The 71,832-nt window shown below is 48.6% G+C and overlaps 1 long non-coding RNA gene across 1 annotated transcript; it reads right to left on the bottom strand.

Annotated features, from left to right (window-relative positions):
* Nucleotides 1-32,125: 32,125 nt before the first annotated feature.
* Nucleotides 32,126-36,149, bottom strand: LOC125393145 (uncharacterized). The gene is made up of 4 exons (XR_007229712.2): nt 36,044-36,149; nt 35,658-35,762; nt 32,645-32,733; nt 32,126-32,407 (listed from the first exon to the last, which is right to left on the bottom strand). It is a non-coding gene; the product is annotated as an uncharacterized LOC125393145 (long non-coding RNA).
* Between the last annotated feature and the right edge of the window lie 35,683 nt (nt 36,150-71,832).

Raw genomic sequence — 71,832 nt, 5'->3', positions numbered from 1 at the left:
ATATGCATCAGTGTTTTGCCTACATGTAAGTCAGTGTGAGGGTGCCGGATCCCCTGGAATTGTAGTTACAGACAGTTGTGAGTTGTGGTGTGGAATTGAACTCGGGTCCTCCTGTATAGCAGCTAGTGCTCTTAACAACGGAGACAGCTCTCCAGTGCCACCAGCAGACGCTTTTAGAAGTGATCAGCTATAAGCATCCTTTGACTCTAGGTGAGACAAGCGAGCTCACAGATTTAGAAATCCTTCCAGGATGACGGACAGGGCAGAAGAGAGATTAAAGCAGGTGTCTCCCAGTGAATTCTCATATCTCCTCTCTGCTAGAGCAGTTATACCTGAAGTGATTCTCTTGGCAAGTCAGTATACTGGGGAGCACCGGGCACCATGGAGTCTTGGACTTGTAGTGCAGGCTCTGGGGTAAGTGGGTCAGGGCCAAAGGCAGGGTAGGGGTAGGGCAATATCACTTTAGGCTGAGGGCACCTTCTGATGCAAAGGGGGGGGGGGTACAGAGACCACAAGTTTTAAATCTCTGGCCAGTCAGGAAAGCCCCATCATTAGGGATAATATTATAATATTTGGCAGTAGTCAGTCAAGAAGCCAGACACTACACTTAGGTGATGACCAAAAAAAAAAAAAAAAAAAAAAAAAAAAAAAAAAAGAGGAAAAAAATTCTAGCTTGCTCTCAGGTTCTGTGAAAACCAGGTGTGATTAGGGCTGGAGGGCTGGGATAACAGACTCTGGAGGAGAGGCAGGGAGAGATGCAGGGGCCTTGTTGGTCTACTTCTCCCTGCTGGCAGGCTGGGTGAAATACATAGAGGACAGAGAAGTAGGAATCTGCTGCGGCCTGCACAGAAAGTAAAGGGAATACCTGTATGTGACCGCACCCCAAAGGAAATGCGCCACAGTTTCACTGTGGAGCCACATCCCATCCCACTGAGAGAAGTGGAGGCTGCTCCTTAGGGAATGCCGTGGGCTCAGAAGCAGTATGCACTGGAGCAGGCTCAGTCCCAGGTTCTCAGTCCCGGCTATTTACAAATTAGAGATTAGAGCAAACCCTGGGAGGGCTGGCGAGACAGCTCCATTGGTGAAGGGTTTCCCTTGGAAGCTTGAGGGCCTGAGTTTCATTCCCAGAATCCACATTTTTAAAAAAGCCAGGTGTGATGGTGTGTGTTAGTGATCCCAGTAGTGGGGAGGCAGAGACGCAAGGATCCCTGGGGCTGGCTGACCAGCCGGCTAGCCTACCTGGTAAATTCAGATCAGTGAGACCACCTGTCTCAAAGCAAAAACAAAGTGGACGGTGCTGGGGAGTGACAATCGAGTGTGGACTCCACGTTCAAGTACACACACACACACACACACACACACACACACACTCATGACCCCAGTGTGCTTCTGAGGGCAGCACCCCTCAGGCTGCCTCAAATAGTTAGCAAACCTCTGCCAGCTAGGAGACACCAGTCCCCGCCCACCTGGCCAGCCTGCCAGCCTCCCTCCCTCCCCTCCCCTCAACTCCTCATTCCAGCCAATTACTCCTAACGGAGCGATATGAAATGTAACTAACTTAGGGAAATATCTGAATACTTTAATTAAATCAGTTCGCAATTAGCCATCTGAGTAATGAAGCTAAGGTGTTTTATCTCCCTGTGAGCCGGGGCTGGTGGGGGACGACAGAGGGAAGTGTGTGAGAGGCATGGCCCTGGAGCCTGAGCCCCTCAGGGACATGGAGACAGGTACCCAGAGCCCCAGGAGAGAGCTTGGCCTGAATTTACTATGATTAAATAAATACAGCACCTTGGAGAGGAGTTACTAATTTGAAGGGCTAAATTTTTAATGGCTATAGCTTGTTCTCTTATTAAAAGAATCCTAGGGCCTTTAATCCAAGCACCTCACAGCCAAGGGCTAAAAATCACACATGTCCATTGTGCAGCCAGCCCCCAAGTGCTGAGCAGGTTGGCCTGTGTCCAGTAGAGGTCACTCCCAAGGGCTGAGAGTCCCCGAGCAAAGGACAGAGGCCAGTTATACTTCAATCCAAGTGTTTTCAAATTCCATGATTCAAATGAGAGAATGAGTGAGAAAATTTCAATAAAACTTTTTTTTTTCTATGTCTTGCGTGAGCTTTGTAGAAATTACCTTTATGCTGGTGTTGTGATACATACCGTTAGTCCAAGCACTCAGGAGACAGAGGCAGGTGGATCTCTGAGAATTTGAAGTCAGCCTGGGCGACACTATAGACCATGTCTTAAAAAACAAAACAAAACAAAAACACCACCAAGTTACATTTATTTATTTAGTGTGTGTGTACACTCTCAGGTGTGCACATAAATGCAGACGTGTGCCACAGTGCACATGTAAAGGTCAGAGGACAAGTTGAAGGAATTGGCTCTCTTTCCACAATGTGTGTATCAGGGATCAAACTCAGGTCGTCACATTTGACAGCAAGTGTCTTTGACATCTTGTTGGCAAAATGCATCTAAGGCAAGAAGGAAATTTGGCTTATACTTCTTTAAAAATATATTTTGGATATACTCAAAGGATGTTCAATTGTACCACAAGGACATGTGCTCAATTATGTTCATAGCAGCATTGTTTATCATAGCCAGAACCTTGAAACAATCTAAATGCCTCTCAACCGAAGAATGGATAAGGAAAATGTGGTACATTTACACAATGGAGTACTACACAGTGGAAAAAATATAATGACATCTTGAAATTTGCAGGCAAATGGATGAATCTAGAAAATGTCATATTGAGTGAGGTAACCCAGACCCAGGAAGACAAATATAATATGTACTCACTCATAAGTGGCTTTTAGACATAAAGCAAAGAAAAACCAGCCTACAGTTCACAATCCCAGAGAACCTAGACAACCAAGAGGATCCTAAGAGAGACATGCATGGATCTAATCTACATGGGAAGTAGAAAAAGACAAGATCTCCTGAGAAAATTGGAAGCATGGGGATCATGGGAGAGGGTAGAAGGGGAGGGGAGAGGAAAGGAAGGGAGCAGAGAAAAAATATATAGCTCAATAAAAACAATTAAAAATATGTTTTGGGTTAGTGAGATGGCTCAGCTGGTAAAGGCACTGCCCACAAGACTAACAACCAGAGTTTGATTCCTGGGACCCACATGGTGACTCTTAAAAGTGTCTGCTGATTTCCATACTTATGCTGTGACATGTATGTGTGCAAGCATGCACACACACACCATACACGCACTATATATATATATATATATAAATAAATGCAATAAAAAGGTTTTGTTTTATTAGCTCTTGGTCCGAGTTTTTGACACAGGGTCTCATGCAGTTTAGTCTGACCTTCAACTTACTGTAGCCAAGGATGACCTTGAACTCCTGATTCTACTGCCTTCATCTTCCAAGTTCTGGGGTCATAGGTATGCACCACAATATCTGGTTCCAAAAATTTGATATTTGTACTAGATTTTTTGGCACCAATTTTGATTTTTTAAAAATATTGCATTAGTGCCAGGTGGTGGTGACACACGTTTAATCCCAGCACTCAGGAAACAGAGGCAGGTAAATCTCTGTGAATCCGAGGCCAGCCTGGTCTACAGAATGAGTTCCAGGACAGCCAGGGCTGTTACATAGAGAAACCCTGTCTCAAAAAACAAACAAGAAAACCTGTGTTAGGGGTCTGGGAGACAGTGCAGTCAGAGAAGAGCTTCCTGCTTAGGCTGAAGTCCAGTGTTCAGATCCTCAGCATCTAGGTAAAAGGTCAGCATATGGTGTTTCTTACCTCAGTGCTGGGGAGATGAAGAAAGGAAGATGCCTGGGGCTCGTTGGCCAGCATGTCCAGGTTCGGCAAGAGGCCCATCCGAAAAACAAACAAACAAAGTAGAGGAGCTTGTAGTAGGAGACTGCTTGTTTGTTTCCCAGCTACCCAGACCTGAAATAATCACACAGAAACTATGTTAATTACAAAACTGTTTGGCCAATGGCTCAAACATATTTCTAGCTAGCTCTTATATCTTAAATGAATCCATTTCTATTAATCTGTGTATTGCTGCAAAGCTGTAACTTACTGGTTAAAGTTCTGGGCATCTTCCTTTGGCAGCTACATGGCATCTCCCTGACTCTGCCTACTCTTCCTCTATATCTCTGTTCAGATTTCCTGCCTGGCTTTATTCTGCTAAGTCATTGGCCAAAGCAGCTTCTTTATTAACCAGTGGTAATAAAACATATTCATAACATAGAGAGGGGAATCCCACATCAGGAGCTGTTGAGGAAGGAACTTGATATTGACTTCTGGTGTCTACACACAGACACACTGACATACATCTGCACATGCATGTACATACACATGAACACACACTTACATACATGTACACACACACAGATGAAGTACTGGGTTGAGACACCATCTTCTTGTGACTGAAGGTTTGACCTCCCCATAGGTGAGTCTCATTCTTCTTACCCTAACCCATAGACTGCCAGCTGGTCACTTCCCACAGTCCGTGTCTCCTCTGATAGGGGCTACCGCTTGGATGCCACTCTAGATATTTGTAGTGGGTGTTTGCTCACCCATGACATTGGGCTCTCTGGTCTGATAGAGGTGGAGCTTCTTGTTGTAATCCTTTAAAAGAAAGAAGGGGACAGACACTCGCTCTCTTGTGTAGTGGGCAGAGATCAGACTGCTGGTTCCTTCACCCCCAGGCAGAGTGGAAGACCTCAGTGACTCTCTCCCTTCTTGTATAAATCTTTGATCTCCTTTCATTCGGGCTCTCGTGGATTCACGTACTTCTGCCTACAGATATCTTCCTGGGACTATACGTGACCAATGTCATGTTGACTGATATGTAGGTAGAATATAGATTCTCAGACTCTCTAAGCAGAGAACACTTTATGATTGTTCCAGCACGGCCCAGTGACCAAAAGTGCACATCCTGAGGCTGCATAGAAAGATTAGGGCACTGCAGGGCTGTCTTTAATCAGAGAAGGGAAAGCCTTGCTGCTGACTCAGGATAAAAGCCATCACACAGCCCTGGTACAAAATGGTTTACTGTCCTTCACCGTGACAGACCCCCTTTTTCTTTCCAGGTAGCCAGGTGGCTCAGTTCTGATCATGAAAATGTGGACTAGAGAGATGGTTCAGTGAATAAGGTGCTTTTGGTGCAATCATGAGCCCCTGCGTTCAGATCCCCCAGATCCCTGTAAACCCGAGAGTGGTGGATGTGCCTGCATTCCTGGTGTCCCTGCAGTGAGATGGGAAGTGGAGATGTAGAGATCCTTGGGAGCTCGTGGGCCAGCTAGCCTTGTGCAGGTAGCTGTCAATAAGAGACTCTGCTTCAAAGAAGTTGGAAGGTAAGAATCAGTGTGTGAGGCTGTCCTTTGACCTACATACACACACACACACACACACACACGCGCGCGCACACACACACACACACACACACACGCATGCACGCACGCACGTACATGCACACACATACTCACACGCACACGCCCAGACATGGGTAGAAGGTGTTGGCATAGGCTAATGGGATGGACTGAAAAAATGATATCCTTTTGACCTTACCTGCCACTTTTTCTCACTTTTTATTTTATTTTATTTTATTTTATTTATTTTTTATTTTTTTGAGAAAGGATCTTGTGTACCTTAGGCTTTTCTTGTAGCTCAGGCTGGCCTCAAACTCACTATGTAGCTGACAATTATCCTGAACTTCCGATTCTCCTCCCTCTAACTTCCAAGTGTCACCTGGCCACCACGGCCAGTTTATTGAGCACTCTAACTTAAAGCTAGCTCCTGTCCCTCTCTATCCCTTCTATTTGCTTCACTCCTGTGGTCTTTGTCTGTCAGGACCTGAGGTCATCTTACTTAAGTAATTTGTCTTGATTTGCTCCTTCATTGCAAGCAATTCCACATGGGCTGGCTCTTGTATATCATTTTAGTCTATGCATCCCACATTGTGGCACACAGTAGGTACTCGATAAAGATTTATTTGACCTACTCTAAGGCACTGGGCCCATTCCTGCCTGTAACATCAGCTGGTTCTCTGTGGTGCAAGTGAACCTGTCCCTGGAGTTGGGATTCCTGGTTTCTCTGACTACTAATTGAATTTCCTGGCTGAGTCTTGGCTCCTCCACCCTCCACCCCCAAGGGCATGGTGCCTTGCCTGCAGTTCTGCTGTCGATCTGGTCTCACTGTATATCTCTCCCCAGCCACCGTCACTCAGTGATAGCTGGGCAACCTCATACCTGAGGACATTCTCTTTCTGTTAGTACTTTTGCATCGCTATAATGAAGTACCAGACCTACCCGACAGAGAGGATTGTTTCCGGGTTTCCTGTCCACCATGGTGAGGAAGGCATGGTGTGGTAGAATCTATTCACACCACAGCAGACAAGAAGCAGAGGGAGAGAGCACATGGGAAGGAGGGACAAGTTAGAGTCATGTGACCTTCTAATAGCTAGCCCCTACCACCTCAATGGTAAACCTCCCTACACAGTGCCACCTGCTGGAGACCAAGTTTTCAAAACATGAGCCTGTAGGGAACATTTCAGGTTCAAACCCAGACACTCCCAGTCCTGGGGGTTCTTGTCCTGGTGGGCCATTAGGTGATAATGAGACACTCTGAGAATATCTCCAATCCTGCGCTGACAGTGCTTTGAAAGCTGTCCTCTCCTGGTTGTGATTTCTAAAATGGGGCCTGTTTCTAAGAAAACAAAACAAGTAGGTTTGGCACGCCAAACTCCATTAACCAATAACAGAACTGATCAACAGCAGGAGTCCAGGGAAATTGCTGGAGCAAATTGAAAAGCTAAATTATTTGGGTTTCTTGATTGAGATTGGAAGAACAATTATTTGAGGGTTCCATTTCTTAAGCTTTGTTTACTAACCCCAGATTGTTTCCATGTCTCTGCCTCAATTATGGTTTTGTGTATGTGTGGTACATGTGTTCATGTGTGATTGTGGATGCGGAGGGTGCATGTACACATGAGTGTATACATGCATGTGGAGGCCTGAGGTCAGTGTCTTTTTCTATAGCTCTTCACATTGGTTTTTTTTTTTTTAGTAAATTTTATTAAATTATAAAAGTTTCCATTTCTGCCCCCCCTCCCAACACCCTCCCACTCCCCCCACTCCCCCACTCCTTCCCCTCCGTCCCCCAGGGCAGTCAGGGTTTCCTGCCCTGTGGGAAGCTGCAGCTCCCTCCCCCTCCCTCCAGGTCCAGGAAGGCGAGCGTCCAAACAGACTGGATCCCCAAAATCCAGCATATGCAGAGGAAACAGGTCCCAGTGTCATAGTCAATGGCATTTCAGAAAGACCCCAGGCCAGCCACAGTCAGAGAATCCGGCCAAATTCCGAGAATCTGGCTAGATCACGTCCTCGTTCAGTCCCAGTCCAACTGGCCCTGGTAAATTCTCATCAGATCCGTTCCCTTGTATCAGTGGGTGATAGCATCCCTCGCAGTACTGATTTCGTCTTTCATGTTCCTCCTCCTTCCGCTCCCCCTCCGGACCTCGGGGGGCTCAATCCGTTGCTCCAATGTGGGCCTCCGACTGCATAGCTGTCCTTCGCCAGACGAAGGATCACTCCGAAGGCCCTCTGGATCTTCACATTGGTTTTTGAGGCAGGGTCTCTCACTGAATCTGGAGCTGCCTGACTCACCTAGACTGTCTGACCCATGAGTCTCAGGAAGCTTCCTATTTCCTCCCGCCCAGCATTGGAATTACAGGTATGTACTTTGCTTGGCTTTTCATACATGCACCAATAAAACTCAGTTTTCCATGCTTGTGTGGCAAGGATTTTCTGAGCTATCTCTCCAGGTCCTAAAACCCATTTTTCCCATTATTGCTGAGAGGGACATCAGTGCCTATGTACCTCAGTCTTTCCATTGTGTAGAAGAGAAAGTGAGGTGCAAAGGAAGGAGTTGCTGAAGGACCTGAAGAATTTGATGTTGAGCCTGGCCGCTTTCGAGGAGCCGTAGAGTGGCTTCGGGGATGGGTCCTTGGTGCCCCTAAAGAGCTGATGTCTCAAGGCTTCTCGCCAGCCTAGGGACTGCTAAGGAATCTCAAAAGGAGGGGAAGTGTGCCATGACTTCCCAGTGCCCGACTCTTCCTTAGAAGGTGAAATGGCCACCACGCAGGTGCCTCCACCTGTTGGCAGTGGCCAACATATCAGTAGAGTTCGAATGAGGGAAAGGTAGGAGCTACAGAACTTTCTCAAAGCCCCACGAGGATTTCAGCAGATCAAATGGGTCCCTTGCTCAGCAAGTGTCTTACCAACTGAGATATCTCCCCAGCCCTTTGCTTTGTTTTCTATTTGGAAGTTAAAGGAAAAAAAGATCCAAAGAAATTTATTCAAAGTAACACAGGAAGTGGCAAGAAAGATTTCAAACCCAAGATTGAATGTTTCTTGTTGTGGCAGAGGTGCAGAATCCCCAAGAGGGATCCTTCCCAGAATAAAGGGGATTGAGACCCCACTACTGTTGGATCTTGACTCTCCTACACATGAAAATCATTCTGATATTGAAAGAGAACCCCATGAGCCTTCAAGTGATTCCTGCATTTATTTTTTTCCATTAGCAATCGCTGCCTCCATATCAGGTGCAATAGCAGATTCAGGCATATAGAAGCCTACCAGATGGATGCCATTCTCTCAGTTGGCAGGCTACTACCCCAGAGGGGGACTGATGGGTGCCTGGCAGTGGTCTGTGAGCATTGCCACCCTCTCCCTAAAATCCTAGGATCTGAGTTGACACTTGTTCTCTTAGTGACTGCACATCCACATCTAGAAACCAGCCACAGGGGTTTTAAATAAGAACCTCTGTCAAGTCAATGTCCCTCGTCCTATGTGCAGGCAGTTGGCTGTTTGAACCTAAATGGGGAACTTGGCATCATTTGTCTGTTAAATGTCACCGTATTGCACCCAGCCTATCTTTTTTGTAGCCCATTAAATGCTCTTGCAGTCGGGATTTTTGTCACTCAAATGCTTCTGTCGATGCCTGGAAGTGCAGAAAGACATTAAGAGCAGAGCAGAGAGCCACGAAGACGAGCCTGTGCCATTTCACCAGAAACCCCCCTCCAGTCACGGCTCCATATTCCACGTGTGGCTGATTAGCCAGCTGTGAGTCTGCATGTGTGAACTCACCCTGCCCCATCTCCCCACTCCGCTCACAAGCTAACAAGAAAGACTTAAGCAAATGCTTGGCAGACATCAAAGCATTGTGTACTATGAGAAGAGTTTCCAGGCTAGCATAGCTTTCTTAGAGAATCCACACTAAGTCTGAGTTCTCAGCCCTTCCTTCCTTTCCTCCCTCTCACCCTTCCTTCCTTCCTTCCTTCCTTCCTTCCTTTTCTAATCACTCATAAACTAAGGCTACTATGAATTGCAAAAGAATTTCCTACAAAGGTAGGCAACGATTTTGCTGATTTAAGATGGAATGATGTCATAGCATGAGGAAGCTCAGGTGTGGAAGAAGCTGGCAAATGAGTTGTAGTGAAGAGGATGTGCCAGCAGCAAAGCCATCAGACATTTTCCATGAGTGTACTATTGAAAAGCTAAATTTGGGGAGAAAAAAGAAGATACAAACAAAATGAGCTGGAATATTTGGTCCCACCTTGGAGAGCCATTGATCCAGCTCAGGACTGAAACCTGTAGCCTTGGGCTGGAGAATGATTATACAAAAGGCATAAGGGGAGCATTGGAGGGACTTTTGCAGCCCCTCAAAGAGGTTGCTTTTCGATAGGGATATGCCTTGAGTCCTGGCTGATTGCCCTCAGTGTGCTGTGCCTGCAAATCTCATTGTAGCCGCCAGGAGGCAGTACTTGATATAATCCAGATAGGTTGGGTTCTCTAACCCCTGCCACCTGGTAACTGCTATGAGAATTAAAGAAGTAGGGTTTAAGATGAGGGTTGGCTAGGACAATTGTGGTTAGTTAATGCCTGGCACAACTCATTTGATTTGCAAGGGTGTGCCAACTTGTTTTAAGGTTGGTAAAGTCACAGTAGTCATAAGCAGTTCCAAGTGGAAAGAAACATGTATGAAGAGGAAAGGGAAGGGAAGCCCAATGGAAAGTAATGAAATGGAAAGAATTTGTGTGTTGGCAAAGCGAGTCATTATTGTGAAACTGTTGTCTGTGAAGGTTCTCAGAAAGTTTATCCCTGGATTCTGCACTACACTTGCCATCTGGTGCAAGATACTTTCCTACCTCATACCTTTTACAGAACTTAAAATATTTTTTAATAAGTTTAATTATTTACTAGGTGTGTGTGTGTGTGTGTCTGTGTGTATGTGTGTGTGTGTGTGTGTGTGTGTAGAGTCAGCATCGGAAACCACCTTGCAGGAGTCAGCTCAGCTCCCTCCTTCCACCATGTGGATCTTGAGGATTGAACGTGGTTCCTCAGCAGCAAGCCCCCATACCTGCTGAGCCATCTTGTCAACCCCTCTTTTCAAAGTTTTTAATTGCAGTAAAATTTGCATAACAAAATCCACGTGAAAACCTCTTTAAAGTGTTCTGCTCAGTGATACTAAGTAGATCACATGGCTGTGGAGCCAGCGCTGTAGATCCATCTCCAGAACTTTATCATCTTTTCCAGATTGAAACTCTGAATTTATCTAACACTACTCCTCCCCTCGGCCCGAACTGTCACATAAGACTTCAGTTTCTCTCTATTTCATTACTCTAGGTGCTGTGTAAAAGTGGACTCATTCAGTTTTGTTTTACTTTTTCTTTTTCCTTTTTTTTTTTTCAAGATAGGGTTTCTTTGTAGCTTTGGAGTCTGTCCTGGAACTCACTCTTGTAGACCAGCCTGGCCTTGAACTCACAGAGATCCCTCTGCTTCTGCCTCCTGAGTGCTGGGATTAAAGGTGTGTGCCATCATCACCCGGCCAGTTTTGTTTTTCTATGACCGTTTTTTTTCATGTAGCATGATGTTCTCAGTGTGTCCATCTGCATGGCAGCATGTGTCAGAATTTCTTTCTTTCTTTTTTTGTTTGTCTTGTTTTTGTTTTCAAGACAGGGTTTCTCTGTGTATCTCTGGCTGTCCTGGAACTCACTCTGTAGACCAGGCTGGCCTCGAACTCACAGAGATCTGCCTGCCGCTGCCTCCCTGACTGCTGGGATTAAAGGCAAGCACCACCATTTTCCAGTTAAATTTCTTTCTTTTTAAGTCCTAGTAACATTTCATGGTGTGTCTATCTGTCATCTTTCTCTCTCTCTACCCACACCACATTGCTCGTCTGTTCATTTCTGAATCTATAAATGAGATCCCGAGTAGCCCCCACTTTTGTCTGCTGTGAGTCATGCTGCCATGCACACAGGTGTATACGCATCTTCAGGACCCAGCTTTCAATTGCTTTGGTTGTTTCCGCAAGTGTGGAATGGCTGGTGCATGTATTAGTTACCCTTCTGCTGCTGTGAGGAAACACCATGACCAACAGCAACTTAGGGAAGATTAGAAGGAAGAGTTTATTTTGTCCTGTGACTCCAGAAGGAGAGTGCTTAATGCGGGGGCGGGGGGGGCATGGCAGCAGGCTGGTATGGTGGCAGAGCAGGAGGCTGACTAATCACATCTCAACCACACACAGGAAGCAGAAGGACAACTTGAAGTGGGGCAAGGCTATAAACTCTTAGAACTGGCCGCCAGTGACTTGCTTTCTCCAGGCGGTTCCACCTCCTAAAGATCTTATAATCTCCCAAAAATGACACCAAACACGTGACCTGACACAGTCTCTTTTCTTTTAGATAGGGTCTCTCTGTTGCCCTGGCTGGCTTGAACTCACTATGTAGACCAGGTTGGCATCAAACTCACAGAGACGCACCTGCCTCTCCCTCCCGAGTGCTGAGTTCAAAGGTGTGCGCTACTGTAGCCAGCCTCGAATGCCTTTTTATGAAGACACCACCCCTACCTAGGCAAAACCCAAGTTCCCTAAGAAGCACAGCCATAGATGCTGAGGCACAACCCCTTCTCTAGCTGGAAAAGGGCTTGCACTTGCCCAGGGGAACCTTTTGCTTCTGGTGGTTACAAGACCCATCCTAAATGTAAACCATCCACCTGCAGAAAGTCCGAAACCCCACCTCCAATCCCCAGGCTGGAGACTGGCTAGATTTTCTCCGCTGAACGAAGGGATTCACGGCACAGGCAACAAGCAGTGAAGCTATCCTCTGTTCATATGAACCCTACTGCTCTTAACCTCGGGGAAGTTTGGAAGCCATAGCAAGGGTGTCACACATAGATGAAGACCATACACCGGGAGGAGATACGGACCCATGTATCCATCTCCCACTGTCCCAGTTAAAAGGAACTCGTCCCTGCCATTCCTTCACACAACCTGCAGGGGGCGCGCTGTTACAGAGCAAAGTGCCGCTTGGGAGCTATTGGGCAAAGGTTAAAATCCATCTTCTTTAACTTCCTGGCGCTGTGAACTGGGATGTGTTCCTTAGCTTCAGGGGCCACAAGGCCAGCGACCATCCCGACCATCCCGCTGAATTCTTGTATCTTGATGCACAACAGCTGTAGCGAGTTGGGATCTACTTCAGGACCTCCACAGGGGCGCTCTTTCCTTCTTCAGCCTTTTCTCAATTACCGGCTTCGCTCATGCCCTCCAGAGTTCTTGCTTCTCAAGGCGGTGGGGTAGACCTTGGGGGCCGTTCTTATCAACGGTGGTTTCGCTCTTCATTATTTCTGGTGGAATCCTGGGTCTGCAGATTCCACTGAGACACACCCTTCCCAGGATTCCCCATTCAAAGCATGGCTGTGGGTCGGGGTTGGGTGTAGTGTTGAATTGAACCTCTCTTTACCGTAGCTCGTTTTGTATGGGATTCTAGACCCTTTCTGGTGAAGGTCAGACAGCCTAGGTGGGTACCCTCAGAACCCCTCCGCTGTTTGACTTCTGTTAAGACTGTGATACAATCTGTTACTTAACTGTGGAGGACTTTGGAGTATGTTAATAGCAATTTGTGATAGATGCCTTTGGCGCCCACACATTCAAGAACACCCACACTCACAGAAAAGAAAAAGAAAAAGAAGGTGGGGGAGGGGAGCTACTTTAATGGGAGATAACATAGCCGCGTGCAATTTGGCTATTCATTGTATCTCTGGCATTTTATGTACTACATTAGCGGAGGCAATTTCATGCATATGGATATAATGCATTAAGTGGAGGCATTTAAATATAGTGAAACTAATTTTATGATGATTAGTTGAAGGAAAACATTGCATTCGTATCATCTATATAGAAGCCAATTTGCATGAAAATGCCCAAAGTTGCTATGCCAACATTTTCTGTGCCGCTGGTCGGGGTCGTCTCCCAGTCAAGACTTTGTATTAAAAATCGGTCTCCGGTGCCCATGTCTTTTAATTCATTGCAAGCTGTAGGCCATTTGCTCACAAAGCGCTCGCAGTAAAACAAATGAATAGCTAAAATACTCATTTGCATGATTCCCATTTGAAAACGATTCCCCTGAAATTAAAAAAGCGTGTTACTCGGTTGTGAAGATGGATGGGCCAGCGAGGCGGGCAATTAATATTTCCGGCGTTCTCTTTAAAGCCCTCCCAAGACTGAGAGCAGCACATGCCAGACAAATTGGGCCCCACAACAGTTTTGGGGCCTCAGCGGCGGCAGCTTGCCCACACTGTCTCTCCTTTATGGTCTCACTTACATTATGCAGTAATTAAAACTATTTACCATTCGTACTTATCTGCCATCTGCCACTGGAAGGTTCCTCTTTTTTAGAAAGCCTTCCATTTTTTGTAAAATTTAAACATATATATATATATGTACATATATATTAAATTTATATAATATATTTTGATCATGTTTCAGCTCCTCCCAGATTCTCCCCACATACATACCCACCAAGTACATGGACTTTCTGTCTCTCTTTCAAAGCAAAACAAAACACTCACAAACAAACAAGCAACAAACAAATAAAGAGCCAGATGAAGAAGGAGGGCTTGGAATCGCCTGCCAGAGGAAGCCCCGGGATCCTTCCCCCGTGCCTGACTCGCCTCCTTGACTGTGACGAGATGGGAGAGGTGGAAATGGGCAAGGTGTGCAGAGTTCCTGAGAATTTGTGTTAGAACACAGCTTCCTTTATCTTTGTGGGGGCGTCTTGGCTTAGGTCTGGGGGTGATCTGTATGTGCAGGGGGCAGTCGAGGCCTGGATCTTCTCACAAAGGAACTAAAATGTGAGCAGGAGCTTTGGCCATGTGGCAGAGCTACTAACTACAGCTGTATTAGCGTTCACTGTGCAAGCATGGTTAATCCAGTGATCCATGAGGCTCAGGCCTGGTCTTGCTGGGAGCCATTCAGCACTCTGAGGGCCTGTGGTCTTGGTTGTCCCCAGGAGGGCATGACCTAACTTCCACAGAGGCACACTATGGCCAGGCAGGAAGTCTTGGGTGAGGGAAGCCATTTTGAAAACTGCTAAGCTAGAGCCCTTTTCTCTATGGCAGTTAAGGCCTCCAGACTGGTTCTTCTGAGAGTTTGGTTCTGAGGTGCCTAGGGCTCTGCAGCAGGCTAGACTTCATGGATATTTCTATCTTCTGGGCCCATCCTGGTGCTCACTCCGGGAACAAAGGGTGTGGCCAGAGGCTGCAGATACCACAGGCTGCAGGCTCTGGGAGGACTGGGCATCCATCCAGAATGCATTCCGAGCCAGACATGGTGGCATACACATGCAATTCCAGCACTCAGAACCCTGAGGCAGGGGAATTAGGATTTTGAGGACAGCTTTAGTTATATAGTATGTTTGAGATCAGCCTGGGCCATATGAAACACACACACTCTCTCTCTCTCTCTCTCTCTCTCTCTCTCTCTCAAATAGACAGACAAACACCAGTCCTTACAAAAAAATCAGAACAAAATAATGTTGCTTCTCAGAGCACAGCCCAACATATCTGTATATGGCCCCAACTACTGTTAAATCTTTGGCGACACTCTCAACAGGACTCGGCCACCAGACTTGGACGCTTTCTGTGCTTCCTCCAGTAGACTCTCAATATCTGTCTCCCAGGCGAGGTGGCCATTCCATAGCTGTGGGGTTTGAATTTGCCTAGCAATGCACCCTCTGTTCCAAGCTCCATGCCTCACAGGCGTCTCAGGGCAGCATCCTGTGCAAGCCTGGGTCGAGGTCACGCCATCTGCCTTCTTCCCTTCCTCTTTGCTTTTCCTATGCCTAGGTGAGGGGAGGTCATTCACCAGGGATACTGCCATTCCCCCTACTCAGCTAGTGGATATGAGCTGGAGATGGTACCTGGTGCAAACGTCAGCCTGAAACCAGGCTGCCCTTGGACCTTGTGACCTTTAGCAGATTAGATAGAATGAGTGGCCATCGATAATGACGGGGCAGTGCTCTTCTGAGAAGATGGGCATGGGTTCCCATAAGGAGAGCTGAATCACCTCAAGGGTTTCATTCAGCCTGGCTTTGACTGTCAAAGTAAATTCCATGCTGTCATTACTTAAGTCGCTAGGCAAGGTAGCATAAACCTGTGAGATTCCAACAACCAAAGGGTGGGAGCAGAAGGATTGGGAGTTCAAGCCCAGCCTGGGATTTATAGTAAAACCTTATTTATTTATTTATTTAAAAAAAAAAAGGCTGACAAGATGGTTCAGCAGGTGAAGGTGATTGTTGCCAAGCCTGAAGACCTGAGTTCAATCCCTGGAACTCACATCATAGAAGAGAGCTGATTCTCACGAGTTGTCCTCTGATCTCCACATGTGTGCTGTACACACGCATGCCCAAACACACAGAAACACAAAACAAATAAAAGTGTATTTTTTAAAAAAAAGCGTGATGGCATTTGGGAGTCATGCATTCCCAACAACACAAAGAGCTAGCTCCCTTCCTCCAGGCACCAAGAGCCCCCTGCTGGCCAGGTCAACCAGAAGCTCCCCCTCCAATACAGGACAGTGTGGATCACAGACTTAACAATAGACACAGAGCCCCTGGGGGAAATAGGAATAGTGAGTCAGGAAAACTCAGCAAATAACATATCAACAGCGTGTTTTCTGCACAGACCTGGGGTCCTGTGGACAGGCCGGGGAGCCAGAGGGGCCGGTGAGCCCCAAGTCCGCTGACCTGAGGGGCTGCCACCCTGGGTGAGAATCTCCTAAGTCAGTTCTTGTCATGCGGCTGACAGCTAGTAAGGATGCCAGGACACGGGATTTCAGTGCCCTTGTGTCTTCCCAGAGCAGGTGTGCACAGCCCTGGAGCAGATGGAAGCCATCTGCACGCAGAAGAGCTCCCCAGGTTCAAGGTGACAGTTTCTTTCCGCTTGTCGCCAGCACAGTCTAGCTCTGCATCCTGGTGTTAGATACTGAGAATTCAGTGTTGCTTTGCAGAGGAAGGGGACCATCACACCCGCCATAGTGACTAGTGACGCTGCGAAGCTACTGCCCCAGTAAGTTCCCTTTTCCACCTCAACAAGTCTCACGGTCATTCTCCCACCACCTGAAGGGCTTAGGAGAGCAGGGTTCAGCAGGGAATGTGGCTCTGTTGGCAGAGTACTTGCCTAGCATGTGTGAAGCCCTGGGTTGGATCTCCAGTACTACATAAACTGGGCAAGGGAGTGCATACCTGTAATCTCAGTTTTTGGAGGGAGAGGCAGGAGGATCAGAAGTTCAAGGTCATCTATAGTGATAATTTTATTTGTGTTTTAATAAATAAAGCTTGCCTGAAGATCAGAGTGCAAAGCTAGCCACACTAGTCAGCCCTGCAGGCCAGACAGTGGTGGCACACACCTTTAATCCCAGCAGCCACGCTAGTTAGTCACGGAGGCTGGGTGGTGCTGGTACACGCCTTTAATCCCAGCACTAGAGAGGAATATAAAACGGGAGGAAACAGGAGCTCAGGGCCTCAGTCTGCAGTCATGCTGAGGATAGGATCACCCAGCCTTGGAAGAGGAAAGATTTCTCTGCTTTGCTTTTCTGATCTTCAGCTCGAACCCCAGTATCTGTCTCTGGGTTTTTATTATCCGCAGCTACAAATGAATTTATCTACTTGTCGCAAACCACACAGACCAGAGTTGAGCTGTCTGAACCCCAGGGCTCTTTCTGCCTCCCTGTGGTCTCCGGCAAGGCACACGCTGGTCCTCGCCACGCCTCCGTCTCTTCATTTCTACCCGACACCTGCTGCAGCTCCCCAACCCACAGTGCCTTTCGATCGATGGATCACAGGCAGCTCAGCCTGCACCTCCTGGCAGATCATTGCAACAGTCTTCTGCAGCTTTGTTACTGAGACGTGAGAACAAGAGAAGCAAATGTCCCTCCTTACTGAAGAAGACATTGGTAAAAGGAAACCAGGAGGCAGAAAATTCACAATCCGTCCGCGGGAGCTTCACCCGCTTCCTGTTTGGAGGAAAAGAAGAGAGAGGCTGGGGAAAGCCCACTACTCACTTAGCAACTACCAGTGAGATTCGGGGCAGGACCAAAAATAGAAGCCTTCCCAGGAAAGTATCGTGTTTCACAGCACCAAGCCAAAAAGGAAAGAAAAAAAATTAACATAGGGAAGTCATTTAAAGCAGGAAAAATATTTGTATGTAGAAGGAAATATTTTAGGCAGGAGTTGAATGCCAAATGATTTTGGGTCTCTGTAGGGAGTAATGAGGCATAGACACACAATGCTGTATGCATGTGATATTATCCGCGGCCGCCTCGGAAAGCTCTTAAATCACGCAGATGCAGTTAGGGACCATTGTACAAAATAAACATCCCGCTTGGTGTCCTGCCTGCCCCTAAGTTCCCCGATCTTGAGCGGCACTGGCAGATTTTTACAGCCCCGTAAATTAACGTGGTGCTGATTTGATTGAGCTAAATTAATAAGACTCGTGCTTTGTTGCAAAATAACTATTACAGTATGTTGTGGGGACGCGCTGCCGATAAGGAAATTGCCGCCTTTAACAATCCCACTGAAGTTTCATGGAGGATTTCAAAACCGATTTTAATTAAAACAAAAGCCGATGTGTGGTAATAATGTGGATGTTAAGGAGAGAAAATGTGAAATGCCTTTTTAAATCCATTTTAATATGTCTTAAGGACTGGATGATGGATGGACTGAGAGCCTGCGGCTGACGCTGAGATGGGAGGCTGCCTGGGCGCCTAGCTCGAGTGACTTCAGTACCCGGCTCACCCACAGGGCCAGTGCCACGGCTCAGTTTCTGGACTGGGGTGGCCTCCCGAAGTGGAGCTGCAGGGTGTGTGTGTGTGTGTGTGTGGCCCTCTTCACAGTCCCGATGGTCTTGGCACCTGGTTCTCCTGGCTTCATGGGGCTCTGCCACAGGCCATCGGGGCCGCAGTCCTCTGGAGGCCCTATCTTCAGAACAGGCTTTCCAGAACTTTCTTAAGGCATCCTTGAAACCCCCAGTGGCACAGGATTTGAAATAAGAAGCCAATAGCTTGTAGGAGTAGGAGAAAGGCTGTGTCCGGAAGCAGAGGGGTCGGTGTAGAACAGCAGAGGTCTGACTGGCACCACAGTGAAGAGGCGCCAAGACTCAAGGCCAAAGCCGTTGTGGGTCCCGAGTGAGAAGCCCCAGACTTCGAAGAGGCATATTTATGAGACTTACTCTAAATCTTAAGCCCCTGTGACATCAGTGTCCTTAGGTGTAAAATGATAGAATTTACCTCACAGCTGGCATGACGGTTAAACAAGGTCTTTATTTTACTCTTTCTTTCTTTCTTTTCTTTCTTTCTTTCCTTCCTTCCTTCCTCCCTCCCTCCCTCCCTCCCTCCCTCCCTCCTTCCTTCCTTCCTTCCTTCCTTCCTTTCTTTCTTTCTTTTAAAGGAATTGAATTGTAGCCCAGCAGTGGTAGTGCCCGCCTTTAATCCTAGCACTTGAGAGGAACAAGTGGGCAAATCTCTGTGAGTTCAAGGCCAGGCTGGTCTCTGAGTGAGTTCCAAGATAGTCAGGGCTATATAGTGAAACCCTGTCTCAAAACAAAAACAAAAACAAAAAAGAAAGAAAGAAAACAAAGAAGAGAAAGAAAGAGAAGAATCGTAACACATTCTTAGACTCAGCCCTCAGTGTGGAAAGCCTCGCCCATATCCATTACCTCGTGGGAACCCTTCCAAGTCTTCTCTCATTGGGAACTCTTCCAAGACTTGTCTCACTGCCCATCCTGCCTGCCTCTGGAGGAGGGCAGCGGTGTGTCTGATTCTCACGTGGGGAACTGAGAGTCAGGGCAGTGAATGTGCCTCCCCTTTGCTTCTCCGTGCAAGTAAGCACTGTCACAGAGTGCATGAAGGCTGAGCGTCTCCTGCACGTCTGTCCCTACCCACACCATAAGCTCCCTTAGGGGAAGCACTAGACCGCTCTGTTCCATCAAGTGCCTGGCATGGAGTGGCCACCGGGAACTGTCAAGTCATTTCATTGCTCTAAACCTCAGTTTATCCATCTAGTAAATCACATATTTCTCTCTCTTATTGGCTTGCTGCAGCCTAGAAGGGAAAGAGAAGATGTGTCCTTGGTTAATTAATGTGACCATTAACCAAAGGGATCCCAGAACTCATATCTGTCTGTCTGTCTGTCTGCCTGCCTGTCTTCCTGACTTCTCTTTTTCATTTTTCTATGTTTCTTTCTTTCTCTTTTTTTCTTTTGGAGGCAGAATCTCTTTACACAACTCTTGTTGTCCTGAAACTCACTTTGTAGACCAGGCTGGCCTCGAACTCACAGAGACCCACCTGCCTCTGCCTCCTGAGTGCTGGGATTAAAGGCGTGGGCCACCACCTGACTTATTTTACTTTTTTCTTCTGTGTAGATGTATGTGTATACTCACATGAGTGCAGTTGCCTGTAGAAGCCAGAAGAGGGAGTCAGACTGAACTGGAATGAGCAGGTGGTTGTGAACTGCCCAGTATGGGCGCTGGGACTGCATCTGGGTCCTCTGCAACAACAGCAGGTGTTCCTGTCCCCTGGGTCATCTCTTCAGTTCCTCCTCCTAGGCTTCATCTCTACCTAACTCCTCATTACCTCACACTCCTATTTGGGCCACTTTAATCAAACTTCCTGTTTTTGATTTTAATTTTTAAGATGAATTATCATTTTTAATAGTTTTCTTCACTATTTACTTACTTATTTTTTGAGGCAGAATCTCACTAGGTAACTCTGATGCCTGGAACTTACAGTGCAGATCTTGATCACAGAGACATGCCTGCCTTTCTTTGCCTGTCAAGTGCTGGGATTACAGGTATGAATTGTGCTTGGCCATTTTAACATTTTAACTGGGAGTAATTCTTTAAGTTACTTTAAGACAAACCCTCTTATATATTAAATCATTAATTTAGCTTTTCATTTAATAAGTTCTAGCATTTTAATTTTTAAGATTCAATTGATTTTATTTTTCACAATTATTTTCTACTCTGAAATTTGTTAAAGTTTCTATTTTGAAAATTATTTTTACCTTATATGATCTCTCTCTCTCTTTCTTTATCTCTCTCTGTCTCTCTCAAGATGGGGATTTAGGTCCTTACACATGCTAGCTAGTTTGACACTATAACACTAAAATGCATTTCAAGACTTCTTTTTACTTTGATTTTGAGACAGGGTCTCACTAAGTTGCCCGGGCTGATCTTGAACTCACTCTATTGCTCAGTCTTGAACCTGTGATCCTCCAGGTGCCGATTCCTGAGCAGCTAGAACTGCAAGCCTGTGCCATCACATTCAACCTTTATTTCCATTCTTAATTTGGACCCTTTATTATGATATCTTCTGCTATGTCCTCATGACCCCTCTGTTCCTGATGCCCAGGCTGTACATGAACTATGCAGCATCACAGTCACTGCTGAGAGCCTGGTTCCATCCTGAGATCTGCAAAACTTGGGAGAAGCAGCCTTCAGCCATGCCCCAGGGATCCCACAGTCCTAGGGAGAGACACATCCTTCTCTATAGCCTGCTAGGACAAGAGAAGAGACAGGGATGTCTTGATGACTGGGAAGTGGTGACTTCATGGGAATTTCAAGGTACCAAGGGTTCAAGGTCATGCATACATCAGAAAAAATCTAGCTGAAGCTGGAGATCAAGGCCAGACAAGCCGATCTCAGAGTAGAGTAGGGACTGGAGCTGAGATGGAAAATGGTAAGCTAAGAGATTGTTGTAGTAAGGGACAAAATAAAGAAAACTAGACCATCCTTCCTGGAGAATATGGGTCTCAGATTCACAGAGGTCTACCTGCTGCCGCCTTCTGAGTGTTCCGATCTAAGGTGTGAGACACCATGCACCCAAAAGGGTTTTTTCATTTGTTTGTTTGTTTGTTTTTTTGATGAGAAAGTAATTTTATTAAATTATAAAAGTTTCCATTTCCGCCCCTCCTCCCAACACCCTCCCACTGATTTGTTTGTTTTTTGACAGCAAAACTTAGTAGATTCTAAAAAAGAAGGACATATTTAGAAATGGAAAAGAAAAAGACCATTGGAAGAAAATCCACAGTTTATGTGTAAAATTGCAGATTAGATACAGCTGAAGAGAGAATCCATGAACTGGATGGATGTAGCAAAGGTAGGAGAAGGGATGTTGACTATGAAAGAAAAGTTAAGGGATCTGGGAGGGGAAATGGAAGACTGATGTGCATCAAGTTAGAATCCCAGAAGGAGAAGAATGAGGTGGAGGCAATCATTTAGTAAGTGATGGCTAACAATGTCTAGAACTGAAAAGAGACATAGGGCAAGTTTTAAGGTAAGGCCAATGGGTGTTCCAGAGATTAAGAAATGAAATGCGTTTGTAGGTTCATCAGAGTGAAGCTGCACAAAACTAAAGTCAAAAGATTTTCAGAATTGCCAGAGAGGGAGAGAAACCTGATGGCAATGTATTCAGAAGAGAATAAGGCTAGGTACCAACTGGCTTACACAACAGCAACTGGGTGTTAGAAGATAACCGAATAGGGTGGCTGGGTGGTTAAGAGTGCCCCTAACTCCAGCTCCAAGGGATCCGATGCCCTCTTCTGGCCTCTGAGAGTACTTACGTGCACATATGATTAAGAGTAAAAATAAAAATTTTTAAAAAGTAGACACTAGAATATTTATGCATATGTTGGGCAAAAACAAGTGCCAGCCTAGAATTCTGCAACCATTTTCTTTTTCTTTTTTCTTTCTTTCTTTCTTTTTTTTTTTTCGAGACAGGGTTTCTCTGTGTAGCTTTGGAGCCTGTCCTGGCACTTGCTCTGTAGACCAGGTTGCCCTGCAGAGATCTGGCTGCCTCTGCCTCCTGAGTGCTGGGGTTAAAGGTGTGCGCCACCATGGCCCGGCTCTGCAGCCATTTTCTGAGGCTGTAGTAAAAATGAATATTTCAGATGGAACTAAAGAGTAGATTGCCGTTAGAAGTGCCTAAGTAGAGACAAAGCTGACCGCTGCATGTAAATGAGTGGAGCCTGACCTCAGGTCGAGGGTCACAGATCTAAAGACCATGAAAAATGCCCAACTGCAGAAGACTAAGAAAATATCCTTCAAATGCACTGGTCAGGTTGTGTGAGCTTAAAAGGAAAGACAGACTTTAAGATCAGAACATGTCAAACATAAACTAGGGATCAGATGGATCTGAAATGTTTTAGAACTCTTACATAGTACAGAAAGAAAGTAAAGATATTTATTGATAGCTGTTCACTAGCCCAGAATTCATGATTTAGTTATAATTTATAGGTCAACAATAAAAGAGAAGAATCAGAGAATAGAGCTTCCGAACTGTGTGGAAGAGTAAGTTTTGTTGTTGTTTTGGGTATGGGTATCTTATTTAGCCCGGGCTGACCTTGAACTCATGATCTCTCTGCCTTAGCCTTCAGCTCGGGAATTGCAGGCATCTACATCTCTACATCTAGCTCAAAAAAAAAAAAAACCCCACCAATTTTGAGAAGTCAAAAATATTGTGTTATAGCAGTTTGAGCCGTGGCTTAGCGGCTAAGAGCGCCTACCGCTCTGCTCTAGTGCCAGAGGACCTGGTAGTGGCGCACGCCTTTAATCTCAGCACTCGGGAGGCAGAGGCAGAGGCAGGCAGATCTCTGTGAGTTCGAGGCCAGCCTGGTCTACAGAAGTTAGTTCCAGGAAGGCTCCAAAGCTACAGAGAAACCCTGTCTTGAAAAAAACCAAAAAAAAAAAACCCCAAAAACCCAAATTGTGTTATTTATTATTTTTTATTTATCTGCCTTTGTGTGTTTTATGTACAATTATCTTCAGCTGTACTTGATTGAATGACTGGATATGGAAATGCAGAATGAAGGACTTACTATATTTGTATAGCTTATCTCACAGTTAAAAACAGCAACAACAACAACAAAAAAAACCCAACCAGGACATGCCAGAGCCTGTTCCATCATGTGGAATTCTGCAAGTCTTTGGTACAGCTTCCTTCGGTGGGTAAACGTAACTTCTCACCTTGAGTGGGGACCTCCTTCAGTCACTTGTTGCCCATGATCAGAATGAAGTCAAAGTGACGGGTGACCTTGGAGACTGGGCCGTAAAAGGCCTGGCATCTCCCACTTTATTTTTACTTTAGATCTCTTGTTCTGGGGGAAGCCACTCTTTGTGCACACGCAGACTGGGGCTACTGCCCCAGAATAAAGGATGCCCACACACACAGAGGAGAAGCCACCTCCACTTCCCTCTTTACTCCACAGAATTGCCACGAAAGCCTGAGGTGGGTGCTTAGCAGTGACCAAAGCAGCTATCTCCTTACCCAGATGCCTGACCTCTTAGCCTTCAAATTTTAAATTACTCAATAAGAAGCATCGACCCAGAGAGGCTTCCCTCTGCAGTGTTTAGTAGCTGATGCAGATATAACGGTCAAAGCTCCGAGAATACATGACTATTGGGTGCTCAGTCCTCAATAGCGAGACACCTATACCTGCTTTCCCACCCCAGGCCTCAGGGGACATAAAGGAAGAGGGACAGGAAGGACGTAAGAGCCAGAGGATGGAAAGGAGGCTGTGAGATGCTAGTTTGGGAATATGGCATGGGCACTGCACCCGTGAACTCACCAGAGCACAAGATCAGACCCATGGACTCAGTCAGCATCCCAGCCAGCAGCAGTAATTGGACACAGTGGCTTAGCAACTAAAAACGGAGAGGACATGAAGTGGGTATGGGGATATGTTGGGGTTCCTGGTGTGGAGCGGAAGGGAGGAGTTGGAGATGGATATGGTCAAGACACATTACTGTAGCATGAATAATAAAAACCCAGAGACAGATATTGGGGTTCAACCTGAAGATCAGAAAAGCAGCCAGCCTCTGACTCTTACCTCTACCTTGGACTGAAAATGGGCAATCCTGCCTCCATGAATCCTCAGATTGAGACTGGGAGTGAGACCTGTTTCCTCCCATTTTATATTCCTCTCTAGTGCTGGGATTAAAGGTGTGAACCACCACTGCCTGGCCTCTATGGCTGTAGTAGGAGACCTCTTATTTGTTCCCAGCTGCTCAGCCCTGAAATAATCACACAGAAACCATATTATTCGCAATACTGTTTGGCTAATAGCTTAAGCGTATTTCTGGCTAACTCATATCTTAAATTAACCCATCTCCTTTAATCTGTGTATCACCACGAGGCTGTGGCTTACCAGGTAAAGTTCTGGCTTCTGTCTCTGGCAGGGCTCCATGGCTTCTCCCTTACTCTGCTTCCTTTCTCCAAGCATTCAGTTTAGTTTTCCCCACTTAGCTCTGTTCTACCCTATCACAGGCCCAAAACAGCTTTATTAACCAATGGTATTCACAGCATGCAGAGGGGAATCCCACATCATATGGCTAAGTAGTGTGGCAGCTGGGATTAAAGGTGTGTGCCACCACTGCCTGGGCTGTATGATTGACTGGTGTGACTGCTTTGCACTGATCTTCAGCTAAGCTTTATTTACTAAGACACAAATAATATACCACTATACATTACATGTCTGAAATTGCCAAAGAATAAATGGAAACTATTTAATGAAGGGCTAGAGAGATGGTGTGGTGCTTTGAATGAGAACAACTCTCATAGGTTCATATATTTGCCCTCCTGGTCCCCAGGTAATAACTGTTTTTGAAGGATTAGGAGGTATGACGTTGTTGGAGGAAGTGTGTCACTGGAGGAGGGCTGTGAGGTTTCCAAAGGCCACACCAGGTTCAGTCTCTCCCTCTTTCTCTACTCTCTTTGCCTGCTCCCTATAAATCAGGAAGTAAAGCTCTCAGTTCTAGAGCCATGTATGCCTGCGTGCCTCCACGTTCCCCACCATGATAATAGTGGACTAAATGACGGACTTCTGTAAGTGTAAGTGAGTCCCCAATTAAAGGCTTTCTTTTTGTTAAGAGTTGCCTTGGTCATGGTGTCTCTTAGCAACAGCCCTGTGACTAAGACAGAAGTTGGTACCAGGAGTAGGGTATTGCTATGACAGACCTGACCATGCTGCTTGTGGGAGGAACGTGGATTTTAGGACTTTGGACTAGAAACATGGCTAAACACTTTAAGTGGGACTTACTTGGCTATTCTAGGAGGAGTATGTGTGGTAAAGTTATGCTTTAGTCTAAAATACTGTGCTTAAGAGCTCTATGAAAGAGAACTTCTAACCTGTAAACCCAACTTACCCAAGGACAGATAACTTCCTGGAATTCTGGGGCTGTTTTTCATGTAAGATAACATGCTTGGTTGCCTCAGCTACACAGGATATGCTTGATCACACAGAGGTGAGAGATATGTAGGCAGAAAATACGTCAGGGTTGTTATGGTTGTTCATCACTTTAAGAGACAAGCCATGCCCACTCCCTGCAGCCCCTCTCCTCCTCTCACCATCTTGATTTTCTCTGTTCCCTTTCCCGCCCCCCTCTCTCTCTCCTTTTTTTCTCTTCCCTTTCTCTCTCTCTCTCTTCTCTTTTCCCCCACTTCTCCCCTCTCCTTCCCATTCCATAATTCAACTAATACATATCCAATTCTATTCTGAACAATGTATCTGTGTCTTCTACCCGCCACCTGCTCACAACGCCAGGTGGGCCGGGACCAGCCCGCCTGCGCATGGCTGGGCCCTGCCCTGGGCTGGTGGCTCTCGGGACCCACTGCCCGGCCCCTGCTGCTCGGGTCCAGCCACCGGACCCCGCCGCAAGCTGCTCAGGACCTGCAGGCAAAAATCATAACAAGGGTATATGCTTGCCCTTGATTGAACAAGGCAGGAAGTATGTAATCTTGTTAGTTTTGCCTTTCTAAGCCCTTGACTAATACATTTCAGCACCATACTCTGGGAATCCCTTATATGGGACCAAGACAGTGTCCATTGTCCTGACCAGTATTTAATAAAACTTGCTTCAAATTTGGCTCAAAAATTGCGGTAGTGGTCTCTTTCTCTCCTGGTGGGATTAACACATAGGCAGTGGTGCTGAATGTGATGGGGTCAGCGCAATAAGTTTCAGAGGGATGAATATTAGTAAGTAGCCTAGAGGTCATTCTTGTGATATTTTGGCAAAGAATATGGCTGCTTTTTGTCCTTGTCATAAAAATCTGCCCGAGGCTAAATTGAAGAGTGTAGCATGAATTCTAATTCATCTTAATAAATAAAACTTGGTGACAGATAATAAGGGGGTGAAAGCTGAAGGATCAGAGAAGCAGTGTGGCCAGCCACTAGAGAGACATTTTACGTCTCCCAGAGACTGAAGGGGCGGTCCTGTCCTCAGACTATCTCCTCAGACTGCATCCTCAGAATGCAGGGACAATCCTTAGACTGCAACTGTCTCCAACAAACCTCAGACTGCACTGAGCTCTTATCTCCTCCCACCTCATATTCCTCTCTTTGCCCGGCCATATCACTCCTGTCTCTACCTCCCTAGTCCTGGCTATGGGAGCCATTTTCATTTAAACTACCATACAGTTCATCATCAAAAACAGAAACTCAAGCAGGGCAGGAACCTGGAGGCAGGAGCTGATGCAGAGGCCATGGAGGAGTTCTGCCTCCCGGCTTGCTCCCATGACTTGCTCAATCTGTTTTCTTATAGAACTCAGGATCATCAGCCCAGGGATGGCAACACCCATGATGGACTGGAACCTCCCAAACTAACTGATCACTAATTGAGAAAATGCCTTACAGCTGGATCTCATGGGAGCATTTTCTCAACTGAGGCGCCCCCCTCTCTACTGACTCTAGTTTGTGTCAAGCTGACCTAAAACTAGCCAGTGCAGTGACTAAGAGATGGCTCAGCAGTTAAGAGTACTTGTTGCTTTTGCAGAGAACCTGAGTTCAATTCCTAGCACCCGCATGATGACTCTCAAGCATCTATAGCATCAGTTCTAGGGATGCAACACCCTCTTCTAGCTCTGAGGACCTTGCGTGTACATGGCACACTTACACAAATGCATGAGAACATTCATACACAGAAAAATAAGCAAATCGGCCAGTGTGGTGGTGCACACTTTTAATCCCAGCACTTGGGAGGCAGAGGCAGATGAATCTCTGTGAGTTTGAGGCCAGCCTGGTCTACAGAGCGAGTTCCAGAAGAGCTAGGGCTGTTACACAGGGAAACTCTGTCTCGGAAAAACAAAATAAATAAATAAATAGGTCTTAAAGAACAAACAAACAAACAAACAAACAAGAAGCATTAGCCAAAACTGTAGCACTAGGCCTGGGCCTTCATCTGTTGTGTAACCTCCTGCCAGTTTGTTTCATTTCCTGAGACTTGGCTTCCCTGCCTCTCCAAGGACTGACAGAAACGCTGCAGCATCAGCCGCTCAGGCCCCAGCAAACTCTCAGCTTCTGAGCCGGTGGCATTTTGAAGATCACAGAGCTAGACTCCTCGAGGAACTTGCCATCTGTTTGAGGAGACAAGTCTTGGCCGCATGCCACTAGCAGAGGACATTTCAAGCCAGTATGGGCACGGTGTCATTTAAAGACCTGGAGCCACTGGATGTGCTGAGAGGTTGGTTCTTAAAGCATGTCCCCAGAGTGGCAGTGTATGAGTTACGTGGTAACTCGTCAGAAGTGCATGTTCTCTCGCCATTGACGATCTGAGAGGCAGTCGACGTCTCTGGGTTGCTGTGCTAAGTCGTCATGTCTACCCAGCGTCTGTCCCCTGGTCCAGTACTCATTCCCCACCCCCGCACATGCGTGCTTTAGGAGTTCAGTCCCGGAAGGACACATGGGGCCTGCAGGAAGAGCTGGGGTTGGTAGAGAGAGAAAAAGGGGGATTTGAGGGAGGATGACAGTAGGACGGGAGGTGGGGAGGGGGCACGGTGGCATGTGTTTTGTTCAGAGAAGAAATCTGGGTGACTCCCAGTGGAAAGCACAGAGCTGGGACTGTGCAGGCAGGCCCTCCAGTGCCAGGAGACACAGCAGACCTCAGGGACCCTGTGAGATGTTTGGACTTTGTGTTTAGTTTTTAGAGACAGTCTCGTGTAGCCCGGGCTGCCCTCAGACTCCCTAGTACACAGATGACCTTGAACTTCTGATCCTTCTGCCTCTCCCTTCTGAGTGCTGGGATCACGCGTGAACCACCAATCCTTGTTTATACGGTGCTTGGGATAGAACTGAGGGTTCATGCATGCTAGGCAAACACTCCACCAACGGAACTACTTCCCTAGTCCCTGATACAAGATTTTGAGCATCAGTGTGACAATGGATTTACCAGCCAGAGTCTTCCTATGTCTCCCCGGGCTCCTAAGACAAATGCCAGTACTCAAGGCAGCCTCCAAAGCGAGGAGACCCCTGCAAGGAGGCAAGGAGGTGGGAGGCGGGGGAGGCGGGCCAGCACAGCAGGGCACAGGCCTCCCCTCCTGCCTAGGGCCTCTGGAGCCCCAGCCCAGCAGGGCCTGATCTGCAGCCCCAGCTGCACTCTATACACAGGTATTGAATTATGAATGGATATTGCCCAGAAATAACTGCAAATGTTATTGCCCCCTCCCCCACCCCAATCCACACGTGTGTCCTCCGCAGGGCTCGGCAATAGATTGTGTTGCTTTAACACTGTAGGGTCATTATAAATTAGAGCTATCATTGTAACAGCAGGGCAGCAGGCGTGGGGAGAGGGAATCCCGCCCGCCAGCTATGAAAGGGACAGACCCATCAACAGACAGCTCGCATTTCGCTGCCCTCAACTTTCCCTTCTGTCTGATATATTCCACCCGTCCCTATTAAATAACTAATTATTTAACATCTTTTAAAGCTTTGTTATGTATTGGAGCAGGCAAGACACAAATGAGTGCTTTTAATAATATAAAAGCCCATTAGCTTCATTTACTGTTAATGTTAAAATAAACATGAGACAATTTAGATATACTATTCCAATTTCACGGAAACTTTGATGTTTTTCTTTTCTAGTCACATAATTAAGGGAAAAACTACTAATGATATTAAGTTTGTACAGTGTTAATGACAGAAACAGGCACAGGCTGAAATTGCAGCCATTAATACGGAAAAAATAAAATATTTAACAGGGGAGATAGATGAGTGCAATTTTAATAAACCAAAATGAAGAAAATTAATTCTAGAAAGTTCCCTAGTCTTTCATACACTACCATTACACAAGCTGTCTCATGCATTATTTTTGTGGTCTGGGTTATTTATTGATGGTCCGGAGGAATGTCCTGGGTTTTGCGTATTGTTCTGTGGGTGGTAAAGATTTTTGCCTTTATTTGTTCAATTCTTCTCCGGCCTATCCCTCCTGCCACCACTCCTCGGAGTGAAATGGTTTTATTTACAGTGTACATTTTAGCAGAGGGCCCTTGCCAGCAGCATGGAGGGGAGACATGGGACTGGGGTGTGGTAGTCTCAGGGTTCCACAGTGAGCGCTGACCTCCAGGAGCTCAGTGGCCCTAGGTCAGTGGTGTTGGGGTGGCTACAGAGGTGACAGGTGACAGAAGCCCCCTGGTGTGTGAGTGGGGATATCCATCCACCTGTCTCCAGCACTCCACTGTAGTGGCCAGATCCTGTTATCCAGTTTGCCACTTGTAAAGGTGGCATGGTGCCCTCAGGGTCCTCTGAATGAGATCGCAGTTGACGATTTAGTAAACTTTTCTCAATGCTGTGATAAAAATAACCCAACAATAAGCAACCTAAGGGAGGAAGATTCATTCAAGGAGATACAGTCCGCTGTAACGGAAAAGCCAGGGGATGTGAGAGGGGGGCTGCCGGGCACACATGTCTGTAGTCAGGAAGCAGAGAGATGCTCAGCTCACCTTCCTTTGACTCAGTCCAGAACTGCGGCCCAGGGGATGGTTCTGCACACATTTAGGGAAGACCTTCTTCCCACCTCAATGTAACTAATGTAGGTGATGCTTCACAGACATGCTCAGGGATGTGTTTGATAATGGTTATAGATCATATGGAGTTGGCAATGAGGATCGACCGTCACGCTTGGAAACAGGATCATAGCAGGTATAACTGAGGATTGAGGTATAGGCAGAGGATGGGGCTCTGAATCCAAGGGTGGTGCCCTTATGAGAGACAGAAAGGGCAGAGATACTGAGGAAGGGTCAGAGAAGATGGCAAGATGAAGCAGGCTGGAGCGAGGCTGCCACAAGCCTCAGGGAGCTCACCTGGGTGCACCAGTGCAGAAAGAGGCAAGAAAAGGTCCCTTCAGAGGCAGCATGCCCCTGTGGACCCTTCAATCTCAGACTTCCAGCCTCCAGGAATGGGAGAGGATAAACCCGAGTTGTTTTTGGCCATGGAGTTTGTGGCAATTGTCCTGGTGGTCCAAGAAACTGCCAAAAAGCAGCATTGTGGACCCGAGTTCTGTCTCTAATGCACAAGACCTCAAGCACCAGGGCAGGACTGTTGCCAAGGGAACAGACAACAAGACAGACCAAGACCTGCGAGGAGAGGACTGGCAGGCCATCCAGGAGGTCCTGTGGTGGCAGAGCTGTGCAAAAAAGATGGTTTCGGCAGCAAGAAGATAAGCGAGGGGCTGGAAGATGGCCCAGTGGTTATAAGCATGTGTTCTTCTTGCAGAGGACCCAAGTTCGGTTCCCAGCACCTGCATTAAGTGACTCATAAGTACCCATAACTCCAGTTCCAGGGGAATCCAGGGAATTGTTTCTGGCCTCTGAGGATACTTGTACTGGCATTCTTTGAGGATATTTGTACTGGCATTCACAAGTCCATATGCAGACACATACATGCTTATATATGATTAAAAGAAATAAAGAAGGAAGAGGAGGAAGAAGAAACAGCAAGACAAATGACAGTTCAGAGAAAGAGAGAATGGGTTACATCTTAGTGGATCACTGGATTATTAGGATGCCTTTGTTCCAGGGTCAGTTTGTTAGGCGATTAGTGGGTCCCCACGGGGAGGATGACTTTGTTAGACAAACACACTCTGGCTCTCTCGCTTAGCTATGTCTTGGGATGGCCTTTGCTTTGTTCTAACGTAGCAGAAGACCCTCACGGGATATCAGAACTATACTCAGGCCTCTCAGCTTCCGGAACCATGAGATAAATGTACCTCTACTCTTTATAGATCACCCAGTCTGGAGGCATGTTGTTATAGCAACAGAAACCAGACATACTCCTATTGCTGGTCCCTGTCAGTCTTGTCCTCACTCTGGGTGCCCTCGTTAGCCACACAGTCCTTCTTTCTCAGAGGTCCTTTGCCCCAGACTCTTCTCAGTATTGTCAATAATTCCAGCTGTTTCCCTTGTTCCTCGGTCCTGCTGTCGCTGCCTTTCTTTCTGTCCTTCATCTGGACTAGGGAACATTCTTTATACCTGGCTAACATGACCAATGGCTCCTGGCCAAGTGCCTCCCTCCCACCCACTTTCTGCCCTCCTCTTCAGGGCTTCTCTTAGGCCATCCTTAGCCATGTCCTTTTGGGATGAGGCTGAAGAGTCCCTGCATACAGGTGTGGACTCTATAACCCTTCAGTGCATGGGCAGAAGGATTGCGGGCAGCAGCCACGGAGCAAGGGATGTGACCCTGGGAGCCAGTGGGGACCTGTGGGGAAGAAGAGTGGAGGATGGAAGCCAACACTCACCAAGCACCACCCATGGGTGAGACATGTGGTAAATACTACCCCCTCTATCCTCAGGGTGACCTTTGGGTTATCATATTGAATAATAAACATTGTAGGCTCAGAGATGTTGAACAACTTGCCCAAGAATGTAAGATACAGAACTGGGATTTGAACATCTTTCTTTATGGCTCCCAAGTTTTTGTGAGTTCAAATATGCTCTAAGCTGGACTTCAAAACCCTGCAGTAAGGTTCTGTAGTATAAGCCACTGTGAAATTAAGTCACTGAGCTGAAGATAAATTTTAGGTCATGTGTTTTATTCTTGCTCTCTGCTGGTAAACTGAGGCTCAGAGCAGAGAAATTTGCCCAGGGCTGTGACAGAGCCAAGACCAGATTCTGGATCTGGGTCACATGAAGACTCAACCACCATTTTGTCTGTTCAGACTTGGGATGTGAAAACTCAAGGGCTTGGGTGATCAGAATGGCAGGGCCTTGAGTTTGGTCTCAGAGTTCTTGTGTATTTCTTTTCTCCATGAAAGACATGGGTTTTACCATCTTGAATCAGAAGCTGTGGTCACCTGCAGGAGACCTTTGTGAGACAGGCCCATTTGCTCTCTTATTCACAGTGTTCCCAAGGGAGAGAACCTCAGGAGGCCCCCTACCCCTCCAGAAGGTTATCTAAGAGCCACACAACTGCCTGGGTAGAGACTCCAGGGATGTAACTGTCTCTAAGCTGCCCAGGAGACTTCTGGATGGTACAGCTGCACTTGAATCAGCCATGTTTTATAATATCCCCAGTACAGGCTTTGACTTACCAAGATGGAATGGAGCCCTTCCCTGCCAGTGCCCTCTCTATTTGCAGTGAATAGCTGTGTCTTTATGTCTTCCCAGGAGAAGCCGTACTCTAGAAGGGAAAGGAACTTCAGCAAATGCCTACTTCGTCTCAGGCAATAACCACCACCTCTGGCCCCATGGGTCAACTCCATTTTACAGTGATGGGGAAAAGGGCAACAGTCTTTGGAACAAGCAAAAGAGTGATAGACAGGCAGATCTAGAACACCATTGTCTCCAGTAGAACAGCTTTCTGGCTGCCTGTGCCTTGTATTCTCTCTGGGCTGTTTTACAAAGCACGCGAATGACTCTTGGCTGTAGATGTAGACATGGGAATTAATATGGCCTGTTGGAATGTAATTGACTATCGCCCTGAGGACACTGCTACCCTAAGTTGGTCCATTTCCAGTTGCCTATGTGAGCATGCTCTTGGAATCCTCATTTGAGCCAGTTTTCAACACCTTACTAGTTTTCTCATCAATGCTACACATTGTCAATCAATGATACCTGTGTATCTGTGCAGTGGTTTGAATGAGAATGGTCCCCAGAGGCTCACAGATTTGAATGCTTGGTCTGCAGTTGTGAAACTGTTTGGGAAGGACTGGGAGGTGTGGCCTTGTAGGAGGAGGTGTGTCACTGGGGATAAATGTCTTAAGGTTTCTATTGCTGTGAAGAGACACCAAAACCATGACAACTCTTATAAAGGAACACATTTAACTGGGGCTGGTTTCAGAGGTTTAGTTCATTATCATTATGGCGAGACATGGCGGTGTGCAGGCAGACAAGGAGCTGAGAGTCCTACTCCCTGATCCATAGGCAGCAGAAGGAAAAACTATACTGGCCATAGCTTAAGCATATATGAGACCCCAAAGCCTGCCCCCACAGAGACACACTTTCTCCAGTGAGTCCACACCTACTCCAACAAGGCCACATCTCCTAATAATACCACTCCCTATGGGCCAAGCATTCACACACACTGGTCTATGGGGGCCATTCCTATTCAAAACACCACAATGGGCTTTGAAGCTTCAAAAGCCCACCCATTCCCAGTTAACTCCCTCTCTCTGCCTCCTGCTTGGGATCAGACGTCAGCGCTCAGCTACCGCTCCAGTGCCATGTCTGCCTGCCAGTTGCCCTGCTCCCTGCCATGATGGCCGTGGCCTCACCCTCTGAAACTCTAAACCTTCATGAACTTCACTTTATATAAGTTGCCTTGGTCATGGTGTCTCTTACAGAAATAGAAAAGTAACTAAGACAATTGAGGCAATCTGCATATTTATATTAAAACAGATATTTTTTTTTAGCCTTTTAAGAGTGATTCCTTGGGGCTTGAGAGATGGCTCAGCAATTGAGAGCACTTCTTGGTATTACAGAGGACCCAGGTTTGATTCCCAGCATCCACATGGTGACTCACAACAGCCTGCAATTCTAGTTCCAATTCTAGATCTAGTTCAGATCTAGTCAGGGATCTGAACTGAACTTTTCAGACCTTCATGGAGACTGCATACATACATATGGTTCACTTACAAACATGGACACACACTCATACCTAAAATACAAACAAGTAAGCCATATCAAACGATTCCTTAATACAGATGATAGAACATAAAATCTACCTCACTTCCAGCCACAGTTTTTAAGGGCTACAGTCATGTTTTAAGCTCTATATTGTTTTCCCGACTCTCACCCCAAACCCAGCTTCAGGTCTGACTGACAAGAGTCCCAGCAGTGTGGCTATTGCGGAATATTATTTTCAGGTGTGTGAGGTTTGTTTATGCTGCATTTGTTTAATTCTCTGAAGCTGTGTTACTGTACCAGTCTAAAACTCCTGATGATCCTAATAAAGAGATGAACGACCAATAGCAAGACAGAGCAAGGATAGGCGGGGCCAGCAGGCAGAGAGTATAAATAAAAGAATTCTGAGAGGAGGAGAAGAAGGAGAGGAGGATATCAGGGGCCAGCCACGCAGCCACCTAGTCACCTAGTCAGTCACCCAGCCACCCAGCCAGTTGCGGAGTAAGAAGGACAAATAGAAATAGAGAAAAATAAAAGCCCAGAGGCAAAAGGTAGTTGGGATAATTTAAGAAAAATGGGCAAGAAACAAGTCAAACTAAAGCCAGGCATTCATAACTAAGAATAAGCCTCCAAGTGTGATTTACTTGGGAGCTGGGTGGTGGCCCCCCAAAAGTCAAAAGAGTAAAACATCATACCACATGTGGCCACTTTAACTTCTCAAAGGCTCTGTTTTCTACTATCTAATAAGAAGCTGAAACCTATCCTCCTTGTCTCAGAGACCCAATAGAGCCCTGTATAAGGAAGCACTCTGAGAAAGGGGCAAGTCCCGTGCACGTGTGAGCATAGAAGCCCTGTGACCTCTTTCAGGCCATTCGGTCCTGTGCTGGTGTACCCCTCAGTTAATGCAATTCCCGCCCTTCCTCCTCCTTCATCAAATTTAGTTATTTTTACCTGTATGTGTGCATTCCTACTTGTCTATATGTGAACCATGTGCTTGCAGTTCCCATGGAAACCAGAAGAGGGCATTGGATCCCATGGAATTTGAGTTACAGACAGGTGAGCCACCATTGTGGGTGCTGGGAACCCAAGCTGAGTCCTCTGAGAGAGTGGTAAGTGCTTTTAATTGCTGAGCCATCTCTCCAGGCCTGCAATCGCATTCTTGGCATCCTGCATCCTTATCTACAGCCTGTAGGCTCAAGCGCACAAGGTATGAGGGATTACCAAGTGCCCCAGAGAGGCCAAGCCTTTGCTATGATTTGGATCTTAAGTGTTGAGGGCTTGGTTACAATCTGCGGACCCTTTAAGAGGTGGGCCTGGTAGGAGAAAGTTAGGTCATCAGGAATGCAAGCACCTAAAGGAACTAGTAGAACCCCAGGTACGTCCTGTCTCTCTTTTGCTTCCTGGCTGCCAGGAAGTCATTTCTTCTATTGTGCACTCCCACTACAGTGTGCGGCTTGTTACAGACCATGAGCCGAAACAGACCTTTCTTCTCTTTAAGCTGATTTCTCCCAAGTACTTGTCATAGGCTGGAAAGCTGATGGACAGGCTTGGTGTCATTGTGCCTGTTGGGTCTACATTCCACTCCACCTGTGGAGGGAAGTGGGCAGGAAGTTTGGATGAAGGAGATCCTGTCCTCTCTCCCATGGTCCTCTGTGGGGCCAGGCTTCCCATTCTGAACTCTGCCCTTGTTTTCCCCCTGCATCCTTCAGCCAGGCCAGAGCAGCTTCCAGTTCTTCTTCAGCTGAAGATGCTCTCCCACCAACAGCTGGGCCAGTGCATGTGCACAGTGGGAAGGTTGCCATAGCAACTTGCTTTGACTCTTAGGTACTTTCCCAGCAATTTACAGGGATGGTGTTTCTGGGGCCTACCCATTTGGATGTTTCTCCAGGTGACTTGCTTGCACCTTCAGCTTGGCCAGATGAACAGGTCTGGACTGAGAGCAGAGGGCAGCCCTGGTCCCCACTCCATCCTCTATGGGGCAGCCCTGGCTCCCCACTCACACCCTCTATGGGGCAGCCCTGGCTCCCCACCCCACCCTCTATGGGGCAGCCCTGGTCCCCACTCCACCCTCTATGGGGCAGCCCTGGTCCCCACTCCACCCTCTATGGGGCAGCCCTGGCTCCCCACTCACACCCTCTATGGGGCAGCCCTGGCCTCCACCCCACCCTCTATGGGGCAGCCCTGGTCCCCACCCCACCCTCTATGAGGCAGTCCTGGTCCCCACCCACACCCTCTATGGGGCAGCCCTGGTCCTCACCCACACCCTCTATGGGGCAGCCCTGGTTCCCACCCCACCCTCTATGGGGCAGTCCTGGTTCCCACCCCACCCTCTATGGGGCAGTCCTGGTCCCCACCCTACCCTCTATGGGGCAGCCCTGGTCCCCACCTTCTATGGGCCAGCCCATGTCCCCACCTCTATGGTCAGCATTCCACAGAGCCTTAGGGCCAAAGCCTGTGAGAGACACTATAATTCCAATGGATGTTAGACCCAGCTACAAGGTATCAGAATCACTTAGGAGCCTTCAAAAGTTACGGCTGGGGCTGGCAAGGTGGCCCAGAGAGTAAGGGTGCTTGCCACCAAGCCTAATGATCTGTGTCTCATCCCTGAGACCTACTGGAGGGAAAGAATTTACTCCCACAAATTACCCTCTGATCTCCCACATGCATGCCGTCACATGGCCCTCAATAAATAAGGAATTTAAAATTAAAAATTCAAGCTGAAGGACCCCGCAAACATTAAATCAGCCTCGAAAGGGTCAGGTATAGCAAGGTGTATTTTTAAAAGCCTCCCCCAGGGACTCTGAGTGCCTGGTGGTCTGGTGCAGAACCTACTTTTTCAGAGAGATCTTTTTATGACTAAGGAGAAACTTTCCGGCACAGATGTTTCTAGTCAAGTTCAAGGTCACACAGGCTCTGGGAGTTGGCATTTTCTTGGGGAGAGGCTGCTGCAGGGGGTCCGAGGCATGGGGAGAGAGCACTGTGCTGCATTCCAGAACAGAGCTGGCTGTGAGCAGCCAGAAAGAGCTGCCAGCCTGGCTGAATGGATAATTAAACAGACAGCAAGATGGCAAGCGCCTCCCACTCCTCCCCCAGCTGGCTGGGGGATAATACACCCTCCTGTCGTCAGAAGGATCAGGAAGAAAAGCAACTGGGCCTGGCTGTTGGCCATTTCACAATATTGCTTTTGTAAACAAGTTGAAAAATCCAATAACTGTAAAACTTATGGCGTGTCCTAAAAAGTCTGTCGCCGTTTCCCCCATACATGGATGAGTGTTTCCAGCTCAAGTTGTCCCTAATTAAACAGTCCTATCCCTTTGGCAGCTGGGCCGTCCTCCAGGCGGGTCCATCCTGCCTCGACCTGAGAGTGGCACTGTGGTACAGCGTGCCGCCGCGGTGGTTTGCTGGGTTAGTAGCTGGGCTGTCTTTCTGGGACACATAACTCCTCCAAAGAGGAATCCGGCTCCAATACAGAGGCAAAGTGGGAGGATGGAAACAGCAGGAAGTCCCACAGAGGACCGTGCTCCCGGGGAGAGCACCCAGAGCTGTTGAATGCATCACTTAGGAAAAGTCTCAAGAGGTTACAACAGAGCACAGGATGTGTGTTTCCTGCTTAGAGAATCAATGGGTACTGATGAGGAAAGAACACACACACTCTCTACTCTCAGACACACACTCACACAAAGATACTCACAAACTCACCTACTCAGTGTGCCATTGTCACACTCACACATACATCATGCCCTTAATGTTACCCTACTCACACGCCCCGCTCTCCAGTAGTGACCCTGTTACATACAACCCTATGCATGTAGGGTTCTGTGCACATACACAGCCCATGGCCCCACACAGCCACACATTCACACACGTTTTCATTTATAATCATTCTGCACACACATCTTATGCACGCTCATACACACTCTTGTGCCCTAACATTCACATGCAGATTCACAGACACTCGTGTTCTCTACACAACTCACACTCACACTTAGATGCACTCATACATACATACTTACAATCTTACTCCTCTCTGCACTCACACACGTACTCTCACACACACACACACGCTTTGACAAGACAGTCACCAGGAAGGAACTAAGTCCTCAGGAACTGAGCCTGACGTGTGTGGACGTCACAAATACTCAGGGTGGCAGGGTTCCCAAGGCTACCTAGTCCCCAAACCAGCTTCACTCTGTCCTTCTTGCCCATCTGCTTGAAACTGAGCCGCCCTCACACGCAGAGGGCCCAGTCCTCTGCAGGGCTACCCTGATCCGGGCACTGGGAACAAGTTTTAAACAGTCCAGCTAGCTGGCCACAAGCCTAAAGCTCCCAAGGTCACCATCAGTCCTAGATATTTGCTTGGGAGATTTGCGTGTCCCAGGAAACAATATCAATTAAGTAGTTACTTTATTATTTTTGTGTATACTTGAGTACCTATGTGCATGTATGCACATGTATGTGTGCAGGTGCCTGAGGATGCTCAGAAGAGGGTATCAGATTCCCACAGAGCTGGAGCTACAGTCAGTTGTGAGTCATCCCGCATGGGTCTTGGGAACAGAACTGGGGTCCTCTGAAAGAACAGCAAGGGCCCATAATGGTTGAGCCATGACTCCAGCCCCAAGGAAACATTGTTCTAACCATAACAGCTTTTTAAGAAGCCATGGTCAAATTCACATGGTGTGGAGTTTACACTGGAACCATTTTGAAGGGTCTGTGAAGAGTGTCAAGTCCACACTGCTGAGCAACCAGCATCCGACTTCCTTCCCTTTCCAAACCTGACATGTGTGTCTACCTGAACACCTCCATCTCCCTGTCCCCCACCCGGCAACCCTTGTCCTGCCTTCTGTCCCTGCGACTTTGCCTGGCGTCCAAGGGCTAGGGCCCAGCATGGCCCGGTCTATCCCAGGAACCCATGTCTGTGACCAGACCTGACAGAGAGGACTTTGGCACATACAGTTTGGCTGGATACCTGCGGGAGGGATCGCGAGGATCCTAAGACCCATCAGAAGGCATGTGGCGTCTGTTGTAGCACCTGAGTACGGTCCCAGAATCTTGTCAACAACTCGGTGAGATGGCGAGGCAGGGCGGCTTAATTGAATTGTTGAGTTCTAGGTAAAAATGAGAGATCCTGTGCCTGGAGAGGTGGCTCACTGGTTAAGAGCACTGACCACTCTCCCAGAAGACTCTGGTTCAAATCCCAGCACCCGCAGAGGGCTGTCAAACATTTGTAACTCCAGTTCCAGGGGATCCTACACCCTCTTCTGGCCTCTGTGGGTAGCAGGTGTTATGTAGTGCACAGACATACTTGCAGGTGAAATACCAGTACATATAAAATAGTTGAAAAATAACGAGAGACCGTATCTCAAAAAACAAGGTAGATGGTACCCAAGGTACACACGAGGTTGAGAGAGTATATTAGAGAAAAGGAGTTGTATTTCCCCAAAGCTTTGGAGTCACCCAGACCTAGCTTGGGACACTAAACTATCACTGATGGACCAGGAAGGATTGCACACAAAGGAGCCAGGATCAGGAGATACAGGGAGTGAGTCAGAGAAAGGCTCACCCACAGAGGCAGGCTCGGTCAACCCACGGTGGCAGAGAAGGGCATAGCAGAATCCTCGGAGTCCGAGATGAGGGTAAGACACAGTGATAAAGACCCGCTAAAAAGGAGACCCAATGGCAGAAGCTTGCAAAAGGTAGGAGATGGAAATGCTAAGACAGACAGATGGACAGAGGATGTCGTCTCAGGCTGTGTTGAGAGAAGACAGGATTGAGCATGAGCTGTGGTCAGGGAGCTCAGAGGCCAGGAAGGGACTGGGCCCTGCCACTTCTAATCTGCAAGACTCTGGGTTCCTAGGTCCCTTCTCCTCTGGACCCCTCCCCCACTCCTCTGCCCCAAGGAGGGAAACCCATTTCCCCAGGAACAGCTGCGCTTCCTCAACAAACAAATGTCGCCTTAAAACGTCTCTGAGGAAGAGCGGGTGGTAATGAGCGAACATCTGGCCAGGCCCACACTCTCGGGTTTGGCGGCTCTGGAGCCTGCCAAGTGACTATTCCCTAATGTTCACTGCGTCCCGGCACCTGCTATTCCCAATCAAGCTCATTCCCTGGTGCTCAATTAAGATCAGATACAGGCTGGGTGCTGGGAGGGAGAGCATGGGCCCGTGGCATGGGCCACTCGACTTCCCGAGACTGGCAGCGAGCAGACTGTCTTCTGGTGCCGCACTGCTCCACTCCATCCATCCACCAACTCTCTCACCCAGCTCCCTATTGTGAGGCCACGCCCTTCGCTCAGGGCGCCCCGGTCTCCCAGAAAGACACCAGCTCTAAAATGGGAATCAGGCAAATTCCATCTTTAAGAAGCTAGGTAAAGAGTATCTGACCTCAAAGCAATGTCGTCCCTGCCACAATTGTGTACGTGCATGTGTGCGCATGCGTGCGTGTATGCGCGCGCATGTATGCATCAGCAGATACATATGTGGAGGTCAGAGGACAACCTCAAGTGTTCTTTCTCCTGTGTCATCTATCTTTTGTTTGAGACGGGGCCTCTCAGTGTTCCTCCAGTAGGCCAGGCTGGCTGGACAGTCAATTCCTGGGGAATTATCTCGGCCTCCTGCCTCACGACACTGGGATTATAGGTGTGATCCATTTCGTACAGCTTCTTACACAGGTGGTGGGGATTTGAACTTCGGCCCTCCTGCTTGTGAGGCAAGCACTTCCCCAAGTGAGCTGTCTCCCCAGCCTGCATGTTTGGTCATGTGACGGTATCAGCAGGCACAGCCAAAGCACTGGTTTCTCCTGAGCCTGTGTCTGCAACAGTGCTGGCTGGGCTGGCATGGGGCAGCGGTGCGAATTCTACTTAGCACAGACAAGACCCTGGGGTCGTCCCTGGTTCCAAAAGGAAGAAGTAAGGTAGAAGCCTCAGCCTATGGTGATATCTGCTGACCCCAGTACAAGACAGCACCCTAAGAGGAGGCAGCCACATCATCTTGAGTGACCTCTGTTGTCTGGCTCTTATTGCTGTTGTTCTACTAGGGCCCTAACCTGGCTCTCTGGGGCACACAATGAGCTATAGCAAGGCGGCTTCTGACCTAAGGTGGGCCATGCAGAGTCTGTCCCTGGTTCTGGGGTTGGGCTAAGGGTAGGAGTAGGCATGATCTATCTCGTGGATAGAGACCCAGATCTAGGATGTGGAAAGCAGCAGATGGCGATGCTGTGAGTGCCTGGGGGCCCCCTTTTGTGTTGAAATCCTTCTCTTCAGTGTGAGGGCTGAGGAAGAGGTTAGATCGAGGGACAGGGCTCCATGACTGAGGTGCACCATGCCCCTTGGACGCCTTCACCAAAGAGACCCAGTTTGAAGTTGAATGGAGCAAGCCAGGTGGGAGGCTGATGGAAGGGACAGGTTGCCTGGCATGCCAATGACCTTTTAGACTGGACCATCCGCCCTCAGCCCTGCCCGTACCTCACTTCCCAGGGACTGATTTAAAAACCCCTTTGTGTTCTAATGGCAGTGTTGGTATCACCAAGTGAGGCGTTCTACACCATTCTGCCTTTGCTCTGCGCTAGTGCGGTTAGTTGGGTTCTGAGCTGAGTCTTGTCCTGGTGGTAACATGTATATGCAAATGAGCTAGGCCCTTACCTTCCTATCAACAGGTAGCTGACACAGCAAAGGAGTTAGTCACCCATAGTCCTCACTCAAGCACGGATAAGGGGCCCATACACGACAGAGGAGCTGAGGGAGTGGGAGGTGGCTGTCGGAACCCGGAGCATGGCTGAGCGTGTCCTTGAAGAGTGAGAGGGTTTTGAATGGGCCTAGAACCAAAGGGGAGATGGTGTGGGTAGATAAGTACATATGTTTGTAAGATTCGTTCTCCTTTATTTTATGTGTTTTGCTTGCTTGTATGACTGTGCACCTCATGCCTGCAGTGCTCTCAGAGGCCAGAAGAGGGCGACAGATCCCCTGGAACTGGAATTGCAGATGGCTGTGAGCCACCATGTGGATGCTGAGAATGACATCCCTGGTCCTCTAGAAGAGCAGCCAGTGCTCTTAACCCTGAGTCACCTCCAAGCTCTGAGCCTGACTCCAGTCCCTGAGTCAGGAAAGGAAGTTACCCAGTACCCTCTGCTTCCTTATCTAGAAACCTCCCATTCCGTGATGGTACGCCTTCGCAAACTCAATCTCCCAGGTGCCCCTGCAGCTAGCCACGTGACACACTTCTGACCAATAAGAGGCCAGCAGAAGTCTGCCAGGCTCCAGGAGTTGTGGGTTCTAGTTGTCTTTGCACTGTTTTCTCTTTCTTCCTGCCGGGAACGTAGCTGTTGGGTCTGGAAAGGCTGCAGCTGTTTTGCAAACCTGGGGATGGAAGCTACTGTTTATGATGGCAGAGCAGGTGCTGGAAGCAGCCTGGGTTCCTGCAGGTCTGAGTCACCTTGTCAGCCCTCTCCCGGTTCTGGTCACTGCTGGCAGAGGTGGGTGGTTACCTTGCAGCTCAATATACACCTAAGGCAGCGGTTCAGGATAAAAGGGTACAGAAGACCGAATAACCGCGTCTGCCGAGTTTCTCAGCCCGCGACTCACAAAATGATCTGAGTGGCTTTCAGGACATTTTAGCATGAGGATAACTGCACCACTAAATGCTTCCCTGTTGTTTCTCTACCAGCAGCACCCCCACCCTTTGAGGACACCAGTGGGCACTCCGAGGAGCACACTTGGGAATCAGGAATAGCAGAGGCCAAGCGTGATGGCACACTCCTTTAACCGCAGCACTGAGGAGGCAGAGACAGGCGGATCTCTGTAAGTTTGAGGCCAGTCTGGTCTACAGAGCAAGTTCCAGTACAGCCAGGGATGAAACCCTGTCTTGGGAGAAAAAATAGCAGAAAGTGAAAGAATTCCTGGGTTTGAGATGCTGTGTGGCTTCAGGCATATTCCTGAACCTCTGTGAGCTTGTGATTCCAGACCGTATAATAAAGGCAGTTCGTATAAATAAGCATATGCTAAGTCATACTACTTACACCTTTTCCTCCTGGGACCCCTTTTTGCTTGAGAAATGTGTGTGGTCCTGGGTGTGTAAGAGGCATATAAGTTAAAGCATTTACTGATCATGAATTGCAAAAAAATTTATTTTTAAAGAATTCTTGGCACACATATTATTGTTCTTTTTTAAAAATAATACCATGGTGGGATGTCCCGGGCAGCTCGCAGAGCAGCTGCAAGTGGCAGCGCCATGCGGCCGGGGAGTCAGGGTCCCTGGGCGAGCGGCAGAGTCAGGCAGCTGGATGCGGTGGACGGCAGAGTAAATGGACATAAGGCTATATATAAAGCTAGACATTTATTACTTAAAGAAAGGGAAACATAGACAAACATAGAGAGAACAAAGACACACACACACACACACACACACACACACGCACCAGAGAGAAGATGGCTGTGGGGGAGGTCCAAAGTGGCTGGGGTGGGCGTGGTTAGTTCTTAAAGTGTCCCAAAGTAATAACACATATAACTTTACCATTTATTAAAGATGAAAGGAAGTTTATAGCAATGGGGAAGATGTTCTTGTTTGCTTCTACAGAAAGAGTGGAATCTTTTTTGTTTATTTTTTGTTTTTATGTGCCAACCAAAGTTTCCCCTCCTTCCCCCACCTCCTCTCCCACCCCCATCCACTCCTCCTCTTCTGTTTCTCTGCAGGCTTCTGTGGATATCAGCCAGCCCTGTACATCAACTTACAGTGAGACTAGGCACCTCTTATATTAAGGCTGGGTGAGGAAAATCAGTAGGAGGAAAGGGTCCCAAAAGCAGGCGACTGAGTCAGAGATAGGCTCTGCTCCCGCTATTAGGGGCCCCACAAGAAGATATCTGTGGAATAGAATACTACTTTACTATGTAAAGACGTTACGTTTGTTTACGCCGCCTTTGTTTGATGATGTAAAGATGTGTTGCTGCTTTGCCTTGCCTGCCTAACGCACGTGATTGGTCTAATAAAAAGCTGAGCAGTCAATAGTTAGGCCGTAGAAGGAGAGGCGGGGCTGGTGGGCAGTGAGAATAAGTAGGAGGAGGAATCTAGACTTGCGTGGAGGGAAGGAGAGGTTGAGGGAGGAGGAGAGGGAGATGCCTGGGGCTATCCAGGCAGCTGCCAGCCAGCCAGACATGGAGTAGGACATATGGAATGAAAGAAATAAAAAGCCCAGAGGCAAAAGTAGATGGAGAGAAACAGGCTAATTTAAGTTAGAAGAGCTAGTGGGCCAAGCATAAGGCAAGGCTGAGAATTCATAATTAATAATGCGTCTCCATGCCATGATTTGAGGGCTGGTTGGTGGTCCAAAAGAAAGTCTGCTCAAAGACCAAGTTCCACAACTGTCACACATGTGCAGAGGGCCTAGGTCAGTCCCATGCAGGCTCCCTGGTCATCAGTTCGGTCTCTCTGAACCTTTATGAACCCAGGTTAGTTAATTCTGTGGGTTTTCTTGTGATGTTCTTGACCCCACTGATTCCTATAATCCTTCTTTCCTGTCTTCTGCAGGGTTACCTGAGCTCCACCTAATGACTGTGCTGGGTGAGCCTCTCTGATGACAGTTGGGCTAGGCACCAATCTATGAGTATAGCAGAATATTATTAGGAGTCATCTCATTGACTTTTTTTGAGTAATCATGTTTGGTTCTATCCAGGTTTCTGGGATGTCCAGCTTCTAGGTCCTGACCCTTGGGGTGAGCTTAGTCTCAGGGTGTGGTTCGCAAGCTGGGCTAATAATTGGTTGACCACCTACTTCAACAGTTTTGATACCACCTTTACCCCAGTGATGTGGGATTCTCCTCTGTATCCTGTGAATATGTTTTATTATCATTGGTTAATAAAGAATCTGTTTTGGCCCGTGGCAGGGCAGAATAGAGATAGGCAGGAAAACAAAACTGAATTCTGGGAGAAAAGAAGGCAGAGTCAGGGAGATGCCATGTAGCCATTGAAGGAGAAAGATGCCCACCCGCTGGAACCTTACCAGTAAGCCACAAGCCTCGTGGTGAAATACATAATGGGAATGGGTTAATTTAAGATGTAAGAGTTAGCTAGAAATATGCTAGGGTCATTGGCCAAACAATATTGTAATTAATATAGTTTCCGTGTGATTTTTCCAGGTCTGGGTGGCTGGGGAAAGAACGAGCAGCCTCTGCCTACACCCCAGCACATCTTGTAGGCAGGACAAGTTGTAGGTTGAAGGTTTTGTGACTGGACTGGGGAAGAATGAAATCTTGCTGGTCCCTGACACTGCAGGGCATGGCGCCTTCAATGCTCTCAGAGCTGACGGGTGGTTCACTTTCATAATGGTCAATGGTGAGAGAGCGCCGGTGTTTTAGTGACACAGCACAGAGTTGCAGATGTGTGTTTAGGGCTAACTGAGTTGTTGGGAAATCCTCTCAGTCTCATGTCAGAATGCATTTAGCGATGGAGAGTGTGTGTGTGTGTGTGTGTGTGTGTGTGTGTGTGATAACATGGGTGGGCACACATGCTGTGGTGCACAGGTAGAAGCCAGAGGACAACTTTGTGGAGTTGGGTTTCTCCTTCCTCTTTTATGTGGGTTTCAAGGGCTCAGACTCAGGTCAGCAGGCTTGCAGCAAAGGCTTCACCGACAGCGCTATTACTCTGACTTCCAAGTGAGCAGGTCAAACAGCAGATTTTAGAATCGAACACGCTGACATAATGTCATCCCAGCATGTCCTAGTGTGACACTTACCTGCTGAGGAATGATGGTAGGAGAACATTTAAATCTTTGTTTGCCACAGTTAGAACATTATGTTCTGGGGGCGGGAGAGCTTGTTTCGTGGTTAAGAGCACTCGGTGCTCTTCAGAGGACCCAGGTTCAGTTCCCAGCAACCATACTGGGCAGCTCACAACTGCCTTGTAACTCCAGTTCCAGGGAATTTGATGCTATCTCTGGTTTCTGCACACATGTTTGCCTATAAACTCAAGTAGGCAAACACAATACACATAAAAATAACATGCAAATCCTTATAAAACTTGAAAAAAGATTTCTATAAGAATTATTTTTTTGCACATACAATAAAAGTCCTACAGTTTGGGACACTTCTACCTGACACTGTTTTCTGGTATCATGTGGTTGACATGATCGCACACATGTTGCAGAGGACACACAGCGCATGACCAGAACTGAGGGTTCAGGGAAGTTAGAGCATGTAACTTAGGTGAGTGCTTACAGAGACACCTCAAGTTTCTCACACTTAGTTTTTAGTTCATTCGTGGGCATTGTGTGTTCGGAACCATCTGACTGTTGTCCAAGTCTCCACCCCCTTACATTCAGTCCTGTGACCCTCGATTTGAGAAGCTGAGCCACATGGAGCTCAGAGCTGTCCCATTTTCCAGTCCTCAGCTGTTTTCAGTGGCCCTGGGGGCACTTTCCAGAGAGTTCAGCGTGCGTGTTGGTGGGCGGCTTCCTTCCATCATGACATTGACATGTGACTTTATATCTCCGAGGGGCCAGTGTCTCCTTTGCTAGGGTGACCCAGAAGGGTGTCCTGCTAGTGTCCTGCAGGCCAGCCTTGTCCCCAGCTGCTGGCGTCAAGCAGGTCTGAAGGGCCTACTTCCGTGTTCTCGCAGGAGCCTGTCCTTGTCCCCGCTGTCCTGTTCTGGCCCTCATGTCTGCTGGGGACTCACTGCTGCTCAGTGTCACTCTCAGGACTCATGACCCTGCCTCTACTCAGGTTGCCCCAGCACAGGCTGGAGGTCCCACTGAGTCCAGACACCCCAGTGAGAGCAAGGTCTTGTGTACATTACTATGTCTGAGCCCCAATTCCCCTCTAGATAGGAGGGCTTGCACCAGGGGGTCTTCAAAGTGGAGGTGGTAGAGACTTTGTGGGAATTCAGACGCCGTGAGTGAGGGGACTCCACCCAGGCCAGGAAAGGTCAGTGTGGGTGAGGCAGGATTTCTGTGAGCACAGGGAGGCCTTAGTAATTAGTTTTTATTTTTACTAATTTATTTTTGTGTTTTGGAGACAGAGTCTCCCCTTGTAGTTCAGGCTTCCAATTCGTGATTCTCCCGCCTCAGCCTCCTGAATGCTGGAGTCACCACCACACCTGGGATTAGACGCTTTTAGACTCAGCTGCCCACAGATCAGACCATGGTCGCCTCAGCTTAGCGGCAGGGAACATGCTTTCCGGGCGCATCACAAACGTGTGCGCGTGACCCCTGACAAACCCACGGGTTCTGTTTCTGTGAGGGCCACAGAGGCGACCGCACAAAGTGTGAAGTTAGTCATTTCAGAAAGTTCCAGAAGCCCTGAGTCATAGTTCTCCACTCTCAAATATAAGCTGACCCAGACGCCCCTCCCACCCACTTCAAGACTTTTACGAGCACTGGTTTGCCTCCTGTGCCCCACCTCTCAGTCCTGTGGACATTTGACCACGCTACCCCCCCGCATCCGTGCCGACCCTTCCTCTGCCGACGATGGACACGGGGCCTGGTCTTGCTCCTCTGTCCTGGCTGGGGTAGGAGCGCTGCTGGGCTTCCCCACTCTACTGGCCATGGTCACGGCTATTCACCAAGACACTAGCCCTGCCCTGCCCCATCAAGGCCCTGCCTGCATGGGGGGCAGGCACAGGGTGGAACCCCAGGAATCCTGACCCTCCCACCCTCCACAGCTGTGCAAGGAGATGGCCACCATCTTCCAGGACCCCCAAGCTCCCATCCCTTCAGCTCTCCTCTTCACTGGGAAAACAAGATCACCCAACCGACTAAACCTGGGGCTACAGACTCTGAAAGGCACAAGACTGCTGAGCCTAGCCACTGCCAGGCGGCCTGGAGCTCAGCAGGGACCCCTTCCCCTCCGCAGGACAGGGATGAGGCTTTATTTTCCCTTATCACCAAACTGATACCTAGGCTGGGGATGGGGATCAGGGGGTAGAGTGTTTGCTTAGCAAGCACAAAGCCCAGGGTTTGATCCCCCTCAGCATGGAAATCAATGTGGTGGTGCAATCCTGAAATCCCAGTACTCAGGGGGTGGAGGCAAGAGGATTGAGAAGTTCAGGGTCATCCTTGGCTACACAGTAAATTTTGAGGCCAGCCGGGGATACACGAGACCCTGTGTTCGCAGAACAAAACAGAAACCCGAAACAACAATGACAAAAAAAATTCTGTGACATTAAATATCTTGATAGGTTCACCTGTACCCTCCTCAGGGTCCTGAAGCCCACATCTGCCCCACTTCCTAGATTTCAGGACATCCTGGCCAGTCATACCTCTGGCCGCTTGCTCTGAACAAATCTTTCACCCTAGCCCCCACCTCAGACTTCCCTTTCTGACTCATTCTCTGTGACTCGATAGAGGTGAGGCTCAAATGAACAGTCACAAACGTCTCTGACAAGGGCTCAGAATTTCTGAGAGCCTTCCTCCCAAGGTCCCATAGTGAGCAAGTGCAGGAGATCACGTGACTTAACATCCCTGGAAACATCTGTACTTCCAAATGGTCCAGCACCCAAATCCAGACACTTGTGAATGAGAAGGAGGGCTTCTTTTAGTCAGGCTGGGCGGCAGGGGTGAACCAGGTTTCCCCTCTGGCAGCCGGGGACTTGTGGCTGTGCACTGGGGTGTCTCTCTCTCTCTCTCTCTCTCTCTCTCTCTCTCTCTCTCTCGTTAGCATCTGTGGAAGGGTCTCCAGTGTAGTACACGTGGAGGTTGAGCGTTGAGAGGTACTGTGCGCATGCGCAGGCAGAGGGCCAGGCGCAGTCTTGTCCTGCAGTCAGTCCCATCCTCTGTAAACCAGACTTATCTCACTAGTGTGTGGATTAGCAGGGACAGTGGGCCTGTCCTCTGGGTGTTCTCAAGGTGTCTTCTGGAACCTTGAAGGCAGAAGACACAAGTATTTTTATGGTCCATGTGAGAAAAAACCCAGGGTGGAGGCAGGTGGATGATTGAGGTGACCTCTGAGGATTCTTCATTGCCTGGTCCAGGAGGAATCACCCAAGTCCTAGATCCACCTGGTGTCCAGTGCTGCACTGTGCCATGATCACCACAAGAGGGCGCGCGCACACCGACAAAGACAAATGCCTTCTATTTGGAGAGCCAGTGCCAGCATCTCACCTGTAGGTTGACTGTTCGCTTTTTTTTTTCATTCTGAAATAATGGCACACCCATAGAAAAGTTATGAGTGTTATAACTATGACCCTTAACCATTCCGCAGAAGCTGCTGGAATGCTGCCCCAAATCTACCAGTCTTCAGGTGTGTTTCCTGCACACAGGAACTTTCAGTTCATGATAGCCATCACCGTCATCAGTGCCATCTGGGCCAAGACCCCACCCTTGGTGACCAGGTTCACTCAATGGCCTCATCTAGCAGTGGTGTCACCTAGCTGTCCACCACATCAGGTTCTCTGCAGCAGGCCCAGCACCACTGTTGGAGGTGACATGGAGCCAGGGTCATTAGATTTCTCTGGTTAGATATGGCACCCCCCTCCAACCGCTGGAAAAGTCCCCACATCCAGGCAACTCTAGGTGCCCAGGGAGTGGGGCTTCCAGATGATCTGTCCCAGTGATGCTCATGTGATCACTTGAGTGTAATGGCATCTGCTGGATTTTCCCTCCACTCCCTGGAACTGATATCTCTGTAAGTGGTGGCACCATCGGCGCCCAGTGACATTCAGTCTGGCACTTTTTTCTTTCTCTTCCTCCTCTTCTTCTCTTCTTCTTCTTCTTCTTCTTCTTCTTCTTCTTCTTCTTCTTCTTCTTCTTCTTCTTCTTCTTCTTCTTCTTCTTTTTCCTCTTCCTCTTCTTCCTCTTCATCTTCCTCTTCTTCCTCCTTCTCCCCCTCCTCCTCATCTTTGTTCTCCTCTTCTTCGAGACAGGGTTTCTGCGTAGCCCTGCCTGTCCTGGAACTCACTCTGTAGACCAGGCTGACCTCGAACTCACAGAGATCCACCTGCCTCTGCCTCCTGAATGTTGGGATTAAAGGCGTGCGCCACTGTCGCCTGGCTGCTTTTTCTGTTCTAGTTCCTTTTACTGACAGGGAGGAGTCATCAGGTATCCGTCATTGCCACTGTATACACTTAGGCTGACCTGTCCTCCATAGGCCATCAGCGGCCTGTCTCTGCCACTGCCCTCCCCCAGGGGGTCCCATCCTCACCCATCAGAACTTCACGCTCTTCCATAGAGCACCATAGCCACCCTTCACAAGGACCCGGTCCTTACTGTCTGTGCATTGTTCCTCAGCAGAGCCCCTGTTTCCCCACTGAGGTCTGTACTGTCCTCACACTGGGCAGGCTCTGGGTCACCTTAGGACCCCTGAAGAGGTCATCTTTATCCTGCAGCTCCACCTACTGCACTTCGAACTGAGGGGAAGTTTGCTGAAAACTGGGTTGACTCTTGACTTTTCCCATAGCGGGGTTGGACATTCTATATTATCCCTTCAAATCCTATCGCTTTACACTGTCATTCCGTTTGTCCTCTCAGTTAATGCAGTTATTGTGTGTGTGTGTGCGCGCGCGCGTGTGCACACGTGTGTGTGTGCGTGCATGTGTGTGTGCGCATGTGGGCATGCGTGTGTGCATGTGTGAGTGTGCATGTGTGCGTGTGTGTGTGCATGTGCACGTGTGTGCATGTGGGCTTGCATGTGTGCATGTTCATTGTTCCTTTGGGGAACCCCGAGGCTCCAGCAGAAACAGCCGTATCCTATCATCCCATTCACCTCCATTCATCTCACCCCTGGGACACACCACCTTCTGACTGGCACCCTCAATCCCTAACTGGGCTGTGAGACTCTGGTGGGCCATCTGGTAGAAACCCAGCACACTCTGATGGGCAGTGTGATTGCCAGTTTTAATTGTCAACTTGACACAACGTGGAATCATCTGGTGGGAAAGTCTCAGTGAGGGACTTGACTAGGTCAGTTGGCTTGGGGGCGCGTCTGGGGGGACTGCCTTGCTTTTGCTAACTGAGACGGGACGATCTGGCCCACTGTGGGCGGTACCACTCCCTGGGTTTGGATCTTGGCTTGTATTAAAGTGGAGAAAGCAGGCTGAGAATCTCTGGAGTGGATGTCATGTGACAAGCTGCTTCAAGGTCTTTCCACTTCAGTTGCCCCACATCAATGGATGGAACCCAGAATCGTGAGCCAAATAAACCTTTTCTCCCCGGGATCTTTCCGTCAGGGTATTTTTGTCAGAGCCATGGGAAAGGAAACTAGAACAGGCAGATCGTCTTTTCTTCAAAAGTCCAGCCAAGGAGAACCTGTGACACCTGTCATTAACCATTCATTAAAAATCCCACAGATGAATGTGGCCCAGACGGGACTTTCCATTCCAAGTGCTCACTGACCACAACCCTCCTGTGGAGACCCTTCACCTGCACCTTAGGCTGCCTCTGGGCCCTGGACAGCTCCTTCACGAGCTCCTAGCCAGGCTGCCCACTGTTCTGAAATACTTGGTGTGGTTTTTTTTTCCTGCCCTGCTCACAGATACGTGAGAGACATTAGTGCTGGTCCAGGTAAGGTGTTAGGGCATTAGATGGCTCCAGGTGACTTCCTCTGGTCTTATTATGGGCAAAAATGGCACACACACACACACACACACACACACACACACACATATTTTAGCTCGTTCATATAACTATCAATACGGGACTCTGGGGCCTTCTGCCTCTTTGGGCATGAGAGTGTTTCACATGGTGGCTGTTTTGTCAGTCTGGGTCTCACCATGAAAACAAACAGAAGTTCCAGCCAACCTGGAAAACTCATAAGCAGGAGACAAACCTTGGGTAGACTTCAGAAGTGGGAGGGATCTTCGTTACAACAGTATAACCTCATGGAGGTTATACTGACACACCTCATGGAGTCGGAAGGACTCTCCCAGGCTCCTAGCAGGTACTTGGTAAGTGTGACCTCTAAGGTGGCTTTGGGAGACCCAAGAGACATGATGTGCGCAGGCAGACTTTTGTGACATGTAGATACCAGAGGAAAAGTCACTGATGGTTGGTATGGGCACTGCCTTAGTTATGGCTTCCATTGCTCTGAAGAGACACCATGACCATGGCAACTCTCATGAAGGAAGAACATTTAATTGGGGTGGCTTACATTTCCAGAGGTTTAGCCCATTATCACCATGGCAGACCATGGTGGTGTGCAGGCAGACATGGTGCTGGAGCTGAGAATTCTACTGCAAAGAATTCTTTGATCTGCAGTCAACAGAAGTAAACTGAGTCACTGGGTGTGGCTTGAGCATATAAGAGACCTCAGAGTCCTTCTCCACCGTGACACACTTCCTCCAAAAAGGCCATTCTTCCTTCAACAAAGCCACACCCCCTAATAGTGCCACTCCCTGTGAGATTATGGCAGCCAATTTCATTCAAACTACCACAGGCACCCTGATCCAATCAATACACACGTATGCCACTTGTGGCCTGGCAATGGGCTCCACGGATGCGTGTTCAACAAGGCCGCAGGTGCCCAGTCAGCTCATGCACTACGGTAGGTGACAGGGAAACAGAGGTGTTCCTTAGGGTGTGTCTACTTGGGCAGACTGCGGGTAAGCGTGTACATGTCTTCACATAGAGGTGGAGGGGCTCAGGGCTAGGTTAACCATCCTTGACTCAGGGAGGCACGGAGGGCTGACAGGCCTGAAAGCCTCCATGCAAGGCATAGAAGGAAGCGGGATCTGGAAATGGCCGTCCAGGTGGAATTGGGGGCGGGTTGCGGATAAATCCCTGACCCAGGGAAAGCCTGCCTCAACTCTGCCGACTTAACCTGCCTCACTTGCTCTTGCTTGTGGCCCTTCCTAATCATCAGCTCCGGAGTGCAGGCCCCACCCCTCAGGTGTGACCCGTGAAGGGAATGGCCAAATTAGGTTTGATTACGCATGTGTAGACCGCCATTACTGCTGAACCTTCCGTTACCTGTCCTCATACCTCAGCCCACAGACAGCTCCAGTCCTGGCCTCAGGCACAGATTAGAGACCCACTCTCCCTCCCCACACGTGAGGATCTGCTATATGAGTCTCTCTTTCTCAAAGTGCTTATCAGTGACTGGCAAGCAAGAGGGGCCTGGGAGCGTGTGGGAGAGCTCCCCCCCCCTCCATCCAATTGCTTCTCCACAGCTGGAGAGCCCTTCTGTGCTGTGAGCTCCCTCTGAAGCCCGCTCGGGAGAGGACGATGCATCTGTGCCAACCCCACTCCCAGGTGGGTGTGAAGGGTGGAAGCTGAGGCCCCAAGAGGAGTAGTTTCCGGTGTCGCACGCCATCCGACAAGCGTCTGGTTCCACCTGACATGCGTGTCTGCCCTGAGCAGGTGGTCCCAGCCTACATACCCTAAAGGGAACAGAAGTGTTTGCAAGGTAAGTGGCAAAGTTGCAGCCAGGCCACTGCGGTCCCAGCAGTGGTCCGAGTCCCTAGGAGAAGGAAAAGGGAGGCAGAGGAGGCATGTGACAAGGCTGCTTTAGGGTTAGGATTTAAGTTAGGGTTGTCAGTTCCTCTTGGGAGAGAGAGGGGAGATCATATGGCCCCACTGGCTGGGCGGAGAGCTGGCACTTCCAGCAAAAGGTGGGATTGGGAGGAGGGTTAAGTGAGGGCAGGACCAGAGCATACAGCGCTTGGATTCAAGCAGAATCCCTATAGCTCTGCAGTGGTCTGGACCTGGGGACGGGGTTTAAGTGCTCAGAGCACCCTGCCTCTCCCACCTGAAAGGGCAGTGGTTCAAGAAATCACTCTTTTTTTTGAGACAGGGTTTCTTTGTATAGCTCTGGCCATCCTGAAACTCAGTCTGTAGATCTAGCTGGCCTTGAACTCACAGAGATCTGCCTGCCTCTGCTTTCTGAGTGCTGGAATTAAAGACGTGGGCCACCATGTCCTGCACTCCAAGGAATCACTCTTGATGTCATGTATGTCTGTGACATTCTTCCTGCCTGCCATCACATCTCGTTGCCTGACCAAACACTGTTCTGGGCAGCCCACAGGATCTGGAATGACGTGATTACCTGTTGGCTTGACCCTGGGTCTCAGTGACCTTACCTGTGTAATGGGTTGACCTGCTTACCCTGTAGTGTCCCTGGGTCAAAGGTCCTCCAGAGTCCACTCCAGGGCTGAATCTTGTTCTGCCCAGGGAGCTCAACAGAGATGTTCTCCTCCCATTTAGGGGATGAGGAAACTGAGGCACAGAGAGATTAAGTGACTTGGGCAAACTCTTTCAACCTGGAAGTGACAGAAGCAAGGTACCTATCGTGTGAATCCACAAGAGTCTGGGAGAGGTTCAAAAGAATTTATTAAATATACAATAGGGGTAAACACTTACTGATACAGGACAGGTCAGATGCCACTGCAATTGTTATGCTCAAGGGTAAAGAACACTGACTGCAAGCCACCTGCTCAGTCGCCACCATCCAAGTGAGAGAGCTAGAGCAACAGAGAGAGAGAGAGAGAGAGAGAGAGAGAGAGAGAGAGAGAGACCCTTCCCCTCAGCATATCAGCTGTCATGTAGCAGACAGGACTACGCCCTAGAGTTTGCTGCCCCAAGTCACTGGCTAAAACACATCCCACAACACCCTATCTGGGTGCTGGGATTCTGAATCTAGTCTCTGCTTTCCCAAGTCACTTTCTCTACCCACTCCTGAAAAGAAGCTCCCTGTGGGTTTGGACCTGCCCAGTCCTTGAGCCCCTGGATCCTTCCAGTGGAGGAGAAGGGGGGTATCATCATCCTCCTCCTCCACAGGTACAAATAGGAGGATCTGCCTCCAGCTAACGAGGCACACTGGAGTCCAGGGAACAGAGGCGGGTTATGGTAATAGAATGTGTGCCAGGGTACCACGGATGCAGCTTCCAGTAGCCTTGTCCTTGATTTCATGTGCTAAGTGATGGGATGACTCATGAGCCCTCTGTCTACAGTTAGGAAAGATGCTGTGCCTCCGCATGCTACCCCAGCCAGCGCCTGTGAAGCCCCGTGTGACTAAGCCTGCCTTAGTCAACAGGCAAGTCAACATGCTGGGGGACATTTGGCAGGTAGAAGCTGTTGAGGGTGTTGTGGGGGGGCTGTGCACTGGGATGAGGATGACTAACTCTAGCATGCACAATTGTGGGAACAGCCCCTTATGTTGTCTTGACAGACTTCAAAACAGTTGTGTAGTCATGACCTTTCTGTTCTTTCTGTGTTGGTTCTACCATCCTGGGAACTGAGTCTTAGAGTCTTTGGTTGTCAGCTTTAGCCTGAAAGGGCTGAGCTCTCTGTCCAGCCCTGTTCTGTTAGTGTGGGAGGGCAGAAGAACTCATCCTGGAGCACAGAGCCTTAGGGACAGATAGCATACAGGCTGCATGTGAGCCACCCTTCCCCGTGCCTCTGCTGGTGACAGACATCATTAATCAATCATGGCACTCTTTCCAGTTCTTCAGAGTGAGGCCTCCAAATTTCAATATTGCCCTTCAGGCAGTTACTGCCAATCGATTAAAGATTGCCATTTGGGTGCAGTGGGAGTCAGCTGCATGACTCACAGATGTGGGGTTCAGCCCTGCCCTGCCTGTGAGTTGGCCTCTTCCTCAGGGAAAGGAGCCTGAAGTCAGGACATTGCCACAGGATTGGGACAGAGAATGATCTAATGCAGGCAAAGGCTTGGAACACGATAAACCTTCAACCAACAGTGATTGCTAGAAATTGCTAGTTTTTAAGTGTTTAGTGTATGTATGTATATAATATGGGGAGAGAAGGGAGAGAGAGAGAGAGAGAGAGAGAGAGAGAGAGAGAGAGAGAGAGAGAAGAGACTCAAGTAACTTAGCTCAGACTCACGTCATGGTGAGGTGCCTTCTAAACTATCCTCAGAACCTTGGCCATCTCCCCTGGTCCCTTCCTTGCTTCAGAGCATAGACAAAAGGCCCAAAGACCCTCTGGGAGCCCCCAGAGTATTATTCTACCTCATTCCCTCCTGTTTCTCTCCCTGTATAGAGGCCTAGAGGGGCAGAAACCCTCCACAGGACCTCAGCCAGGAAGCTCCTCTTAGCCCCTCAGAGGCTTACTTGGCTTGCTTTGGCAGATATAGCAGAGAGTTCCATCCACTTCCTCTATCCTGGGGGAATCTACTCAAGCACAGGAAGTTCTCTGGGAGGAGGAGCCCTTCACTCCTCATCAGGAAACCCCTTAGCAGAGACAGAGTCCCAAGAGTTCTGTCCCAAGCCCAGAAAGACCTGGAGTCTCACCTGGCAGTGCAGCGGGCACTAGAAATCCACTCTCGGCTCCTTTCTTAGGACCCTCCACGGGAGGGAAGCAGGAGGCCCGGAGTCAAGCAGGAGGCCCGGAGTCAAGGGGCCTGGGAGTCAGACCAGACCCCACGGAACAGCTTTCAACTCGTGTCAAAATAGCTCTAATCACTGCACCAGAGAAAGGACAGTTGTAGTAGTCCAAAGAAAAAGAAAGGAAGACGAGGAGGTGTGGTGGTATGTGTCTGTCAATCACCTAAACAACTTCGTGGGTGGAGGCAGAAAAACCTCAAGAGTTCAAGGCGTGCTTGGGCTACATAAGGAGACTCTGCCCAAACCAAGTGAACCGAAAACCTGGGATACGAGCAAACGTATCCCGCGTGTGCACTGTAGGTTACACCACCATTCTAAGGGCTTGGACACTGTTGCCATCAGCTGTTATCTCTATTGATGATATGGAAGCTTAGCAAATCCTACAGAGGACACTGAGGCTCTGAGAGAAGTCGGAGCCAACAGAGTCGGGCTGGGCCCACTCACAGCCCCTGTAGATGCAGCTGTCTCCAGGCCCAATAAGCAATAGATAGTCTCAGCTGACTGGCGCCACAGGATCCAGTGTGCGCCACGACACTCGGTACAGGCAGAGGCGATGGCTCAGTTGGTAAAACGCTGACTGCGCAAGCCCAAGGACCTGCTTTTGAACCCCGACACCCACATACAAGCCCGTGTGGAGTCCCATCCGTGTAATCTTGGAGCCTGTGAGCGTAGGTTTCTGGGGCTTGCTGGTTAAGCCAAACTGGCAAGCTCCAGGTTCAGTGAGAAACTGTCTCCCAAAATCAAAGGAGGAGAAAGACTAAAGAAGGTTCTGTGTGACCTCCATTTGGTAAACTGTATATTTTACTGAGTTATTATAAAGCATCGGGCTTCTGCTCTGCTATGGCCTTGGAGCCCAGTGCATTTGCGTCTCCCCCCAGAAGAGGCAGGCAGGGCTCTGCCTCTGAGCAGGTGAGGAACTGGTAGGTTCTTAATGAGAACATTTTCAGAGGAGGAAGGGACTGGCCGGGTTGGAACCAGCTTGGAGTCACTTAAATTAACTTTGTTTTGATCTGGGCAGAACTGGTCTGATCCAGTTAGATTTACCAGAACCAGTTGGAACTGGCCGCAGTCTACTTTAAACAGTGTGCATTGCTGGGATCAGTCAGAACATGTTAAGAGTTGATTCCATCCTGGTCTGGTCAGTCCTGGAATTCGCTAGAACTGGCTTGTCTTGGTTAGAAGTGATTTGAGCTGGCTGAGACTGGTTGGAAGCAGCCCAGACCTGTTTGGTATGGTCTTGACCACAGCTCTGGTTTCACAAGATCTGCTTTAATTCTCTGTTTGAGGCTGGGCTGCCAAGGTGATGTGTGAGGGGCTGAGGGAAGCCATACTGGAAAGTGAGATGGTGAGAGCCTGGTCTGGCCCTGTCTAGGGCGGGCTTCAGAAGCTGAGCCAAGGGTGTGTGCTATCAGGATCTATGTTCATACAGTCACAGCCCTCAGCACCGCACAGTGCAGATGCTGTAGGCCAGCTACCTCACACACAGTGACTGATGGGCGGGATGCATGAATCAGTACGCACGGAAACCCATCTTTGATTTTATGGGTTCTTACTAGAGTATGAAAGTTCTTGGAGGATATTCCCTGAGGACCTAAGAGCATTAAAGCCCTCGCTGTTCTTTCATGTCCCATTCCTCCCAGTCCCTTCTTTCCCCCTCCCAGCCCCCTCTTTTTCCCTAGTAACTCTCTCTTTATCATTCTGCTAGGATCCCTATGAACCCTCCTAGGCTGAAAAACTCCCAGGACTCCCCAGGAAGGGGGAAAGAGTTTTCTGCTACCACCCTCAGCTGAGGAGGGCAAGGGCCAGCGGGACTTTGTAGCCATCCTGATGGTCACACCAACTTCTGGAGGACAGGAGGGTATCATGTGCTTTTTCCTTTGCTAGGATAAAATACGAGGTCCATGGACTCATCTCCTAGGTGATTCTAGGTCCTGTCAATCACTATTAACTACCACAGAGAGTAGAGCTGTGTCAGGCCACGCATGGGGCCTTCTGGGCCCTGATGTCAGGCTGCGGGGACTCCAGATAGGAATTTAAAGTGGGAGGTTCTGGGGAGATCTTGCAAGTGGCACAGTGTAAATAAAGACTGTGCATTGGTTTCCCGGTCTCCAGACCAGAATAATCACACAAAAAACTATATTAATTACAACACCATTTGGCCAATGGCTCAGGCATATTTCTAGCTAGCTCTTATATCTTAAATTAACCCATTTCTATTAATTTGTGTATCATCATGAGGCTGTGGCTTACCAGTAAGGTTCCGGTGGCTCCTTTCTCCTTCAGCAGCTACATAGCATCTCTCTGACTCTGCCTTCTTTCTCCATGCATTCAGCTTAGTTTTCCTCATCTGGTTTTATTCTGCCCTTCCACAGGCCAAAGCTGTTTCTTTATTAACCAATGGTAATAAAACATTCACAGCATACAGAGGGGAATCTCACATCAGCACAGAGGTCAGACACCTCTTTTCTCCAGTGATCCTCAGGAGGGAGACCTGCTCCAGCCCATAACCAGGATGACACACAGCCCATCCCCAATCCAGGAGGCCACTCCCTTCAGGAAAGTGTCTATCTTCAGAACTCACTAAGTGCTGGGTCTCTTTCTGGGACTGGTGGGTCACAGAGGCGTAGCCCTATTTATCAACTCTTGGACAAGAGTCTTCACCCCACTGAGCTTCAGTTTACTTGGGGTGAGACATACAAGGCAATTCAAAGAATGATTACAAAGTTTCAATGTACTAAACCAATATGCAAAGTCCAAGATAGTTTCTTAGCTGCTCTGTGACTTCCCCGGGGAAATATAAACAACCATCTATGGACCTCAGATAGGGTGCTCATAACAGACTGAAGAAATGAGCCCACTCCAGTCTCTCTGGTGAACCAAGAGTCGACTAGGGTTACTCACAGAAGCACGGGCAACTCAAAGGCAGCAGCCTCCCAGCAAGGCCCATCCCAGCATGGGCGAGTTCTCTTGAAAGCCTTTTTCCTGGTACCCTCAGCACAACTTACCAAACAGCTTCCTGTCTCCGGCCTTTGTTACTGTGTAGACTCTTGGGGAGGGGTCTATAAATCTGTAAACTTCTAGAGCTTCTGGTGGCTTTTGAGTTCTGGTTACTGCCTGGGCCTTTTAAATCTTCTTTACTTCCTGAGTCTTAATGAGACCCCCGCCCTGTCCCAAGAGGGGGTGTTTTAATTTCAAACAGAATAGCTATACATGCAACACTAGCCATTCATTTAATGGTTGACTCCAGAAAACAAGTAAGTCCTTCTGTCACCAAGGCCTCACCCTTGGTCATGGAGGTTCCCCACAGACTCAGAGGTCTGCGTCAGAGTTCTACTAAGCCACACTCTCACTGGCTATGTGGCCTCAGTTTCTCTACTTCTGCAGCAAGGATGTACACTTGGTCTGTCCCCTGCAGTGTCTGTGAAAATCCAGAGATGAAAGGCCTCAACCACACTGTCTTCTCGGACTGTGGAACTGCCTACCATCACCCTCTAGGGTACTGCGGGCTCGTGGGTGCAGACAGTTGCCTTGGCAGGCAGTAACTTAATGTATGCATTAGCCGCAGAAGCCAGCCTTGCCCAGGCTCACGAATTGGTTGGGCATCTGGGGTGCTCTGATGATCCCAGGTTGGGACTTCCTCTCTTCTTTCTGTGGCTTCACTGGTCTCTGCCTGTTGCCCTTCCTTCCTTCCTTTTACGTGTGTGGATAACCCCTCGTGACACTTACACCCTAATTTGGCCTCAGTGTCTGTCTTTGAGGAAGACCATCTGAAGATAAGGATGGCGATGGTGAACCTTGCCCACACAGAGGATTAGGACACTAGGGTCTCCCCAGCAGTGGCCTTTTAGCACCTGGCTCAGCTCTACTCATCTGGTTAGTAGCTGCTGCCGCATAATATTAGGCAGGGTTTTGTTGGAATTGTAGGTAAAGAAGAGCCACAGAGGGGAGGATGGCAAGCCACAGGAGGGAGGGAGGAAGTCATAATGAGGAGGGTAGAGGGAGAACAGGAGGGAGAGGAGGAGGGAAGCCACAAGGGGAGGGAAGAAGGGCCATGGGGGGGAAAGGAAGTCACATGGGGAAGAAGGGGGAGAGAAGGAGAGCTGCAGGGAGGGGTGGGGAGGGAAGCCACAGGGGAAAGGAAGGAGAATCATGGGGTGGGAGGAGGGGGACAGCTACGGGGGAAGGAAGGGAGTCACAGGCCTTAGGTCACTCCTCCTAGGGGGACTTCTAGAGAGGCCTAGATCCTTGGTGCCCTTGGTCAAACCACTGAGTGCTGCTGGAAGCCACAAAGCTTTAGGAACAAGGATGGAGCAGGAACCGTGAATGCTAGAACTGAGCTTCAGGGTTCAGGTGCTCTGTTAAGAGACTGTCTTAAGCTGAGAAACTACCTCCCTTCTTCTCTCCTTCCCTCCTTCATTCCCTCCCTTTCTCCCTTCTCTCCCTCCACCCCCTTTAGAAGGATAAATGTTATAAGGAGCTTGTTTATTTGTTCCCAGCTGCTCAGCCCCGAAATAATCACACAGAAACCATATTATTTGCAATACTGTTTGCCCAATAGCTTAAGCGTATTTCTGGCTAACTCATGTCTTAAATTAGCCCATCTCCGTTAATCTGTGTATCACCATTAGGCTGTGGCTTACTGGGTAAAGTTCTGGTGACTGTCTCCGGCTAGGCTACATGGCTTCTCTCTGACTCCGCCTTCTTTCTTCCAGCATTCAGTTTAGTCTTCCCCACCTAGCTCTGCTCTACCCTGTCACAGGCCCAAATCAGCTTTTATTATTATTATTAATTATTATTATTATTATTATTATTATTATTATTATTATTAACCAATGGTATTCACAGCAGAGGGGAATCCCATATCAGATAAACAAAAGTCATATCTAACCTCTACAGTGCAGCTTCCTACCGCAACCCTGGTTCTAGGTCAACTGGAACACACTGCCTTGTGTTAAGAGGCCTGGCTACTGCTGAGGCTGTTGGCTGCTGACTTGGACCTGGTGGGCTAGCTGGGCCCCCTGGCCATTGCCAAGATGGTCTGCTGGGTATCCTTAGCGCCTTGGCCTGTTTGCAGCCTGGATTTAGGTGAGTGTTACCTCAGGTGACCCTGATGTCTGAGTGACATTCTGAGCTCTTAGAAGCAGGAGCCTTGGTTCTATCTTGCCATCCTCAAATCCCCACTATCATGACAAGGTCCAGGGTAGGCTGGTATCACTCCTAGAAGAGCTGTGAATCCCTGCCTACCATCCCTCCTGAACTAATCACCAGCCACCCCCATGCCTGCCAGGTGCCCATCTGTGTGTCCCCAGCTCTGGGGCCACCATTAATGACATGCTGCAGCAGTTTTATGAAGTGTAGCTTGGAACAATTTTACACCTCATTTGATTTACGTTCAGGGATGCACTCCCCTCTTGGAGCTCTGCTCCCACTGTCCCCCGGAGAAATACTCATGCTACCCTTCTTAGCTTCCTTAGAGCCAGGCTTGTGAGCAGCAGGGCCCATGCGGGCAGACTCTGGCTCCTGACGTGCCTGTGACCTGGCCTTCCTTCCCAGCTTGAGCCAGGACCTTATGCCTGAGGCCTTTGCAGATGTAGTGACAGGCAGAACCCAGGACAGGGCAAATGGTTGTGGACTGGTGGCTGATTTCACAGTGGGGAGACTGAGGGTTGAGAGTCTTTAGGGACTTGTAGGTCCTTAGAGGGTCACTTAGGAGGCCTGTGGCACACACCGCCTCTCCTCTTAGCAGTGTGGTGGATCTGCACCAAGGCCCAGAACAGCTGCCAGTCAACCCTATAGACAGTAGGATCCGCTAACTGGGCAGTTTCAATGCTGATGCCAGGGCTTGGCCTGGTGAAAAGACCCCGTCCTCTCTTCCCATTGCAGACCGAGGGCAGGGTGGCACAGATGGGGGGACCTTGTCTTCAGGTGCATGGCCGGGTGGGTGCAGTCATGACCAGAGCCCTGCCTTCTAGGAAAGATACCAGAGTTTCTTACTTGAGGGCTATGGTTGTGTGTCTGTGTGTGTGACCAGAACTTCCATTCATTTACTTTGGTGGCGTCTCAAGAGCCAGGCTTGGAGTAGACTTGGAAGGTATAAGGGTGAGATGAGGGTATAATGAGGAGCTCTCATGGGGCCTATATCCCTGTGAAGGAAGTGGGTAAGTCCGGGTGATAAGGCTGCGAAGGCAACAGCGTGTCTTTCACAGCACCTGCCCCCTGGGTGTAAGGCTTCCCTTGGAGCTAATCTCACTGGAGGCCTAGCCTGCCCCCCTACCACCACTGCAGAATGTGGTGGGGTCAGGAACTTAGCATGCTGCATGCCTCAAGATATGTGACCGGCATACCTCCAAGCACATACCCTTGCCCCAGTTAAGACTCGGAAGCTGGTGCCGTGAGGAAGTAGAAGGTCCTGTGTTTCTGTGGTCCAGGACTGGGTAGCTGTGCTGAGATCTAGGGATGATGCTTCTAGCTCAGGAGACCAGGGTTAGCCTACAGGGCCCTTCCCCATCCAAGGACTGATAGGGTGACATTTCCCAATGGGTGGCTCTGGGATGACATTCTGAAGAGGACGCACAAGAGTCTCAGAGCCTCAGAATCCCTAAAAGGGGCTCTCTTCTTTTTTCTTTTTTTAAAATGGAGACTTTCTAGTATCCACGAAAGTATAGTAAAATAAGGGCCTCCCCCGGCCTCAGCCACCCCCGCACCTGCCATTCTTCATCTAGGTCTTCAACAACACCTTTTCCTCAAACTTTTTAATTAATGGGCTTTTTAGGACAGTTTTAGATCATAGAGAAACTAAGACAGAAGAGAATTCCCAGAGGCCCTGTACCCCACCCACAGTTGCCCGGTAATGACACGTTGCCTTGTGTGGTATGCTTTGGGAGTCAAACTTGCACTGTTATGAACAGAAGTCCCGCCACGATTCCCATGGTTTCCCCCATAATGATCTCGCTCTGGCCTGGGATTCCACTGAGACACCCATATCCTTAACTCCCTCTGGCTGTGGCAGCTCCACAGCCATCTTCCTTTCTGATGCCCTGCACACCTCTGAGGAGCCACCAGTCATGAGGATGGTGGGTGCCCTTCTCTTAGGAAGGATAGAGAGCATCTCACGTAGCCCAGGCTAGCCTCAAACTCACTGTGTAGCTGAAGATGACACTGAACTTCTGATTCTCCTCCTCTACCTCGCAAGTGCTGGGATTGTGGCTGTGTGTTCACCATGCCCAGGGTACGTGGTGCCGGGGATCAAACCCAGGACCTCATGCATGGGAGGCAGACTCTCTACCAATGCTGCCACTTCTCCAGCCCCATCTCTTAGAGCACAATTTTGAACTTGTCTTAAAGCCACCGAGGCAAATGCCAGCTTCTTACATGAAGGCTTCCTGGTGTCTCTAGAAACTAGCCCATCACAGCTGATGCTGACGGTCACCCGCTGGATTCTGTCAGTCTTCTCAGCTGTAAACGGACAGTTTTCACCTTTCCATTTCTGCTCTTTGGAAGTCAGCCTGGGCAGCCCAAGCTTGGAGAGCAGGGTCTCCATGCCCTTCTCCCAGACTGAAGTCTGCGCAATACTTTTAAAGTCTTTTAAAAATATTTTTATTTTATGTGTTTGCATGTGCAGACATGTGCCTGCATGTCTGTCTGTCTATACCATGTGCATTCCTGGGACCCAAGGAGACCAGTAGAGGGCATTGAATCCCCTTGAACTGGAGTTACAGGTAGTTGTCAGTCATGATATAGGTGCCAGGAATCGAACCTGAGTCCTACACGAGAGCAGTCAATGCTGTTAACTGCTGAGCCATCTCTCAGGCCTTCTGCATAGTTTTTACATTTTTCTTTTTGTGTGCATATGTATGTAGGTGGTGTGTGTGAGTGTGTGTGTGTGTGTGCACTCATGTGTTCAAATGTATGTGGGTTCACTGGTGTAGAGGCCAGAGGTTGATTTCAAGTGTCTTTCTTGATCATATTTCATCTTATGTAGAGGCAGAGTTTTTCACTTGAACCCAGTACTCACTGACGGGCTAGCATAGCTAGGCAGCTTGCCCTGGGGATGCCCTTCTCTGCCTCTGAGTGCTGGGAGTACCGGAAAGCTACCACTGCTGTCTGGCATTTAGGAGGGTGCTTGGGATCTTTAGCCCACTGAACCACGTCCCCAACCCTGTATGATTTATTTTAAAGCAATTTCCAGGTGTCCTGTCAATGCACTCAAGTATTTCAGTGTGTCTCTCTAACAGATACAAGCTGAAAACACCCAACGCTCTTGTATCTACTTTCCTATTCTACCATGGCACCATTCATTATGTGTGCGTGCGTGTGCGTATGCGTGTGCGTGTGCATGTGTGTGTGTGTGTGTGTGTGTGAACTGAGTGGCAGAGTCTTGCTGTGTAGCCCAAGAAGGTTTAGAACTCAAGGTCTTCCCGCCTCCGCCTCCCGGATGTTGAGATTACAGACATGTGCCACCACCCCCAGCCTGAATAATTCTTTAATGTCATTTACCACCCAGACCTTGTTCAGTTTTCCGTATTTAGCTCTACAAAGTGTTTCTATGACTGTTTTGTTCAGATGAGAATTCAAACTGTATCTTCCAATGGCATTTGATTGCCGTCACCCCAGACCTCTATCTTAGTTTGATTTCTATTACTGTGGTAAATACCACACGACCAAAAGCAACTTGGGGAGGAAAGGGTTTATTTCATCTTACAGCTTATGGTTCATCAAGAAGGGACTTCAGGTCAGGACTGTAAGCAGAAACTCACGCTTAGGAAGAACTGAAGCAGAAACCATGGAGGAACACTGTGTACTGACTCACTCTTCATGCTTCCTCAACCTGCTTTTGTTATGGTACCCAAGACCTCCTGCCCAGGGGTGGCCGTGCACAGTGGCCTGGGTGCACATCAATTATTTAGAAAACACCCCACAGGCTTGCCTACAGGCCAATCTGATAGAGGAATTTCCTCAAGTGATTCCCACTTCTCAGGTGATTCCAACTTGTGTCAAACTACAAACAAGCAAAACAAACAGACAACCATCTTTCACCTAGAATTTCTTTAAGGTCAGTTCTCCCTGAGAAATCCCACCTCTGGTCCTGTCTGAGCACTAACAGCTGTGTTTGACTATGTCTTCTTCGGGTGTGGTGGTTCATGCAGGTAAGCCCAGTACTGAGAAGCTAGTGGCTAGAGGATCACACGTTTGAGGCAAACCTGGGCTGCAGAAAGAGATTCTCATCTCAAAACAAACAAAACAACGAGAGCATCCTGCCTCCTAGCCCCTGCAGCTCCAGCAGGAGCAGGGTCAGATTCAGGCTCCTTGTTGGCTAGAATCCATCATTGTGGAGCCCCCATCAGTCACACACTGAGAGTCCTCGTCTTCATAGATTCTGACTACACCTTTTTTTAATTTCCCATCAAAAAGGAAGTCTGTGTGGTATGGTGGCACACACCTTTAATCCCAGTACTCGGGAGACAAAGACAGGCAGATCTTTGTGAGTCTGAGGCCAGCCTGGTCTACATGGTGAGTTCTAGGACAGCCAGGTTTATGCAGAGAGGAATGGTCTAAAAAAAAGAAGTCTGTTTATTTTGCCATGATAAGAATTCTGAGTTCAGTGAGATGGCATACATGCCCCTCTCTGCACAAAATCAATAAATCTATCTATCAATAAAAAGGAACTCTGATAGATAACTACCTTGTGTCTAGTCTGATTATGACACTTTAATATATATTATTACATTTATTTATATATGTGTGAACACATGTGTGTGCATGCAAACACACACACACACACATACACACACACAAAGTCATTTCTCTACTTCTGTGTGGGTCCCAGGGATTGAACTCAGGTCTTCAGGCTTGGCAGCAAGCATCTTTCCCATGGGCCATCTTTCCAGCCCCTGAATTTTTTAAAAGTAGAATCTGGCTTCTGTGCCTGCCTCCTGAGATGACTGTGGTGTGGAGAGAGCACCCCAAAGCCAGCAGTCAGGGCTGATGTCTAACCTTTACCACTTAGAAGCTATCTGCTCTGGCCACTTGCTCCGGTTTCCCCGTCTACCACATAAGCATGCTGATGGTAGCACTGACCAGCTGGTGAGGCTATATGCATGAGCATCAGTGGTCCTTAGCTGGCAGGGAGGTAGCAATAACAAGGGTTACTTTAACTGTCTCCTGGTCTTCATCTCTTCAGATTTTACGCTTCTTGGGCAGTTTCACTCATTCTGCGACACTGGCTGTCATTTCCCCTGACACCTCAATGCCAAGTACTTTCTTGACTGACAGATTCATCAGACATAAGCCAGCTGTGTTATCTGAAGTATAAGAAGTATCTGAGCCCCTGCCCTTGGGAAGGTACATAAGGAAGAATTGGGTCTTAGGCCAGGCGCTCTGGTGATGGAAAATGGATGTTCCAGGCTGGGAGGCTCTTTAGATTAGAGGGAAGTAACCATGGTGTCTGCCTTAGCATCCCAAAGATGAAGCTGAGAGCAGCTCAGCTTCTGGACCTGGAATGCTTGTTTTCTCTGTCTCCTTTCTCTCGTTCCTCCTCCCTCTTTCCTCCCCCTCTCCCCCTCCTCTCTTCTCTGCTGCTCCTTCCCCTTCCTTTTTTCTTTTGAGACAGGCTCTCACTATATAGCGCTGACTGCCTTGGACCTTACATGTAGATGAGGCTGGCCTCAAGCTCACAGAGATCTGACTGCTTCTGCCTCCCAAGTACTGGCATTAAAGTGTGTGTTACCATACCCTGTGGCTTCTGTTTTTATTTTTAAGAAAGATTTATTTTATTATTTATTGTGTGTGTGTGTGTGTGTGTGTATGCATTACATGCAAGCGCAGGTGCCCTTGGTTGTGAGAAGGAGGCGTCAGGCCCTCTGGAACTGGATTTACAGGGGTGTGAGCTGTTGGCTATGGATCTCTGGTCCTCTGCGAGAGCAGTATTGTGCTCTAACTCTGCCAGTCGCTCCTCTTTATTTTTTTTAAAAAAAGGTTTATGTTATATTATTTGTGTGTGTATGTATGTATTTTCACATGTGTGTGCAGATGTCTACAGAGGTCAGAAGAGGGTCTTAGATACTTGTTAGCTGTCCCATCTTCCCCCTTTATGAAATTCTGTTGCTTTCCCTTTATTTCTGTCTTTGAAGTGGAGTCTGCTCTTCTTTATTCCAGCATGCACCCTTCTCTAGGACTGATGGAGGCAGTTTCTAACCCATTATCTTACCCCAGATCCCCACACTTCCTTCTAAAACATCGCAGAGGAGTGGATGGCGAGACCCAGCTGTCGGAGCAGTCGTGTGACACCTGGCCATGCTTTGGGGATGCAATGTCACCTCAGATCCTCAGAGATGGGGTGGTTTTTCCCCAGCCAGGAGCCAGACATCAAGAATTGGGGGGCTCCCCTCTCCCCTATCACTCCTAATGACCCCCAGTGACAGTTTGGGTGTCCACCCTGCAGCTTTGGTGTTCCTGGTTTTGAAGTCTTGTTTCTCACAGACTACACTGAAGAAGAAATGCAAATGAGCAAAAATCTCAGCAGCAGTTAATCAGCCTTGGGCAGTTAGGACAGCACCGGCTCACCTCTTAAACTGGCGATGCTTGTGAAAATGCCGAGTGATGGCACTGGTGCGGATGAGAGGTTCTCCTGTCACTTGGAGGGGCATAGATTTTAAGGCAGGAAAACCTGCGTCTCTTTGTCCAAGTGATTGTGGGCTTGGGGAGTTAGTCTAGTGGCTCTGGTATGGGTTAAAGGCCAGCATATGGAGCCTGTGATTATAATGCTTCAGTTGAATAAAATATCCTGTGGCTGTGAAGTATTGCAGATGCCAATAGTGAGCTGCAAAGACATGGCACAGTTAGGGAAGGAGTTAGCCACAGAATGTGTACACGGAAGTCATTTTCATGGTTTTTTTTTTTTGCGGGGGGGGGCAGGATCTTACTGAGTTGACCAGGCTGGTGTTGAACTTGTGATCCTCTTGCCTCAGCCTCCTGGATACTGGAACCATAGGTGTGCATTACCATATGAGCTTATTCCGGTATTTAAAAGGTGTGTATATTATACGTAGAACTAGTGTTTGTGTACTATGAAGTCCAAGGGTTGAAGTTAAGCTTGGGGATGGGAACTTGGTGGCTTTCTGTTTTCTTGCCCGTGTTTTACATTTTATTTTAATGAATGTGTGTAGGATGCAGTATGAAGCACTCTTCCTTCCTCAGTCAATGTCCTGAGAGCCAAGGGAGTGCTGCCTGCCAGTTCCAAGCTGGGTCTCCTGCATCTTGGGAGCATGCAGGAAGGGGGTTTGGCCACATCATTTCTATGACTTCCGGGTCACAGCTGCTCCTTGGCATGGCTATGCTTCAACTCCATACTTCCTGTCTATCACGGTGGAGAGAGAATCTCTCAGCCTGGGGTAGAAGAAATCGCAGCAGGTCTTCCGTGCCCTGAAACTAGACAAGCCATCACCAGGGCATCTGACAAGACTGTGTCTGCCCGGGAGGAACAGGCCCTGACCCAGCCCCATGGGCCTGTTGTTGTTGGCTAAGGTTCACAAAGATGTTGGACTTTGGTCCTGCAGATCGAAAATATTTTTCAGCGGAGTCCCGGTATTTGACTGGAAAGATGATAATATTCCCTCTCGGGATGTCAAACATCCGGATAAATACAAGTCTTTTTCCATCTTCCCTTTGGCCTGAGGGTTACAAAGGACTCATAGACACAGGCCTTTGGAACTGGCTAGCTTAGCCAGTGCAAGAACCGACCTGTACCACAGAGAGGGGCTATTTTTAAAAAGAAAGGGAAATATGTCACCCAGGTTTGCTCAGAGGGCCTGGCTCCCTCAGGAGAGGATGTGGGACCTACTTTTCAGCATGGATGCCTCTGAGTGGTCTTGGGGCAGCCACTGTGACACTTAAGGCTCATATCACCAAGTGCTGCCTAGCGGGAGCCTGGGCCAGCCTGGCAGGGAGAAGCTATCCCACCCAGGGCTGAGGCTGAGTGGGGGCAGGAGTTGGGCAGAAGGTGGCTGCAGGCCTTAACTGAAGAGCTGTTTTTATTTTCAGTGAACTGGAACCCAAGGAAGCTCAAGCGACAGGGAGCCAATCTCACCCAGCAGTTATGAGTTAGTTAAATAGAGACTTATACAGGCATGCCCCCTTCCCCCAACCCTCCTGCAAACTGTGTGTGTGGTGGACCTGTTAGGCAAGCTTTTGGGAGAAACTGGGACAGGGTGGGGGTGGGATGGGGAGTGGCCGTACATCTTCCTCAATTCTCACAAGGTATCATGACAACCTTCCCAGATCTCGGGCTTCTTTGAGGGCCATCTTACACTGTTTAGCCAGTGGCCATGTAGGATGAACTATTTGATGTCGCAGGCCACTGCCTGGCATGCGGGCTCTGGAAACCCCTGGGGTCAGTTCAAACACTTTATTTCACACTTTTCCTTTGGCCCCAGTAGGACACCATGGCACAACATGTCAAACTCCCTTAATTCTATAAGAAGTACTTTCTTACGGGCAGAACTGGAGTTGACTGCTGCTATGCCACAGATATTCAAAGTCAAGCTTAGAAGCTTTGATTCATTGAGGCCAGACTTGAGTGTCTGTGCCAGAGATCCTCAGAAAACCTTACAAGGGCCCTTACTGACTGGCTTTTCCCTTCCCCCACGTCCTGCAGACTCCATCTTCCATCCCTACAGCTTCCCCTGCTTCTCTTTGTCAGCTAATACACTAACTCCATCACCCCTGCCCTCCGTCCCCCATGCTCTGCATGGTTTATTCTCTGCCATCACACCTCCAAGTGCCACCAGGCTCTGCATCCAGTGGCCCTACCACCTTGCAGATAATCTTTGCTCACAGTTCTGTATCTCCTGTCACACAGACAGACCTGCCTCTGTCTTTCTAGGTGCTTCCCGTTTCTCGCCTCCAACCTACCTGGTCTTCTTCCCACTGGGAGGAACACTCTATGACCATGGGGGCAGAGGCTCTTTAACTCTCTATCTCTAGGTCCAAGCTTCTTCAGAGAGGTGTCCTCTGACCCCTGAGTCCTTTATGGGAGCCTTCCCTTCTCCTACGGCACTTCCCATACTGTGTGTGTATGTACAAGTGCCTGCCCACATATGTGTACATGCGTGTGGAGGTGAGAAGATAACACTGTGTGTCTTCCTCTGCCCCTTTCCACTTTCAGCACCAGGGGTCTCCAAATCCCCCGGCACTGGATTCTAGCTGTCCATCATCACCTTCTCTTCACATGGAGATCAGACTCTGCATTTGGCTCCTCATGGTCGCATGGCAAGCACTCAGCCGACTGAGCCGTCTTCTCAGCCCTCCCGCTTAGTGTTTTTCCTCCAACTTGAAAATACACATCTAGCCATGTGCTTTCTTGTTCAGATCTGTTGTGATCCTTGACAACCAAGGCTGTCTGTGCTGTTCCTCACTGTGTGCTGTGTGCTGCCACAGACACGTCCTCCGGTGAGTGGGAGGAATAAGTGTGGAGGCAACAGATGAGGCTCCTATAGGCTGAGGGGCATCAAAGGGGCAGAAGACCCCAGGACCACTCTGGGATCCAGGCTCGGTCATATTCTAGCTGTGACACTGGGCAGCTACTTGTCCTCAGTCAAGGTTCAATTTCTTCACCTATAATATAATGTCTATAGTACCCTCTTGTTGGCTAGTTTTGAAAATTAGTGGCAGTGTGTTTGGAGAGTCTGACCCAGTGCCTGGGACTAAATGGCGTTATTCATCTCTCCTGAGAGCACACTGGAAACACACACACACACACACACACACATACCACACAGGCAGACCTGAGCTAGGCCCTGGGGCCACTCTGGCCCTGTGCTCCAGGAGGATCCATATTGAGACTATAAATGGCAGCTATTCATCGCCGGAGAAGTAGTGCTAATAACAAACAAAATGTGAGGAACTTCTCTCTCCGGAGGGAATGAGCCAAGCCCTGTGGAAGGCTGCCTGGGGAAACCACGGAGATGAGAGATGGGAACACGGCGTGAAGACAGGGTGCCGGCAGACAGGGCGCTACTGCAAATTGCCTTCTGGCCTTTCTTTCATACTTAGATTTTCCTGTTGCCTAAACTGGAGAATTCTCTGAAGAAGACATGTGTGGGCGCGTGCACACCAATGCGAAGGTGGCTTTAAGCTGCAGGTGGCACGGTCTCTGCCCTCAGAAAGCTTACAGGGGACAACACACACGCACACACATGCATGCACACACACACGCACACACATGAACACACACACACACACACACACACACACGAGAGACACAGGAGGCAGGCACACAGGTATATACATGCTTACCCATCCACACAATGATTTCTTGGGAAATCACGTCAGGGTCACGGGACAGGCACATCCTTACATCAGCAAAGCTGCCTAGCAAGTGTGCCCCCGTCAGTATCCCTCCCTTCAGCCGCA

This window comes from Myodes glareolus, chromosome 4 (assembly GCF_982192425.1).
Source record: "Myodes glareolus chromosome 4, mMyoGla1.1, whole genome shotgun sequence".
NCBI classification, from domain to species: domain Eukaryota; kingdom Metazoa; phylum Chordata; class Mammalia; order Rodentia; family Cricetidae; genus Myodes; species Myodes glareolus.
This window is presented reverse-complemented; position numbering and strand designations above follow the sequence as displayed.